This window comes from Gouania willdenowi, chromosome 24, assembly GCF_900634775.1.
Source record: "Gouania willdenowi chromosome 24, fGouWil2.1, whole genome shotgun sequence".
NCBI lineage: Eukaryota > Metazoa > Chordata > Actinopteri > Blenniiformes > Gobiesocidae > Gouania > Gouania willdenowi.
In genome coordinates this window covers 18,092,418-18,164,506 of record NC_041066.1, presented here as the reverse complement: position 1 = coordinate 18,164,506, position 72,089 = coordinate 18,092,418, and the positions used below count along the sequence as shown (strand labels likewise).

General features: G+C 37.3%; 3 protein-coding genes across 4 annotated transcripts; 2 read left to right on the top strand and 1 right to left on the bottom strand.

Moving 5' to 3' along the window:
• Nucleotides 1–14,386: 14,386 nt before the first annotated feature.
• LOC114457858 (uncharacterized) lies at nt 14,387–20,443 on the top strand. Its single transcript, XM_028439978.1, has 3 exons — nt 14,387–14,489; nt 17,191–17,742; nt 19,713–20,443. The coding sequence occupies exons 2-3, from the start codon at nt 17,198–17,200 to the stop codon at nt 19,846–19,848; spliced, it is 681 nt and encodes a 226-aa protein (XP_028295779.1). The 5' UTR covers nt 14,387–14,489; nt 17,191–17,197; the 3' UTR covers nt 19,849–20,443.
• A 2,760-nt stretch (nt 20,444–23,203) lies between these two features.
• Nucleotides 23,204–35,821, top strand: chrna2b (cholinergic receptor, nicotinic, alpha 2b (neuronal)). The gene is made up of 6 exons (XM_028439970.1): nt 23,204–23,734; nt 27,783–27,934; nt 30,223–30,267; nt 30,550–30,659; nt 32,931–34,089; nt 35,007–35,821. Exons 1-6 carry the CDS (start codon nt 23,668–23,670, stop codon nt 35,130–35,132), a joined length of 1,659 nt encoding a protein of 552 aa, XP_028295771.1. The 5' UTR covers nt 23,204–23,667; the 3' UTR covers nt 35,133–35,821.
• Nucleotides 35,822–36,617: 796 nt separating this feature from the next.
• Nucleotides 36,618–62,810, bottom strand: ptk2bb (protein tyrosine kinase 2 beta, b). Of its 2 annotated transcripts, XM_028439328.1 has the most exons (31): nt 62,660–62,810; nt 52,472–52,707; nt 51,274–51,452; nt 51,086–51,173; nt 50,286–50,365; nt 50,141–50,203; nt 49,434–49,488; nt 49,203–49,343; nt 49,033–49,107; nt 47,717–47,818; nt 47,504–47,621; nt 46,213–46,252; nt 46,081–46,115; nt 45,962–46,006; nt 45,167–45,264; nt 45,010–45,091; nt 44,818–44,918; nt 44,616–44,731; nt 44,348–44,448; nt 43,754–43,843; nt 41,757–41,961; nt 41,460–41,568; nt 41,321–41,380; nt 41,121–41,243; nt 39,715–39,867; nt 39,439–39,474; nt 38,561–38,585; nt 38,435–38,469; nt 38,230–38,364; nt 38,051–38,131; nt 36,692–37,236 (listed from the first exon to the last, which is right to left on the bottom strand). In XM_028439328.1, the coding sequence occupies exons 2-31, from the start codon at nt 52,667–52,669 to the stop codon at nt 37,021–37,023; spliced, it is 2,985 nt and encodes a 994-aa protein (XP_028295129.1). In that variant the 5' UTR covers nt 52,670–52,707; nt 62,660–62,810; the 3' UTR covers nt 36,692–37,020. The 2 variants fall into 2 exon arrangements, with proteins under 2 accessions (XP_028295128.1, XP_028295129.1); XM_028439327.1 differs by having other exon boundaries at nt 36,618–37,236; nt 39,439–39,867.
• Between the last annotated feature and the right edge of the window lie 9,279 nt (nt 62,811–72,089).

Below are 72,089 nucleotides of genomic sequence, written 5' to 3'. Positions count from 1 at the left end.
TGAGCTAAAATCTTAAAGTATATTCATAAATCTGTGCTTTATGATATAAAAATTAAAGTAATGGTTAGCAAGGATGACTGCAGTGTGTTGCTGCTGGGCAGCTCATATAACAAAATAAAAATTATGGATTGAATACAAAGTATAGTAGTAGCACCAGTAATAAATGGTAAGTAAATAATGCTTTTGCGGAGAACAATCACTCACAGAAAATGCTCTAATTTACATTCTGTATAACAGAAAATCCCTTTGAATTTAATATAAGGATGCTGCAAAGTGCTTGTTGGACGGTGAGTCCTTGAATTTCCAATTGAATATATATATATATATATATATATATATATATATACTGTATATACACACACATATATACAGTTGATATCTTGATAAAATCTGTTGTTTTGTTGTACAGTATCTGTTACAATCAGTCTAATAAGATAAGTCATGATCTTGAGATGGCTAAAAATATGCAAAAACTATACTTTCAATGCAATTCCATAGCTTTCCTGCAAATGTCATTAATTCATACGTATCTGGAGCATGGATTTCAGTTCATGAGATAATACAATTTTGTGATTCTGCGTAATTTGATATCTTCTGAAAAAGCCTGGTTTGTATTCTTCAATTCCCGATTCTTCGAGCCCTACTCCTAGGAGCAGCTAGGCCTCCAATGTAAACAGGAAGTCCCGAAAAAGACCAGAATATACTGTATTTGTTACTTTCAGACAAAAAAAGTGAAACTTAACACATGTCCTCTTTTGGAAACTTTCTACTCGATCTGTAATTCGAGTGCAGTGGAACATAAATCTCCAATATGGAACAATCTAAGCTGTCAAACGGTCAGTAAGCACTGCAAAATTTTGAATAATCTGTATTCCATGTACCCCTAGCCCTGAGCTACGAAGGGAGCTAAATCATATTATCGGCACTCAACATGGAATATGATATATATATATATAGGTGGACGACAGTGTTTGACCCTGACTAAAGCCATGCCGTCAGCTTCTTTTGTAACGAAGCAAAGTAACATGAGAACAACTAAGCAGCGTTGACCTGAACTGAGCCCTTGCACTGACAGAACACATTGTGCATATTCAATCAATGGGAAAAATTATTAGGGCAAAGCAAGTGTATGGATAGGGTTTGGAGTCCATGTACGATGCAAACACAAAGATGTACATTTTTTTAGCTTTTCTATACTTTGCACACCTGGGCATTTCTATATCTGGGTTTCCATTTACCCTTGGAAATGGGCAAAACCTAAATGGCACAATAAAAACTTGTAATGGAAACACCTGGTTTTCGAAAAAAAAAAAAAAAACACTTAACGCTAAAATGATTTTACGCTTTCATGAGGAGGTATTTCAGGTGCTTTGATATTAAAAGGTATGGCAAAAGCACTATGGAAACACTTTTTATGCAATTATACATCACAGAACGTGACATACCTGGTCACATGACCACTTCTCTCTGAGAAAACGTGACGCGTTACGTGTAAACAGAAGGAGACTGAGAATTGTTTTTTTTTCTTGAGTTTTGAGCATCCATTTTCCTGCAGCAAAGTCTCGCGGGATGAAATTTCACTAGTTACGAGTTACTTCCCCAAACACAATCAAAGCGCGATTATACTTTCTCAAAACTTTAGAAATATTGCTTTTATTTTGCGAAAAACTATCATGGAAACACGGCTAGTGATGTGTAATTTGTGTTACTTTTTTTTGAGCCAAACTGGTTTTTATTTCATGGCTATAACATTCTTTATACTTGTTGACTCAATGGTTGACAAAGTTTGTTGGTCTACTTGTGGTTTCACAGCAGGTCACTGGTTAATGTGATCACCAGTTCAACTGGGAGTGAAATGTTTTTGAGCTTCTGTCACAGCCAGGCCAAAAAGCTGCTCAAAAAACCACTATAAAGAAGTGAATATCATATGTATGTTATGTGTTATTAGTGGGGGACATGTGAGTATACATGTATATTAAAAAAAAAAAAAAAAAAAAGTTGGCTGTAGGGAGACAAAATGAGAGTAATGGTAATAGCCACACCCACTATAAAAGCAACAGAAAAAGCTTCATAATGTCTACAAACCCTGCAGATTTATTTTCCCTGGCTTTTTATCAAAGTTAAACAAACATTGCAAATCATAATTTGTTTGAATCTATTTTTTTTTTTTTTTTTAAATAAATTGTTAGCTTTATGCTTTTTTTTCTAATTTATTTAATTTTTTTCTATTTTTTCTAGTTTATGTCCCACAGTCATATTTGCATTATTATCCTACGTTGGTATTTGTTTTATTCTTACTGTGTGCTATTCTATTGTTGCTGTAATGTGTGAATTTCCTCTCTGGGTAATCAATAAAGGTCTTATCTATTCTATTTCTGTGTTTTTGTACTTTTGTATTGTTGTGAACCATTGTTTGTGTTGAGTGCTATGATCTGTACAGCACTTTGGTCAACTCCAGTTGTTTTAAATGTGCTTTTATAAATGTAAATAAAGGTTGAGTTGAGTTGAAAATGATTAAAGTGTATTTATTATGGACTATTGAGGGAAGAATGATGTGCACAAATAACAGATGAGTGAGTTAATGTGCATTTTTCTCTGCTCAATAATTGAGTTTTTAATTTTACACATACTTAACTCTTATTTTTTTTGTGTGCTTGTAAATGTTTTCATTCTCGCCGTCATCACCCATCATTGATCCGAAAGAGCTTTAGTCATTTCACATTTGTTCTTTCTTGATTTTTGCTTCCCAGTCATGGTCCAATCTGCCTAATTGTAAAAGATGGTATCAAAATAAATGGAGTTTAATTGATTAATATTCAAAATGCACCGAGTCAGAAAAGCTTGCAGAGTTTTTTTTCCAGCGGTGTCAAAATTATTACTGGCAGCAGCAGCGGCAGCGTCTCATCATCCTGTAATTGCCTGCAGTGATAACTCAGCATTTCAGGATGCACAAAACAGGCCCAGACTGAAGATTGTACTTACATAATCAAAATAAAAATCCTAGACTTATCTAGTTTTGTCAGAGACCTTTAAAACATGTACACAAACAAAAATCCCACATACACAGCGGGGGGAGTTTTGGAAAAGAGCGCCATCAGCATCTTTTTCTAATGGTAACGTGAACGGCTTAATTTAGAATTTAAATTGGGAATATATTATATATTGCAACAGATTTGCATGTAAGATATGAAAGAGGCTTGAATAATACAGCCCACGATCGTGAAACAATAAATCGAAAATACGACGACTACATCCTGAATTGCTCTCTGATATCTGTTCAGTCGGACAAAAGGAGGAGGCGGACGCTTCCATATTTGAACCAAGCAATATCCATGGAAACTCATTTTACATTTCCCTGTTTTTGGAAATAGCTCCTTCAACCTCGAGAGATCAGACATCATATTAAAATGCGGCATGTATTTGATACAGTTTGTGTGTTCTCTTTTATTCAGGTTAGAATCGTCCATAATGTCTCTCCTGTGGCTCTGAAGGATAAGCATCAAAAGATGAGATTAGAAATAAACACATTTTTGCCCTTTTTATTTATCCAGGTTAGTGCATTATTCATTTTTTTCCATAAAGTGATTAGCTTCTTTTAATCGCTGTTGAAGCAATGTTTGAAAAATTGCAACATCATTGTTCTACTGCACGTAGGCGTTTCGGGCTAGATGCCAACTATGCAATTGCATTGGGCCCCATGAGCAACTAAGGGGCCCAAAAGCTGAGTCATTTGCCTCATTTGAGAATATGGAAATATACCCGTCTGTCTGTATCTCTAATATGTTTGAAAGATATATATATATATATATATATATATATATATATATATATATATATATATATTAAAAAAATGAAATAAACCACCATCAAAAGCTGTGGTTAGTGTTTTTGAGGCATAATTCAGTCCAAATAATTGAACTCCAAAGTTGCACAGTGTACAAATGGAAATGATTGATGCTTATTCAAACTAGGGGCCCTCAAACAGCATAGGGCCCTAACAAAGCTAGAAAAGGCTCTGCCACTGAGCACTTATTGGGTATCAACAACTCAACCAACTCACCAACGAACCTTGCTAAAGCTTTAACATTTTAGGGTAAGAATACTGTCAAAAGACTCGTGTGTGTGCACACACAAACACTTGTTCTAATTGTATAATTCGTGCACATATGGTGTGTGTACACATACTTTTGCAAATCATAGAAGCATTTGTGGATCTTTTGGTATACGCATGTGACCAATTTAATTATCGTCCTGAACACATTTTTGTACATAAGGGACCAAAAGTCTAACCAACAGATGTTTGAAACCGGGCATAAACGTAGATTTTAGCACTATCAACAACCGATGCGTCGCTGAATCAATTAAAATACGAGAGATACCTAACCCAAAATACAAACACAGATCAACTGAAATGCAGTAAGTAACCTTTACTAGTAAGAATGAGGAGGGATTTAGAAGAGGTATATATCCACACAAAAAAGTACTTTAACAGACGCTTGTGGAGATCGTCGTGTGTGACAAATATGACGTAGTAATTATTCAAGCAAGTGCTCCATTCACGTAACTCCAACTGGGTTTTTTTTTTTTTTGGTGTTAAAGGTATTTGATCGTTCTGATGATAGTGTAGAGCAGTGTTTCCCAACCTTTTTTTGTCTCATGAACCCCCCGAGGCCTGTCTTCAGATTAGGAGAACCCTTTCGTCACTCCAATTTAGTAACCTGTTTTATTTACATGTTGTTAATAGCTTGAAAGTGTCAACCTGTACGTTTAACGCACACTAAATATCAATTTTGTGCATTACAATTATTGTATAGCAGAGAATATATTTACTCATTTTTTTTAGTAATGTGCATAACATGTCAGTAACAATTAGTAGGATATTAAGGCCACAATATTGTTTATTTCATTATTGTAGTTTTTTGTCAACGGGAAGTAAAAGCTGTTGGATGAGCATGTACAGTGTCTGAAATAGGCTTAAAAATGACTCAGCATGTTGGAAATAGATTCATCAATGTTTCCAAGTACCCCTTACAATGTGTTCAAGTACCCCGAGGGGTACATGTACCACTGGTTGGGAACCACTGGTGTAGACGTAAAGATATTTCACTGTAGACTTTCTTGAAGAGTTTCTTCAATATTTCAATATTCAGCAACATCTATCTCTTCAGATATCTTAAACTAGTTTTCACTATTTGGAAAAAAAAAAAAAAGTTTCAAAAAGACTCAAATTCGATGACTTTTCTTAAACAAAATCACAAAAATCTTGAGGGAAAAAGTGTAAAAGCCTTTCCATTCTTTGTCTTTGTTCATATACAGTAGGTCAGAACCCAGAGACCTTGTGAGGGACCTTGTGTTCCATTTGGCACATTGGACCGACCCTGACCTTCACAGTCACACTGAGCCCCTTTGGTTGCCTCACATTGATTAAGATGTTCTTGCTTGGATGATAACACAGCTGGGGTCGCTTAGGCTGATATCTTTTTTTTTTTTAAACCCAAGGAGGCACAGATGGACATTTCATCTGTGCCTCCTCTGGTATGGATGAAAATATTTACCAGGCAACATTATTGAAGAATATAACAATAGAAATGAATTCATGAGAATGGTTATTTTGTTTATTTCATAGCAGACATCCACTGTCCTTTTCCAGGGCCTGAAATCCCCAAAACTGTTGGAAAGACACATTGAATCCTTTGAGGATTTTTCTATTCATATTGAGGGGAAAAGACATGACTTCATAAGAGCTAATAACAAGTAAAAGAAACCCCTGAAATATACATCCTTTGCAGATTGTCAGTTCTGCAAGCCTCAGAAATACCTTTGACTCACAGAATTTCTCATTATTCAGGTCTACAGTGAAGCCGACCCCTGTAACCAGGGGCCACAAAGGGATATTGCTTCATTTTAAAGGGTCAAAAAAGGGCCTGTTTCAATCATAGATAAGAAGTATTTTCTTTTTTTTTTTTTTTTTTTTTTTTTTTTGTTCCTGATAAAAGTTAAAGATATTGTTCCCCTTGCTACTGTATGACTCCCCCCACTTCTATTCATGTACAGTCGCTGCCAGGAAAGATCAAAGGTATCACAATCCTAAAATAACATCAATGTGTCCAACATTAATAATCAGGCAACCTCAGCAAATTAATCTGTGTAGCTTCCATAGTAGAACAGATTGGTTGACTAATTGTTGCCTAAAGGTCTCTGTTATCACATTTTAAATAAAGTTTCTTTGTGGTAAAATGAGAGAATGGGGATAAGGGCCAGAAAAGAACAGAAATGAGCACAACATGTTTGTTGAGAACTTTTTTTGATACATTCCATTTTCTCCAGTATTTTTCCAGCATTACTTTATACATGTCTATGCTTTTATGGCTTCTATATTTTTATCTCTATCTCAATGTGAAGCATTTTGGTCCCATTTTAGTAGTCGGGTATGTTTCATCCAAAACGGGTGAGGAACAGAACAGAACATTGCACCCCAAAACATGAGTGACTGTGGAAATTTCACATTGGACCTCAAGCAGCTTGGGTTCTGTTCCTCACCAGTCTTCCTCCAAACCCTTGGACCTTGATTCCCAAATGAAAGGCACACTTTACTTTCATCATAAAAGAGGACTGAGAAGTAAATGTTGATTTCTTTACAGGATTCTAATTTTTGAGAAATTTTTCGGTTCAATCTCAGAAAGTGGATGTGGTAATGCAGCCGTTTCTGCTCACTTCCTCGTTCAGAAAGAAACCGAGCCAATCAGAGCCGTACAGAAAGAACGTCATAAGCAGTGTCACAACAAAGACGCCGTTCGGAGCGGCGCTCTGTTTTAAAAGACCTGGATATAAAAAAAGAAGAATCTTTAAAACCATAAGTCTGTAAGATCTACGCTTGTTGTGCAATTGTTGTCACGCCCGCTCTTCGTTTGATTGGTTATTCAGCCCCCCAGAATTCAAACATCTTGTGAGCGCTTCCAGACTAATCAACTGGATTAAACGTTGAATAATACAAGAAGATTAGGATGGATTCCAGGCTATCATAGAGAGGCCTTACTGCAGAATAAGACTCAGCTGAGCTGTAATCTTGACATTTGTATTAATAAGAATAATTGGTCAAACTTCACAATTTCCCCCACCTTTTCTCAAGCAAGCCTAAAAAATCGTCCATTTGGCTTCAAGTGGCCTGTTGAGTGATATAGGATCTATCATCAATGGGTGGTGGTGACGTAACGGTTAAGGAAGTGGGCGTATAATCGGAGGGTAACCGTTGCATTGAGCAAGTACCTTAACCCAAACTACTCGTGTTGTCGCATTGGATAAAAGCCTCTGCTAAATTAAATTATAATCTCGTAATTCATGGAGGTGTATATGGACCATGTTAACAAGGTTCTTTCAAATCTGGCATGATGAGACTTTCTTCTGCTAAACCCACGGGTGCAGTTTAACTCCAGGTAAGTAAAACCACATCCAGGGCAGAATGCTGGACACTAAAAACCCCATCGTATAACTGAGCTTAGTAACCAGATACAAACCCACTCGTATATTACAGATATGAACAACATGTTATCTGTAACATCCGACACTTGCTCGTCTCCGCGCTGTTGAGGTGATCAAACCACCCTCTGGTTTCTCTCCAGCAGTTCATCTCCCTCTCTGCTAAGCCACACAGATCAATACAAAGAAACAAAGGGAAACTCTGGGCATGGAGTGAACAGTGCATTATCTCATTTGGAATATATCATTGTAAGCTGTATCGTGAATGATGTCAGGCTTTTACCAATAGGGCTACTATAAAATCAACACAAGTGTAAAACCTTTGAAAGCTGAAAATGCATTAGATACCATCATAATTGCACATATGTTAGATAATATGTCGTTCAGTAACAGAGAAATGTAATATAAGTATACCTATGCTATGATTTAATCTGCATATAATTTGTTTCATGGCCTTTCAGGCAAGTGAAAACATAGCTTCCATTACGTAGCAATCTATTTTGTCCTTGGGGTCTTCAGGAAGTATGCAAACCCACTAATTATGTTTCCATGATTACATTTTGGCTTGCCTTTCCAACCATTCGTCTTATATTTACCCTGTACTATTTAATTACATTAAACATAAGCTAATAAAGCTCCAATGCTGCCTTTGATATGTGGACACACTGTTATATCCATTGGTCTACATCAGTGTCAGCCTGAATGATCAGCGCCACACAATGTCCTGAGGCCGCCTCATTTCCTGTCCGTTAACGTATAAAGGTGGTGCAGATAGAAGTCTGTGTTTTCCTCTTACGGGGTGGCATTTGTGACTAACGCCCAACACATCAAAGACAGCTTGTACACATGGCCCAGTACTGTAGATATGGAGTTGGATATTGACTACAAACCCATGGTGATAGTGTACTGTAGACCAGAGATGTACAACATCTATCAACGCAGGAGCCACAAAATTGTCACTGTCGCTGTAATGTAATGTAATATCAATATTAATGTCAGCATTTACAATAATCTAATCCAACTTTATTTATAAAGTGCTGCGCATATGGTGACATCACATTATTTACACGTAATTTAACACACATAGAACACTGTAAAACCCCAATATAAAAACCAAAAAACACTGTAAAAAAAAAAAACTGAAATAAATAAATAACTCAAAACACAGAGTGTGATTGAAGTGCTTTAAATGCCATATGGCAAAGACTTAAAAACAGCTACAGGTGAAGCCTCTTTGAAGTGAATAATGACCGATCTGAGCATGAAAAAACAAAAATAGAACAAAGCGTTTGTGTATATATATTTTTTTTGGCATTTTGTGTTTTGTTGTCCTTTGTGTATTTATCTGTCATATGGGTTTTTTCTTCTTCTTTGTCTACACATACGTTCAAAGCGCAACACTTCAAGAAGTGCAATCTTTTAAAGACAGCAATGTGTGTTTTGTTATTTCAATTAAATACCGTATTTTTCGGACTATAAGGCGCACTTAAAATCCTTTAATTTTCTCAAAAATCGACAGTGCGCCTTATAATCAGGTGCGCCTTATGTATGAAATGAATATGTCAAAATGTTTTAGTACAACTTTGGCAAACTATGAAGCTGCACTGCTTGATGGACTTTTGGTGCTTCAGGGCTACCGTAGTCAGGCGCCTCGTGGAGTGATATGTACCTGTACTGTGCTTCAACATACTGAACTGAAAAAGTGAGTGTATCGTTCTGTATTTTATGTGTTAAACCTGAACAATGTTGAGAATTATTGTTAATGAGTTGAATAAAGTTTGACTTATCTGACTATTTTGCTTCGCTTAACGCGTCTTAATAATAATAAATAATAATAATAGTAGTAATAATAATAACAAACTGGTGCGCTTTATGTATGAAAACAGACCCAGTCAGACCCATTCATTGATCGTGCGCCTTATAATCCGAAAAATACGGTAAATGAACTTATTTTATGGATAAAAAGAAATTACATCATCATGCACAATTGTAACTTTAGACAAAATAAATAAAAATACATTCCCAGGCTCTAAGTATAGATACATTATTGAACTCTAAAAGTGAGAAAATAACCCAGATTTAATGCTGATTTGGTGCCGTGCATTACGTTTAATCTGATTGGTCGGCAATGATGTGACGCATTTGATTGTTGTCTGGTCCTTTTTTTTGTAGTTTCACAATGTCCGCTGATCATTTTAAAACAAAAATGATAATAATTTACTCAGAAACAGTTGGGTGTAGAAATGCAATGAATTACTTTACTTCTTTTAAAACATATTTAAGTAAAATTACTAATTTATTAATATACTCAAAAAAGTACAAGTACACATAATTGCAACTCAATTACAGTAACGTGAGTAACTAATCCGCTACCTTCACCTCTAGTGCTTACACAACTTGATTAAAGAGTGCTTGTTGATGTAAGTTGTTTGCGGTCAGTCTGCTGTGTCAAAGGAAGACAAATTATAACTGTTAGAGCGTATCCCCATGACTCTCGACAACAGAATTATTAATTACCCCCACTCCCTTTGACATGTTATACATTTAGGAAGTGAACATTATCACAAATCCCTGCCAGCTACTGCCAAAGCTTCTCTGCAATCTGTGCTTTACACAGAAACACGGATAAGGTGGTGGAAGCACACTGCCTCAAAGTGCCAAGAAAAGCCCGAGCTGAGTCTGGGTCCCCGAGCGGATTAGCAGAGTTTATCAGTAGCAGCACACTGTGGCACTCATTGCTCACACGCTGCTGTGGATAAGTGGCTGCTGAGAGCACTGAGTCCTTGGTCTTGGTCAATAACAGCCCTCAGGATACACCACCAGGTCCTGGTCAATTAGAAAACGCGGAAACAGTTTCTTGGTCGATGTATTCACGGTCACAGTCCACAGTCTTACTCTGTGTTTTGTAAAAACACTTGAATGGGGCGCACTGTGAATTGATAATCTGATGGTATTACCATTGCAAACAGTTTAAGTGGAAAGGTTGTTGTTGTTGTAATACAAGACCGATGTAAGGAGAAGGAGAAGAAGAAGAACAATGGCTCTAGCACAAAGGAAACATGTGACTTAACTAGTAAATCAGTGTTTCCCAACCAGGGGTACGTAAGCACATTGCAGGGGGTACGTGGAAAAATTAAGAATTTGTTTCCAAGATAATAAAAAATATTGTCAGTCATTTCACAAGTCCGCCAATAAAATGGTACGTGTGCGCAATGACTTGTTTTTAAAGTTTAAATACCTGTTTAAAGGGGACATATTCAAAAAAGCTCCTTTTGTGGTAAATGTCATAAAAGTTATATGTAACACAGGCAGGTTAATTATTTATTATTCATTTATATTACTTTTTTGATTTTATTTTTCTTCTAATTTCAACTTTATTATTTTTCTTTAATCATAACATATTAGTATTAATAATACAAATGTTTACTATAATATTATTTCTTATATTTATCATCTTTATTGCCTTGAAGGCGACATCATTTTATGTTTAATTGGAGTTAAATAAGAAGATAATGCCTGAATATTAATTATTAAATTCAAGAAGATGAAATAAAATGACTTGCGTTGAATATTCAGTTGTGTTATGTTCTACTTTTGGAGAATCATGAAGAAATATGAGCGAGGGGGTACTCGTGATGTGACAAAAAGGCTCAAGGGGTACACAAGACAAGAAAGGCTGGGAACCACTGTAGTAAACTATGCTAAACTAAAACTATTATTATAGATAATACTATTTCATGTATTTAACCATTTGAGCAGCGTATTACTAACTTATTTTACATAATAACAAAACTAAAACAATTGTGCTCAAAAGGAGCGGGAAGACATTCAAAGAGCTTATAAAAACCTCATCTCTCGTGCATCTAAATCATCACTACACAAACTTTCAGCGTATACTACTGTATATGTATATGATAATGACACATGCATGAGTCTCGTTTATGGACGTACAGTCAAAGGAGAAAAAAAAGCACAATTTAAAGTCATACAAATAACAAAGCACATATCTTGCTTTCCGTTCATGGTCATACAAAGTGTTCAAATAAGGATTTATCGTTTAGAGTTATACAAAAATAAATACACCGTACAATAATGACAAATTATGAGTATATTCTCCAGAAGCTTTCCTAAAGATAATGTCTTTATACATTCTTTTAAAGTGTCCTTGTGTTTTGCTTCTTTTATTCTCTTTATTTACTTACTTCGAAAAACATTCATTCAAATTGTTGCAAACCATAACAACATAGTTATGGTATAAAGTTTAACTTGAAAAATGTGCTTTTCTGACCTTCAGGCAGAAAAATAAGCACCCCCTCTTGGACATGCTACATACATGTCAAGCATAACTGACAACTTTTAACAACAGGGAGGTTTGACGACAACCATCTGGCCCTGAAATCATCAAATGAAGTTAACGTGTGGCCGACAGATGCTGTTGATGTTTTTGTTGGCAATAGTTTTTTTAGACACTTGTAAGTCTAGATGTTGCAAAAAATAGTTGATTGTCGAGTAAAACCTAGAGTGGAGTGTGAAAAAGTCAAATATCATCCAGTGTAGGACATGTGTTTGGCAGTGAGCCCTTTAAAGACGTAAGTGAAACCAGTTTAAACCTGTCTGCTTATGTTGGTTTCTGAATGCAGAATGGTGCATACACAGGAGGAATGAATTTCAGAAAATACACTTTAGATTTTTGTTTTAGGTTTATCATATAGTACTACAAAATAAAGTACACAAAATGTATAAAAAACCTTCTCAGGGTCACTTATTGTGGATATTTTAATGATGTAAATAGCCTCATTGTTCGTATTGTGTATTTTGTTGTTTTGTGTAGTGGTTTTGTTTTGTGTTCTTGTTTTATCCAGGTATTTGTGTTTACAATAAACTCTGGACTTATCAATCAATCAATCAATCAATCTTTATTTGTATAGCGCCAAATCATAACCAATGGTATCTCAAGGCACTTTACAGTAGAGCAGTCTTAAGGACGGACTCTTCATTTTATGGATACACACATATGCATATATACGTATATACACATACATACTTAGTACTGTACTTGTATGTACACTCTGTGCCTGGCTGTATGTCACATGTAAAATGTTAAAAATCATAAATAAATTAGGACAAAAAAATGAAAAAGGAAAATATAGGACCTTTAATTTACAATTTTTTTTTTACCTCAAGTGTAAGCTTCATATTTAGCTTCATTTATTGAATAAAATTCTTATTAAGATAAATAGTTAAATGCTTTGTTAATGGTTCTTTTTTAGTAAATTTTAGTAATAGTAAATAAGTAATATTAATAGTAGTAATAATAGTAAATAATATTTTAGTTATTCTGACTCACAATCACAACAACCGTTTGCACATTATTTTACATCTTAAATGATCAACACACATAAAATTGTGTTACAAAATGCAGAAAAAATATTTACAATAAAGCTGCCACAAAAAGTTAGATATGTCCCTGTATGATCTGTTTTTTTTATTTTATTTTTTTCATTTTTGTGAAACCACCCACGACATGCATTGTTTCAGAAATATGTCAATGTTCCTTTTCAGCATTGTTTGGCCTAATAATGCACACTCTTTATACAGTAGCTATATAGAAAGGAATGTCTGCAACATCTTCATTTTCACGCTCAAAAAACCTCATTCTGACTTTTTAAAAAAAAGAAAAAACAAATTTGACACTATCAACACACAAGGCTGAAGACAATCTGATGGCAGCTATATACACATGTACAGTAGTCTTATCATCATTCTAAGAAAACAACTTAAAATGTATAAAACATGCTTGTGACCATTAACCATTTCAGGCAAATACAGATTATTTGTTCAAGGAAGGATTTTGTTTCCGTCCCAAAATTCTATCTTTTATTTGGCATTTGTTCTTAACCCACCAAGGTTTGTTTGAGCAGGTCTGCCATAACTCGTACAAAATTTTTATCTCGCAAATACTGTACTGCATTTGATGAATTTTTCCCACCTCATTAAAATGACATTTGTGTGCAGTTACATTACCGTAATCTGCTGCATTGGTAACATCGATTCGCTTTTCACAATTTTTTAATCTAATAACAGAATAGAGATCCAAATAATTTGCTAACAAGCTAACGTTAGCCCATCAGCAACATCACAGTAATATAACATGCTCTGTTAAAAGCATATTACTGCAGCGCTTCTCTCTCTCAATGTGCACACACCGCAGCAACACCACAGTGTCACTTACAGCAGCCCACAGGCAGGCTGCTGCGCGCACATGAACAACACATGCACTACAGAGTTCTAGTGTAACAATTACAAATCAAACATAATGTAAATCAGGCAGCAGAAATTACCTTTCAAGCAGAAAAGTCGCTAATTTCATCTTCTACTCCTTCAGACCAAACACTATAAAAAAAGACGGCGCTACAGGGCGGGGCCTGTGAGCAACAGCCGTCAGACAGCCATCACACACAATCGTGGCTCTGACTGGTTCTTTTTGCTCGGTCGCAGTGCAGTCTGGCAATCTGCCAACAGCTGCAGGAGCAGCAGGGGGGCTCAATGAGTCTGTTTTTTTTTTACACAAACTACTAGTTTCATGTAAAGCTGTCCTTACATAGTGACAGCTTTAGTAAATATGACAAAAAGTCACTTTTATAAGAGTTGCAGACTGCACCTTTAAAAGTCCAAAAAAAAAAAACTGAAGGAAGCTTGACCCCCAGATGGGAAGTAAATTACTCTCCTCCTCCTCTTTCCAGCCCCTTTTTCCACAGGACAGAAAGAAATCATTCAGCTCCTGTCTGTTTTTTTTTGTTGTTTTTTTTCAAACATCCCCCTCCTCACAGCCAACAGGAGCACAGATGACCACGCTCTACAGCCAGCCCTAATTGTGTGTGCGTGTGTCTGCATTTTTTCTTCCCTCTGACATGAAATGAAGAAGGAGAACGAGAGTTTGCACTTTCTGCCTCTATTCCACAGGACTTTGACTTAACCTGCAGGTTTAGGCTGTGAGACATTGCCAGATTTTGGTAAGTGTGAGTTCCTATGGTTTAAGATGTTTCCCTACAGTAGCCATACAGTAAATGCCCCACTAACAATTTATTATTTTGCCTTTGTGCATGTCAGTAAGTTTGTTTATGATCGATCAATTATGCTTCAACTGGTTTTTTCTTCTTTTATTTTGAAAGCTAACTTAAAGATTGTGAAGATTTATATTGTTTTTTTTCAATAGTAAATGCCTGTTTATGTACTGTATTAAAGTTCTCCTGCAACATGTTACACTCAAAAAAAGGAGGAAGAGTTTTTGCTGCGTGGTGCACAGAATTGTCTAAATTAATTAAAAGATATGACCAATAATGCAACGTTATTTTTTTAATGTTCATTTTGATGCGTGTACAAAAATCTAATTAACCAAAGTGACCCCATTAATACAAAACAAAAATATTCAATTATTCATAAGATAGATAAAACCTGAATGTTTTAAATATGAATGAGGTTCATAGAGATTCAATCAAACCAAAATGCTTTATCTTATATCAAGAAACTCAAACGGTGAAGAGGATCCATTATTCAATAACAGGTTGAGGTTTGAGCTCAGGTAGGCTCAACTGTCAGTTAAATATAAATACTGAAAAAAGACAAAAAAAAAAAATGGTCAGTAAATAATAAAAAAAAATAATAGTGTCCTGAGCTGCGTTTCATGTTTTTTACTATTGCAGACCAAAAGGGAAGCTCACACAATAAAAAAAACACTTCATAGCCACAGATGCTTCAGACTGGAGCCACTGAAAATCACCACTGTGTGTTTAGTTAAAACACACAGTTTTAACTAAAGTGTAAGAAATTTGAGTAAAAAAATATACAAATATTGTGCAAAAGTAAAATAAAGCATTTCCTCCAAGTCTGTCAAACAAACAGCAGCTCGTCAGCTTTTCACTGTTCAGCCTGTAACTGAACACAGTAGCAAAAATGGCTTTTCATTTATTTTTTTTACAGTTATTGAATCACTACTTGGCTCTAACATGTCATTATGGCTGAATGCAGTCACTCTGTATTTTAGAGTTGTTTCCTTATTAACCATAAAAAAAAAGTGCAGTAAAAGCTTACTTAGTAGACCTGCATCTTGTTCTGACTTTGGGCAGTTTTTAAGTTCTCTAACTGGAATTAATATCGTCATTACAAATATTTTGGCTTTGGACACATATTTTTGTGTTTTCCCACCAGTTTTAGGAATACATCTATTGTTGTAAAATATATCCCCATTATGACGTGTGACTAGATTTCTTTCCAATGGTTTGTGCCAATGACTATCCAGTAGAATAAAGCTCTTTTATTGCACTTACATGATTACATCAGGCTCTTGGACTGTGGCCCTGCTTGCATCTTGACTTGGTTATAAGGTTATTTAATGTATTTATAACTGCTACAGGATATTTGAGGTGGCCATTTTAAAGACACACAGGGAAGACATAAGTGAGTTTATGAGTTTTGGCCACGTTATAATCCTTTTTTAGCACCAAACTGTGGACACTTAAGGGTGTCTCTTTTTCAATGAAGCTAAAAATGAAGTGTCAATTTTTGGAAAAAAATACTCTGTTCAGCAAGATTGATTACAGTCCACATGTTTAAAGGACTCTGATAGACTTAGAGAGCTGTTATGTTAAAATTCCAATTTGACCAAATGTGCTTTGGCAGCAGAAAGACCTCAATGACAGTCGTTCAGGCAATAAAACACATTTCCAGCTGGACACGAGAGAAATCTGTATCTTCATTAAAGATACAATAAAAGCTAATTTTAAAAAGGTTTTATAAAATGTCATTTCATCTTTCATCAACAAAAGGCCTTGTGTTTATGGTTCAAACGGTTCAACAGTGGTAATTATGGTAGGTCCACACATTTGAAAGATTACAGTAGATTGTTAGTTTGTCAGTTTTAAAGCTACTGGAGACAATACACTTTTATTAGATAAAGACAGTCTACTCCTCATAGACCTAAGTGGTATTTGTTCAAAAAAATTGTAAAATGTTGTAAAATAGTGTTGAAATTATTTTATTAAACCAATTATTAACATTGTTGGAAAAGCCTCGTACATTGCATTGTGGGATGTGGAGTCCTGTAAACAAACCCATTGACATGTTTTTACTTACTTACTGTGATTTCTTGTGTTTGCCCCAAAGAACTCTGTCAAAGTGACTTCCCAACACATTTCTGGTGTTTTCACTGAAAGTTGTGACAAAATAATGGCTGATGTTTATTTTTGGGTTTACGCAAAAAAATCTGAAAACGGCCAAGAGTGATACTAGAACAAAAATGGTGTCAAGCCAATCATTGTTTTCCTTTTCTGGCAAAGAAACACTAGAAATTATGGAAGAATGTAGTAAAAATGAAGTAAAAACACTTCTATGCATCCATCTACAGGACTCCACATCCCACGATGCAATAAACGTTTAAAGAGATCAATACAAACTTTTGAGCTATCATATCAACCCTTTACATATTTTTTTTTTGAGCAAATTATTTTTGCTGTATTAACCTATGAGATCTACACTGTTCAACATCCATTGGAATTTCTGCCAAAGTGTGTTTTTCTTCAGTTTTCTTGATCGAGTTTAGGCCGAACATTTGGTATGATGATGATTCTGCGTTCTATTTGGTACACAGTCCATCATTTGAGTAGCTTTGGTCTAAACCACACCCCTGACTCATTAAATCCCAACTCTGCTTTTCAGGACCATCATGTGGAACTCCCAGGTGATCCATATCTTGGCATTGGTATCCATGGCAACTGAAACATTATGCCAAAGTGGAGATGGAGAATGGGGCTCAGGCATAGACGACGTGTACTCAGCTAAAGTGTCCATCAACGACACAAAGCAGACAGCAGGCGATGAGCCAGCGAGGGTGAAAGGTATCCCCCAGTGGAGCACGATAGCAGCGTCCCCCACATCCTCTCCCCCTGTGCTGCTGTATGAGCTCCATCAGGACAAGTGCTCGGTGCACTTCAGCACAAGAAAAGCTTCAGCTCGATGGCTGAAAGCTGAGAGAGAGGAGCTGAGCTATCTGCAGGCCTTGCAGCATGCAAACAAGGCAGTGATGGAGGACTTGGTTCAGTTTGTGGGGGCGGAGCTAGAAGAGCAGAGCTATGAGGAAGTGATTAAAGACAATGTCTTAGGAATTCAGCAGGACCACAAGAGCTGCCATGAGGTGGTGGAGAAAGTTGAGGAGGATCTACAGAAGCAGCTGGAGGGAGAGGTAGTGGGCTCGCCCACAGGGATGCACAAGTGAGTAAAGATATGTAGATGTGTATTCATTTCAAACTGCATAGAAGCTACTACACTGTTCTGCTCATGATTATCCTATAGACTCCATTATCACATGATGCTGGAGATAATCACGTATGATAAACTTATTAAGAACAGTAACGGCTATATCCAGTGACGTGCCGTGAGCACTGGGTAGGCAGGGCGTTGCAAATTGAGACCACCAATGTCAACACCAATGACAATTTCATATGTTTCTGCAGGCAAGTGTTAATTCAATTCAATTTTATTTGTATGGCGCAATTTACAACAAAGTCATCTCAATGCGCTTGTCAAAATATAAAATTCATAATAAGAAAGAAAAAACCCAACAAGATCCACATGAACAAGCATTTAGCCATCTAACAAAATCAACGTCGTAAAGCACCATTAAAGAAACAATCATTCAATATAGCCTCCATACTCTCCCAACAAATGGCACGGCAGCGCATCTGTTGTTTAGCATAGCACGGTTACGTCCAAAGGCAGCACAGAGAGCTGCCTTTTTATGTAAATGGTTTACATCTTGGGCAACTGACCACGCATGCACAAACACGTAAAAACACACTATGGGAACAGAGTCATGCTTTTGGGAGGGGGTGTGGCCTCCTCCGGCCTTACAGCGGAGTGAGACTGTGCAGCGTCTCTGTCGTACCAGGAAATAGCAATGTTTAGTCATTTATGAAAAGCACAAATTACTGACACTTTCAAACTTATAGGTACTGTAGGCTATAGGAAATTGAAAAACAAATAACTTATGATTATATTTTAATTAAAACAAATGATCAAAATATCAATTCACGCTTGGGTAGGCACTGCCTACCTTGCTTACCCTGACTGCACGTCACTGGCTATATCATAAGCATATTGTAGATGGTTAAGTCTGACATCAAAATGAGTATGTAATGCGTTCACATTAGATAGCATGGAAAGATTGGGTATGTGAGAAATACCCAGATGTACTGTATACTATATACTACATTTTTTTAAGTATGCTCGGTGGGCACATACTCAATCGCCCCATGATGATTGGGAGCGAAATGTTAAATCACATTTGTAAATAGGGCTCTTCTGTCAGTAGCACAATGGAGGGTCTCCAAAAATCTCCGAAAGGTCAGAATGAAATGTGTATGTGACTTTTATGGACTGAATTACCAGATGTTGATATTCTACTTGGTCACTTTCCCGCTTAAAATGTTTTCAGAACTTTCAAAGGTGCCGAAATAACGGAGATATTTAGCCTCAGTGTGCTTCAGATTTTTGTCGTTGTAGGTTCGAAATGCATCTTGGGAAACATTGACGTATACTTCAGTGGAAACGCTCATCATTCTAATCCTCCTAACTATATAGTGTATAGTAGACAGGATATACTAAATGAGTGTGAGGTGTTAGTATGCGATTTCGTACACAGTCAATGTAAAAAGAACTAACCAGAGAAAAGTCTTTCCCAGGTGTTGATCAAGCTATGCATCATTACACTCCAAACTGATCCAGCCCCAAACCATCTGGGTACCTTTGTTTGTGTGAAAATAATCAACTAGTGAATTAGTCAATGAGTTTATCAGCTCAACTCTGCACCATCTGTGCCCTGAACAATAGTCATTTAATTTGAGAATCTGAATCAAGTTATCTATTGTTCTTCCTTTTGTGTCTGGAACGTAATTGGTTGTGTTTGATAATAACAAAGCTTTATTTATAGAAAATACAACTTTTTACACACTCATTTCACCCTGGAAAAGGGAATTGACATTATTTAACTCTTTTTGAGTACAATAGTTATACATCTTGGTAACGCTTTACTTGAAGTTCCTTTACCCCTCATTAGTAAGAAAATTATAGTGTTTCTTGTTTTCCTGTGTCTTATTGTTTCTTTGACACACTGCTTTCTCTCTCTCTGTGTTTTCTCCATCCGTCACTTTGCTCCACTTGTGACTTGGAATGTTTGGGAAAAGGATGAGAGAAGCGACCTCGGCCTTTGACGAAATGCTCACAGCTGCTTCAGAAATGGCCAGCAGGTTGGAGAGATCCTCCCAGACTCTGCACGCTTCATTCACCAAGCAACTCAGAGACATCAGGATCCATCGATGACAAACGCAAACGCAAAACCTGCTCTGAATGTGACAATGACATGTGGCAACTTTCAAAGAAAGAAAGAAAGGACAAAACTTATCTCCATTTCTGACCATTTTGTTTTTCTATTCAGCTTTCAGTGAAAGGAAAGCAGAGAAAACGTGAATAAAATGGATACATTGGGATTTTACATGCATGATAACCACAATATGGATTCATTTTCCACCCAGACATTACTTATGACTGTTGAGGTCAAAGATGGCAACACTCGTGCAAGACTGAGCCAAGTTGAGCGTTTGTGGATCAAACTGGATGGGCCTTCTGGGAGAAAAGTTAATGACTCTGTTTGTCTTCTCCAGAGGAAGCTCTGCTTTGGCCATCTGGTTCCAGGGTAAGGATGGAGGGCAGGGCACTCTTACTCTGACTAGTGAGGAGGAGTACCACTGAGAGGCGAACCACGTTACAAATGTTCCTGAGCTGCATGGAAACAACTTTGTGCGAGGAAAGCTCTTCAGAATGGAGATAATAAAACCATTTCTATCTTTGTAAAGGCCGTATCTCAGCTGTGTTGTACAGTTTTGTACTATTCCCTAAAAATAAGCAAATACTTGTGACCCAGGAATGATTTGATTTCACTAGACTGCGAATGTGTATTATAGCAATGTGTTATAGAGTAGCATATGCTTTAGTTGTGGTCTGTAGGACACAACGTATTACCAATAAAACATCTCATTGTGATTTTTGTATTTGATGTTTCATTTGATATAACTCCTTAACACACCAAATATTTTGATGCCCAACATTATATTGGTACAAGTGGAACCTCTTCAAAGAAGTCAATCAAAACCTTACACTATATTTAGTTTTACCCAGGGACAACATCAATATTTAAAAGAATGATACAATTTTTAGTTTACAAAACTTGATCCTGGTTGCCTGCATCTACATGCAACTCTTCTTCATGCCACCTACGAAATAGAAGAGTTGGAACTGGAACTGTTGTCCCCTGCGGGCACAGATTTTTCCAGCTCACGGATCTTGTGTATCAAATTTCGGTAAACAAAAGAGGTATACATCTGACTTCTTTGTTTTTTTCCCCGCAATGTCTTCGCAAATCCATCCATCTCTCTTCTGAGCTGTTTCCTGGGACGATGGCGAGTAATATGGGTAAAATACGGGAGTTTCCCAGCCAAAAACGAGATGCTTGACAGGTATGTTTATTCGCCCTTTCTTTTTCACTTTCTCATGACCCGACCCAGTGGCCCACCGGGGAAATCCCCTGTGTCCCTGTATGCCAGTCTGCCCTTGCCTGTACCATGAGTTAAGATAAACGGCACGACTCATCAGAATCAGAATCAGAAATGTTTTATTGGCCATGTACAGTTTTAAGGACAGTACAAGGAATTTGACTTGGTGGTTGGTGCACAAAACAAACAACAAAAAGAAATAAAAACAAAACAACAAAGAACAACCCAGCAACAATAATAATGATAAATATAAAGGATGAGGGATAAATAAAGGATAGATAGAGAATAAAGGATAAATAGGATAAATATAAATATATATATACAGTGCAGCAGATATCAAGCTGGTGGAGGTGGAGATCGGGTGGGGGGTTCAGTGGGTGACTTGGGGTGTGTTCATGTGGATGGTGGCAGAGGGAAAGAAGCTGTTTTTGTGTCTACCAGAAGGGAGAGATTGGTAGGAGGTTTGGCTCATGCAAATGCCAACAACCGACACGGTCTGTTCAGAACTCTATTTCGATTCATTAAGTGACGTTAAGAATGTCAAGAAGGATGGCAAAAATGATATTTGTAAAGCATCAATGTTAGGTGTAAACCTGGCATGAAATCCCTCTGGTTAGGCCTAGCCCTAGCTAGCCATACATTTCAGTCATTACTGAATAAATTACAATTTAAATGTAGACTAATTCATAATCAATGTCATAAAATCAGTCAGGAAGAAATTAGACTCCCAAAATACACAACCTACCATTAACCAAATGACTACTGCAAGCATACGACCACTTTGATTTTGGGCTCTATGTAGTTTCGTCATCGTTCGTTCACCTCAGCACTTGGATCCATAATTTCCGTTTCCGGCCTTTTTCTGTAGGTATTCTGTTCAATGATAGCTTTTCCTTCAGCCTGGCGTGGTTATGACAACCTAATACTATGCAGAATTTGGGCATTCTACGATAAAAATCTGCCAGACTGCAAGATCTCCACCGTGTTGTCAGCCATCAATGGTGGTTGTCAAGCAAACGCATACCCCTCTTGAAATAGCAGTGCTGACGTGACGCCAAAAGGTGCATAGAAATCAATGGACTGAAGGGGCGATTCGCGTCATCAATGACGTCATTTCAACATGACGGTGCAGTAGTCTCATTTTGAAAAGTTAATAAAACAAATATGGTGCAAAATAATGCATTTTGTTAGGCATCGACCTATTTGGACCTTTGAAATGTCCTTATTAGAAATAAGGACATTTCAAAGGTTTTAGGCCACATTTGTAAGAACAGTGGAGGATCCCTTTAAGATAGCAGTAGCTGTATGGCAAGCCCTTTTAACATTTCTACATTTGACTATCCGAAATTAACATTATAGATAACAACATAATTGTGACTACTCATAATTCAATTTAAAGGCATCTCCTACTCAATAATCGATATCTGCAACTAAATTATGTCTATCCATGGACCATAACTCTATTTAGAGACATCTACAAGTGCATTCTGACTAGGCGTAATTGCAGTTCAAGATATCTATAAAGTCATTTTGAATTGTTAAAACGTGATTACAGATATCTACAAATGTCATTAAAGATATATTTAATGGATGGGAGTTGAAGACTAGTCAGAGTGCACTTGTACATATCTTTTTTAGTCTGAGTCACGCGACCTAAACTTCCCAATGACTGACCAATCACGTGACCGAAACTGGCCAAATAGGAAAGAATGTCAGTATATTGATACAGCAACCGTACGGAAAGCCATTGCCTTAAAGATATCTGTAATGACAAACCCCATACACAATTAATGGGGAAAGTGACGTCATTTGTCCTAGGAGGTATTACATTGTGGATATCTGACACTACATGTGTTAATAGGGTAAATGTAATTGTAGATATATGAAATGTTCATTTTGACTAGGAAGAATTAAATTGTGGATATCTGTATTGCATTTCCAGACTAGCTATTGAATGTTAAAAGGGTTTGCCTTAGTAGCTGTAGAGTATGGAGTTGTAGAGAGAACAGACAGTTTGACTTTTTTCCTACGTGTAGGGGCGGGACTTATTAGAGAGAGAGAGAAAGAGAGAGAGGGAGGGCCAAATGTAATGTTAACCATCCCTCTGTTGGCATTAGGGATGACACATTACAGTGAACGCATCACTTTTTTTCAGCTCTTGCATTTCAGCCTCGCTTTGTCTTCAGTCACCAAAGAGTCCACATTTTGGCACCGTGCGTAAAAACGCACAGAAATTTGCGTCACAACACTTTTTTTTACTGTTCTTGAAAGGATCTTTTATGATGGGGAAAGAAGGACCGTGTGCTCCATGACTCAGCACCAACCGACAACTCTGACTCAGGTGCTCTCATCGCGTGCGCGTCAGTGCGCGGAGCGACAAGTAGTTATTAGCGGAATCCCTCTCCTCTCTGACCCCCACCACCACTGACACCACAGCAGCTCCAGTGACACCACTGAGGCCAGCTTGTCCCGATATGCCTCCCAGCTGTGAAGATGACAGTTGCTGCTGACACACCGTGTTCTATCCGGAGAACCATCGGACAGCGGACGGACCGTCATCCTCCGCTGGATTTATCACTTGTGCGCAAAAATGCTTCAAAACCACCTGTTTTCAGCGGAATCTGCGCTCATTTGGACACTGATGCTGAGCCACACAGGTAAGACTTCTCAGGTGGAATTTAATGAAGTGTCACCATTGAGCTTTAGCCCGACATATAATGGAGATTTGACTTTATTGAAATCACAAAAAGATCATCATTGATTAAATTAAAAAAAAAAAAGTATGGAAGCCCATTCCTACCAGTATGAATAAAAATAAACAAAATACAATAAAATGAGAGAGAAGTGATTATGAGATAGTATCTCATAATTATGAGACTTAGAATAAATACTAATTGAGATTTTCTCACAATAATGACTTAGATTATTATTATTTTTTATTTTTTCCTAGTTTTTTTTTATTATATTGAATTAAAAATGTGAGGTTGTTTAATTTAAGACTTTATTTTCTGTTACAGACCAAAGAAACTGTGCCCATGTGACAGACGAAGATCTATATACTATTGTTTTCATCATTTTCAGCGGAAATTTTAATTCTCAAAAGTCAAAGAATAGCCTACTTTTTCCAAATAAAAAACAAGTCCCATATAAAGCTTGTTATTGTGTTACATTGATTTGAAATGTCCAGACCTTTAGCCCAAAACTTTGAATTATTATTATTTATTTTTATCTGTGTGAATTGATTCTATTTTCACAAATCTACAATTTGTTGAATGCCCAGAGCCATTTTCCTGACATGTGATGGGGTTTGTTTCCTGTCCGCACGCGCGCACGCGCGCGCACACACACACACACACACACACACACACACACACACACACACACACACACACACACACACACACACACACACACACACACACACACACACACACACACACACACACACACACACACACACACACACACACACACACACACACACACACACACACACACACACACACACACACACACACACACACACACACACACACACACACACACACACACACACACACACACACACACACACAACCAATTTTCAGTCAACTTTTTGCTTCAGGTATTTGACAGCCTAATTTCACTAATTGTAGCCCCCATGGCCAGATAAGACTTCATCGTCCAAACTGGTTCGTTTCCTAGACCTGGATAAGATCCAGCCCGTGGATGTTGGAGGTCTCGACTCATTGCGAAACTCTTGGCAGACGACTTTGATCAATAACAGCGAGGAGAGGAGGCTTTAGTGAAGCACACATCTGCTCCCTCTCAGGTGCACCTACTCCTAAATGCTGCATTTTGCTGTTTGGAGAGTAGACATGAAATCTGTGCTACATACTGTATTAGATTGCCAGATTTGAAATGAGTTCCATGATGGAGGGAGGAGAGCCTAAATACTAAAATGAGTTACCTCAGTTTTTCCACATCCGGCTGCTAAAGAAAGCACAGACTCAATGAAAACCATCTTTTTGAGATCGATAACTGCATATTGCAGTGGACATGGCAAAGTCTGCACTTAAACCACATGTGTCAAACTCAAGGCCCGGGGGCCAAATCCGGCCCTTCAGAGCCTGCAGGAGAAAGTGAAAATGACAGAGAAAACACAATTTTTGTGTAAATTACCAAACAATTTAGTTGTAAATTGCTGTTGAAAATTTCCAAAATCAATGCAATTTTTCTCAAATTATTCCACAAAAACTCCACAAATTAAATAAAAATTGTTGATGCCCCATACTTTATGTCTAATTTATAACTGGAAGTGCAAACTTAGGCACAATAATGTTGAAATTGTTAGTTTTTCTACCTAAAATCATGTGGCCCACTTGAAATTGAACTGGCCCATATTTGGCCCATGAACTAAAATGAGGTTGACATCCCTGACTTAAACAATTCAATCAGATAAACAGTATATGGTATATATACAGTATTATATACGGTATATATGGATCCCTCGGAGCTGTATTTGACCACCTCATCACCTGAATGCTGCTCTCTCAGTCCTAAAGTTACAGAATTCCAGTAAATCTAATATTTCTGTAGACAGTTGTGTTTTGGGATCGCTTACAGGCTGTTTAATGTCTCTACTATGGGTTCTTGAGTTTCCTTCCACATACCAAAAATATATATCCGGTTCCTTAAAGTCTTTGAATTAACAGTAGTGGTGAATGTCTATCGGCTTTTTGTTTTTAATCTGCACTGATTCAGCTCTAAATGTGTTTCCAAGCATTTAGAAAAAGTCCAGATGTCCTGCTGAAGGTCATTGGGAGCATTGGAATGCAGACAGTGCTTTCAAAATGTACTGAGATATTCATGCGTGAACGTATCCAGTGAGCCTTTGATAGATCAGAGAGATCAGAATAGGATGCATTAGTGTTACCGGTTTGTTATAATTGGATTTTTAAAAATTTGTAAAACATTGCCTGATATAATGAGAAACAGTTTCTGCCGCAACATTTAAGAAAAATCTGAATTTGGTGTAAACGTTTGGTAGTGTTAGACCATGGTGAGGGGGGAAGGAACAGGGGAGAGGGAGTCAGGGTAGGATAATGTCTCATGTTATAAAATATACAAATACAGATCAGACAATCACACACACAACTGCGATTTTTCAAATTACAAACAATTAATATTATACCCAATAAGAAATTTTAAGACACATTTAATAATCCATGAAAATCATTTTCTGAAAGCAAAACAGAACCACTCAACATGCAGCCATTCTAAAATTAGATTTAAATTGTGCAGATAGTTATTGCTCTATAGATAAACGATCAAGCTCCAGGCACTTTTCTTCTTTTTTCATTTAGTAAAATGATATTATAGTTAATAATATTTAAATACCTACATACATAACTGTCCCCTCAATTTAAAACTATCGTAATCATTTGAAACATTTGTCGTGCCACAAAGTGACAGTCGGCGTCGACTATAAATCCCTTCCAATGTGTAAGAAATGACTTTTTTTGTAGCTAACACCAGCAAGTAATGATGTGTGTAATTGACTCTGACTGCACTGATAAAGGTGAAAGCAATAATCCCTCAGGGACACAATGTCTGTTTCCCTGGTTTTTTTTTCTCACTCAGATGGAATAAAAAAAAAAAAAGCGAATAAATCTAGTGACTGTCTGAGCGAGTACACAAATCTGATATATTCAAGGTATTTTCATGGAGCCACCTCTCGCTGTGTAGAAATTAGAATGATGGAGATGGATGTTTGTTACTACGGAGGGAGGAGAGTTTCTAAATGTCCTCTTGGGAAGTTTTAAAGAACATTGCATTTACAGTTTTCTCTTCCTAAATGTGTTGGATTTACATAATCTAAAGCACGTCTGTCAAACTCCAAAATCCGGCCCGTTTGGAGCATCCAATTCGGCCCATAGGAGAATGTAAAAATGACAGAAAACATAAATCATTGTATAAATCAAACTCAACAGGCGCTCACAGTTTTCCCGTCGCTTATATCACATGATTGTTGTAATTTTTTACTGTTGAACAGTTGAAAAAACTCAAAATTCTTTCAAAATCCTTCAATTTTCCTCAAATTATTACATAATATTTCCCTTAGTTGAACAGAAATTGGTCACAAAATTGAGGACATTTAAAGTGAAGATCCTGTTGGGACTGTTATCTATCACTTATTGCTTGAATATGGTCGATTTCTCACATATTTTGTATTTTATGTATATTTAGAAGTGCAAACTCGGGCACAATAATGTTGAAATTACTTGTTTTCCTGCTTAAAATCTGTGGCCCTCTTGAGATAACAGTGCCCCGTATTTTAACCACTAAACTATAATGAGTTTGACACCCCTGAGCTTTGAGTGAAGACACAAATTAAATTCCGACATATTCTGCATACAAAACGTTGCTCAACCTCCTGCTCCCGTTGTAATTAACAGCTGTACTTTATTCCGTGTATAGATTTGCCTGAAATACTTTCGTTTGCATATAAAATTACTTTTTACACATAAGCTACTTTATTTTAATACCTTATAAGCTTATTAAAAATCAGAAGAGGTAGAAATGGCTTCTACAAATGCCCACATAGCATTAGCGTGATCACTGAGTTCCATTATCTCCTCCTCACTCTTCCTGCCTTCTATAAAAGCTTGATTTTACAGGGAACTGTAGAAGCACTTTGTTTTAAAACTAATCATGTATTCATAGGTCTGTGTCAGGAGAAGAGCCACTCACACGCTGAGGAGGAGCTCTTCAGGACGCTGTTCGCCGGATACAACAAGTGGTCCAGGCCCGTGCCCAACATCTCCGACGTGGTCATCGTCAAGTTTGGGCTCTCCATCGCTCAGCTCATCGACGTGGTGAGAACACCCGTTTCCTGATTTGAGGAAATCAGATTAAAGTTAAAGGAAATCACGACTGTTTTCATTTCTAAATCAATACTAAAGCTAAACACTCCAACAGGGATGTACAGTAAAGTCTGTTTGCCTAAATCTGGTCCTTTAGATCATCCAATTTGGCCCACAGGAAAAAGTAAAAATGACAGAACACATGAATCATTGCATAAATTACCAAATATTGAAGTTGTAGCAATCTTTTTCCCTCCAAATACACAAATTGTGCCTATATCACACACAATTGTAGTCTTTTTTTATTGGAAATAACTCACATTTTCTGAAATCTCATCCAAATTACAAAAGAATGGTGACAAAATCAAGGATTTTTAAAGTGTTGATTTTACATTGACTGATATCCGTCACTTATTGCTTGGATATTGTCGGCACTTTTTAAACGATATATATTAGTTAAATATGAAAGTGAAAACGAGAACACGTTAGTGTTAAGTGTCGTTTTGTATTTTTCTCCTTTTAGTTTTATAAATCCTCTTTATTTTATGTCATATTTTGTTGTCATTTTGTGTATTGTGCTGTAATCTATGTTTTTTAAGAGTCATTTTTTAGTTTTTTGTGTTATTGGAGTCATTTTATGTGTTTTTGTTGTCATTTTAGTGGGCGTTTTTATTTATTTATGCGTTTTGTATGTTTTCAAGTCATTTTGTGTGTTCATTTTTTTTTTTTTTTTTTTTTGCCAATTCATTTTTGGGGCCGCACAAAATTAGATCAAGGGCCACGATGCCCATGTCTGCATTAGACTATTAAACATTTACTTTGCATAACTTGCATTTGGATGATATGTATTCAGTGAAACTTCTGTATATAGACAACTAGTGAATTAGGATTATATTTTGTAACTAAATTGAGTTTTGGTTTTGTTTCGATCACATGAAATCACACATACATACAAATAGAAATCATTAATAGTTACTTCATAACTTTAGAAAGTGCGGAGAAAAGAAGAAAATAACTTCTAAAAGTAAATTACAAATAAAATATGAACACTAAAGCAGAGAAAAGGATGGCAGTTTAAAAAGCAATAAAATATTACTAAGGCCGGCACTAAACAAGGATAAACATTCGGTTTAAATCACAATACAGTTACAAGATAAAGTATTGACACTTCTGTTACACAACAACAAACATAAGTTATATATATTTTTTTTTTAAAGTCCAAATGTAGGATAAGGATATTATCAGATGTTTGTTCTGTTGTGAACACAGTCTGGATATCAGTGCCCCTAATAATTTAAACGTTGGCCAGAGGGCCGTGGTCGTGTCCGAAACGGCGCACTACGCACTATTCTCACTCATATTTAGTGTGTAGTGGTCCCAATTTGATGGTCTGCACAGATTATGGCCGCCAGAAATACCCAGATGTACACTATGGTTGTGTCCGTAATGGCGCACTATACGCACTATTCACCTGAAGTGTACATGATGGGCACACTACGCACACTCAAGCACCCCATGATGCATTGCGAGTGGTCACAGCCAATACGGTGGATGCCGGTCCAAGCCAACATCAGGAGGGATAAAGATATAAATGTATGTTTCTGGTGTTTTTTATTGGTTCTATTTATTATGATAATATATACAAGTACAAACAATCAGGCACTGTTTACAGTTTTAGAAATTGGCGAGAAGTTACCAGGGAATGTAAAATAGTCCCGGGACCGGCTTCAAACTAAAGCATCTGTGCCTGTCTTCTAGTCATTTTTAACGCGTTAGTAAATAGGGCTCTTGTTTTGAAGTTCACCGGAAGTTCTGTCAGTAGGACAATAGAGGATCTCTGGAATGTCGGCATAAAATGTGTTTTCACAAGTTTTACGGATCATATGATCACATGTTAATATTCTACTTGGTCACTTTCTTGCTTAAAATTTTGCAGAACTTTCAAAGATGAAGAATTAACGGAGATAGTTTAAACTCCAGGTGCTTCCGCTTTTTGACGTCGTACTTTTACAATGCATCATGGGATACTTGGAAGTGTACTTTCATGGGAAGTAGACCTTAGTTTGGAGTGGGCAGTGTCGAGGGCTTGTAGTGCGCCATTTTGGACACAGCCAGCTGCTCAACCATACTGGGGTCCTGCAGTGAGGCATCTCTCAAAATGCCTTCATAAAACAGCAGCTGCTGTAGAGGCCATTCATGGAGCAGAGAGAAACCTCCTCTTTGTGATTTATGATATTTAATAAACTATGTTTTAGCTACTTTACATATCTCACTTTCTCCTTCACTACTTCCTTTGTTAGGATGAAAAGAACCAAATGATGACAACCAATGTCTGGCTTAAACAGGTGAGAACGTCTGTTTATTAATAATAATATAATAATAATAATAATAATAACAATAATACATTTTATTTGTAATCCACTTTACATTTGATACCAAATCTCAAAGTGCTATTATTAATATTTAGTCCCTTTATTTATAAACTACAATGAGATTGAACATTGTGTATGGACTATATGAGCTATATTGCTGACAAAGCTTGATAATATATATATATATATATATTTTTTTTTTTTTTTACTAACCTTAATAGTAATTTCATACAGAGTTAATCTTTTTATTTCCAGGAGTGGAATGACTACAAGCTGCGATGGACACCATCCGACTACGACAACGTGACGTCCATAAGAGTGCCTTCAGAGCTCATCTGGGTGCCAGACATAGTCCTCTACAATAAGTAAGTTACTGCACAGTAACTGATAAAGAGACACATTTAACTAAAAAAAAAAAAAAAAAACGAGTGTGCTAGTGTGGGCTAAAAAAAGCCATGACAAAAATACTCAGAGGTCAGTAAAAATACAGATAATGTGCAATCGCTGTAGGAAAAAATGGAGAAAAACCAAAACATAACCAAAGAACTTTAGCATTTAGCCACAATAGGATGTGAAATAGCCCAAATATATTCTGTTCTTGAAGTTTACATGTCAGAATTAGAAAAAAAAAAATGAGACAATCTAACAATACGGAGAAAATAACTCACCAAAAACTTTTAAAATGTTAAATTCTGATAAATGTGATTCATATTTTGACAAGAGTTTTGTAAAAAAAAAAAAAAAAAATAAAGGCACGTTTAAGGTGCGATGCTGACCTCTAGTGGACACAATACGAAACGTGCGTGGTCTCCTATTTTTTTGTTTTAAGGAACAGTATTACATTCACATTTCAAAATACATTTAATTTTGACATGTCTACATTGCAAAATATTAACTGTCATATTGTTTTATATACCTTATATTGACATCCCTTGAAAAAGAGTAAAAAATAAACCTGCCTCGTGCTCGTATATTCAATTTTAATGCTTTAAAAATAAAATAAAAAAATCCAGTACTGTGATAATATATCCCTTCTTCCCTCACAGAGATAAAACCTCACAGATTGACGATGGCGTTCTGCTCCATTGGGTCTCTGTAATCACTGTGTGTCAGTAAAATGATTAAAGGTGAGACCAATGAAATGATAACTACTTTATCACTGCGCGTGATCTTATCTTCATTACAGCAAAGAATGGAGCTGAGATTAGGGATTCAAGCTGTGAGAGAACATCACACATTTAGCAACAAGGTTTACAGAATGAATGCAGCCATGCTGGTTCAGGTGCAACGTTTGCATGTTCTCACAGAGCATGCAAACCTATAGGTTTGGAGATAAAGGGACGGATGGAGCTTAAATCATTGGTAAAGTGTACAAAATGTCACACCTTGGAGATGTGGTGGTGGAGGATCCCAGTGCAGATAGAGACTGAGGCAGCAGGCAGGCAGGCGTAGCTTTCATAATAAAAGTCCATGTTAAATAATCAAAAACAAAAACCCAAATCTAAAAAGGCATGAGGGAATCAGTGAGCAGGAGACAACACGCCGCAGCAAACAAACAGGGTAACAGACAATGAACCAGGAGCCATTCAGTGTCTAAACACTCAGCTAATTAGTGAGGGAGGCTTCATTGGGAACGAGCCACACCTGGGTGGAAAACAAGAGGCATCAAATTACTCAACTTAAACACACTGACGTCACTGGGAGATGGAGACACCAGCAGGAATACCTGGGAACACAAAGGTGAGAGTTAAAACATGAAACTAAAACAAAGAGGACCACAAGGACTGAACACAACTAAAACCAAACACACATATATATATATGTAAGCAACGCGAAGGGAGCTCCCCCTTGGTCTTCCATGAGCTACATGGAGAGACATATGCAGAGAGAGCGGTCAGCAGGACCCCCTGGAACAGAAGCACTGACGTTAGAAGGCAAGAGGAGACATAATTTAATTAGACAGAAGACAAGGAGCTGGGGTGGGGGTTAGGGATGGGAATCGAGAATCGGTACTTTTTGAGAACCGGTTCCCAGTAATCCAATTCCTAGGAATCGTTTGTTTGCTTGCCTGTCAATTCTGCTTATCGGTTCCTCTTACGTCGCTAATACTTGATGACGTCACACGCAAGCAGAGTGTTGTTTAAACAATGAGGATTTGCATAGTTTTTTGTTAGTTTAGATGGTGTTTGAAGCAGTCAGGACGGGAGGGGGGCGGGTGGTGCACCTAATGAGCAGTTACCCCGGAAACATTTCCCGATTTAAAAAAAAAAAAAAAAAAAAAAAAAAAACGTTACGGTGACACCGTTTTGTGCCAATTCTGTCCATTTCCGCGTTCAACAGTGAATACAGTTTTCATTGGTCAATAAATGTGATTCCGTCCGCAATTCCGTTAACGTGGCTTTTATAGGGCTTTACATAGTCTAAAGAGTGGTTGAAGAAGTTCAACTATATAGAAGCCTTCCTCCCATCCCAATCAAAGACAGCGCCAACCTCTGGTGGTGGATGAAGAGGGACACAATGCCAATGGTGTCAGCTTTAGCTGAGAAATGTCTGTGTCCAAGAATCCTCGACACCACCTGAAAGGTTGTTCTCCACAGTTCTCTGTCATTTCCCATTTGTCTCTCTTTCTTTTCCAGCGCTGATGGTGAATTTGCAGTGACCCACATGACCAAAGCCCACCTGTTCTACACGGGCCAAATCCGCTGGGTCCCTCCAGCCATTTACAAAAGCTCTTGCAGCATCGACGTCACCTTCTTCCCATTCGATCAGCAGAACTGTAAGATGAAATTCGGTTCGTGGACGTACGACAAGGCCAAGATTGACCTGGAGCGATTTGAGAACACCGTGGATCTCAACAACTATTGGGAAAGCGGAGAGTGGGCCATCATCAACGCCGTGGGGACGTACAACACCAAGAAATACGATTGCTGCCATGAGATCTACCCAGACATCACCTACTTCTTCATCATCAGGAGGCTGCCGTTGTTCTACACCATTAACCTGATCATCCCCTGTCTGTTGATATCATGTCTCACCGTCCTGGTTTTCTACCTTCCCTCAGAATGTGGGGAGAAGATCACGCTGTGTATCTCTGTTCTGTTGTCCCTCACTGTCTTCCTCCTGCTCATCACAGAGATTATCCCGTCCACGTCCCTCGTCATCCCTCTGATTGGTGAATACCTCCTCTTCACAATGATCTTCGTCACCCTTTCCATCATCATCACCGTCTTTGTGCTTAATGTACATCATCGCTCTCCCAGCACTCACAAGATGCCCCGCTGGGTTCACACCGTCTTCCTTGACTTGATCCCTCGTTGGCTGTTTATGCGACGGCCCGCGCCCGACGGTCGTCGTCGCAGGTTGCTGCTTCTCCAACAGGAAGCAGCAGCTGAGCGTCAGCTGATGCAGATAACCGGACACAAACCTGGCAACCTGCTCAGCACCTCGGCCACGTGGCTGAGAGACGAGACCACGCCAGAGGAAACAAAGAAAAGCTGCTATGAGGACATGGAGCTGGGAACGCTGACCTCCTATTTCTCCTTTTGTCCTCCGTCACCCAGACCTCAGGCGTCAACACCCCCAACCAAACAGAAAACACCACAGATCCGCCAGGATGGACAAGTAGGGCCAAACAAACAATTATCTGGAGGTAGAGTGGAGTCCAGTCAGAGAGCAGCTAAGGTGGATGATAATGTGTCCGAGTCCGGACATCTGCTTTCACCCACTGTGATGCGAGCTTTAGAAGGAGTTCAATACATCGCAGACCATCTGAAAGCAGAAGATGCTGACTTCAGTGTACGTATACTTTTTATTTCTCTCTACGACTGTCTCATCTGTCTCCACTAGGACTGTTATCTACATTACCTTTTTTGTTGTTCATAACTTAAGACATACGCCTTTCTTTCCCTGACCAATACTGTCTGCATCCCATTGAGTATTTGGTTCCAGGCTGCAAAGAAAGAAACCTTTTTTAAAAATTAAATGGATGAAATAATTTTCATGTCGGTTATTTTACATTTGAAAAATTGCCACTTCTTTATTCGACATTTTCAGGAAGTGTATTTACTGCACACACGACCCGCGACTCATCCATCCATCCATTTTCTGACCAGCTTGTTCCTTTTTTTCAGGGGTCTTTTGGTGCCTATCTCCAGCTCTCATTAGGCATTAGGCGGGGGGTACACCCTGGATGGGGCGCCACACAGACAAACAACCACTCATATTCAGTCCTACAGCCTATTAAGAGACTCCAATCAACCTAACAGTCATGTTTTGGATAGTGGGAGCTTGATTCTGCAGTGGGTATCTTTGCTTCATCCCTGAAAAAACACTAAGGGCTTAAGCTTTGCTGACTTTGTGCTTTTTGTGTGGTTGTGTTATTTCCACACAGAAACACATGAGGTTCTTTAGAGTTTTTAAATTGAGCATGAGTGAATATTTGTTACGTGTTAGTTAGTCTACCCATTAGACCCGTGATGGACTGGGTTCTGTCCACACCCTACACAGAGCCTGGCACCCTAAGGAAAGACTCCAGCAGACCTCTGAGGTACAGGTTTGACAGACCTGCACAATCCTAATAAGGCTGGCCACAAAGTTATTTCTGTCCTTTCAATGTCCGAAGCAGTTGTTTTGCTTTCTATTTGGATGAAAAATATTACAAAAGTACATTTTTCATGTTCTCTTCTGTTGTTGTTGTTTTTTTTGTTCTGCAGGTGAAAGAGGACTGGAAGTATGTTGCCATGGTGATTGATCGCATCTTCCTCTGGATGTTTATCATCGTGTGCTTGCTCGGGACAATCGGCCTCTTCCTGCCGCCGTGGTTAGCTGGCATGATTTAGCATTTAGCTAAAAAAGTTGAGAGGATCACGCGATACCCAGCATTTGGAATGTAGCTGAACTTTTCTTCAAATCTTTAAGTGAGGTGGACATTTTTCAAATGAAACGGAAAAGGTCCAAACTTATATATATATAGATACACTGAGGGAAAAAAAAAAAAAAAATGTTTTTGTGGGTTCAAGCTGAACAGACTGGAGGTTTGGGTTTCAGTCTCAGAGAATTCCTTCCACTGCAATGTCTTCAGTCTCTCTCAGGTGGTGTTTGATTATATTACTATAACTTGGCATGCAAACCAAACAATTAGTTATTTGAGTTTGGTGGGTTGGAGTTCAGTGTGTTCACATGCAGCATGAGATGTTACTGTGATGATGATTCATGATGGATGGGAGCACTATGACGTTACTCTTCAGACGTTTTAGAAATTTAGACTTCACATTAGTTTATTTTCATATCAAAGCTTGTTGGGAAAATGTAACGTCTCCACAGAAAGTGAATAAACGTTTCTGTTTATTTTTCAAAATGTTAACAAAAAGTGTAATTTTTATATCACTGGGAAAAAAAAGCACACAAAGAGAGGAATAATTACTATTTTAGGTGCCCATTATAGGTTGTGTTTTTTGTTTTTGCTTTACACATCTATGATGGCAGAGTTCAGTAGTGAATGTGTTTTACAAAAAAAAAAAACAACAACCTTGGCCTGAAATCTGTAAGAACCAAAGTCAGAGAATTGTACTTTACTTTCACAAGTTGCATTTTATCTGATTGGATTTTTTTTTCACACAATATTACGTAAATGTTTATATTGTCCTGAAATATTTGGTAATAAATGATTCAAACTATTTAAATGAAAGACTGACAATATTTCTTGTCGAATTGGCTTATTTTCAAACAAATATTTGTTATATCAGAATATATCTGTATTTTTTTTTTTTTAATTCAGCAAATTTGCTCACCTTTACATTGCTACAGCTTCCAGGTAAGATTTGAAAATAAAAATGTTTACTTACTGTTGTTAATGCTAGTGATTGCTAATGTTAAGTTAATGCAAGGCTAGTGCTAAGCTAATTTTAGGCTAGTGATTGGTTAATGTTAATGCTAAGCTAATGTTAGGCTAGTGATAGGTTAATGCTAAGCTAATGTTAGGCTAGTGATAGGCTAATACTGGGTTAATGCGAAGCTAGTGCTAGGCTAATACTGGGTTAATGCAAAGCTAGTGCTAGGCTAACACTGGGTTAATGCGAAGCTAGTGCTAGGCTAAAACTGGGTTAATGCAAAGCTAGTGCTAGGCTAATACTGGGTTAATGCTAAGCTAGCTCCAGGCCAAAGCTAGCAGCCACAGGAGGGGGTAAATGTAAGTGATTTGTGGATAGAGTGCTGGCTCCTGATTGGGGGGCTGATGTCAGGTTCTCCCTTTTTTTTTCCCACCAACCAAATAGTGGTAGTTTCAGCTATGCATCCTCTCTTGCATTTTCTTCAGGAAATGCAAATAAATATTAAATTTTTTTAATGTAATGTCAGCGCTTCACTCCTAACGGTTTGAAGACACTAAAACTCTTCACTCTAACGTCTTATGTCCTTTTTATTATTTAAAATGTAAGTACAACAGTAAAACACTTCCTGGTCTTTGGTCGTGCATAGCATTGCTATTGTATTTACAAAAATATCTCCCATTAAAGGCAAACGATTCAGTCCAAGTCCCCCATTACAACATCACAACATGTTTGACACAACATCTGAAATGTAATGCAAAACATCCAGCAAAGGGACATTTATTATCACACTTGAACACATGCACACACTGTACAGTACATCCACTGTCATTGTTGATTTTTTTTTTTCACTACAGTGTGCAAATGTGTATTTTCCCAGGTTGACAACAGGTCAGGTCTGCTAAGGAGCGACGGGCTTGGCCAGATTGGACCGGACTCGTGCTTGGTCCACAACGTCCAACATGTTCTTGCCGTCCATAGCCAGTGTGTGTGCAGCTGCCAACATCTGTTTCTTACACTCCTCCTTCAAAGAGGTGATGGCGTTTTGTTGGGCCAGACGCATTTTGCTGACCAGCTCCGACATGTCGTTGTTCAGCAGCTTCTGGGTGCCTTTGATCTGTGCCAGTGGAAGAAAAAACCATGACTTTATAGCTTTTCTTTACTTTAAGGGCAGTAAACTGATGGCTGAGTGCCATTGAGCGACTTTAGCCTTAAGCTCCTTCATTTATGCAGATTGGCTCAGTTACTAAAGGAATGATAAAGACTTTTCAGGGAGATATTTAGTTAAAGCTGCTCAAGACGATAATTTATCAGATAAATACATAGTGTAGGTGTAGATCAATTCATTGATTGACATATCTGGAACACTTTTTGGATGCTCTGTTTGTTGAATTTTTTTGTGTGGTTTTCTGTGGATTGTTTGCTTGGGGTGTTTGCGTGGGCACTATGAATTACATTGTGTATATGAGAGGTGCTCTATAAATAAAATTTGATCGATTGATTGATAGTCCTGAAGAGATACAAATGTTTTTACTTCAGTTTTATTGTGATTTCTTGCATTTCCATTCATTTAAGGGACTGCACTTCCCACAATGCAATGTGCAAGACTTTTTTGAAAATCTCAACAAAGACTGTTAATAGTGGAGATCAAAACAAACTTTTTAGCGGCAATTTCAACCTTTTACATATTCATTTCTGACCGAATGATCTTGGATTTATTGATCAATAAGGCCTACACAATGTCTTCATCTGATAAAAAAATTCGTCTTTAGGTTTTTAGTATCTGTAATAGTCAAAGTTGTGTTTCCTAAAGGCCCAGTGTTATCCAAACTTAGCTAATCCTTTTTTTAAACTTATATAAATAGTTTTTTATCTGATTTTATTGTTGGCCAAATTAGATTCTTCAGCCAAACGATGGGAAAATACCGTACCTCAGTCCTTATGGACTCATGTAACGTTGGCAGTATGTCGTCCACACTGCAGATCAGGTCTCGTAACGCCATCCCAACAGACTGCCAATAAAGACCAGTGAGTTAATAAATCAGGTTCGTAACTCAGGAAGTCTGCTTTTGCATTTTCAACTGGCCAATAAAGCCATTGGTATAAGTACCTTGACAATAGTGATGTATAGTTCTGGCTCCAGCTCAGTGATGTCATTTTTAAGTTGGACAACGACTTTGACCAAACTCATGACGCACTGATATACTTTGTCATCGGAGCGGTCCAGTTCAGCTGTGGGTGCGGGCTGAGGGGAAAACAGCAATAACAATCACAAGTTATGTACTTTTAAATAACCTGAAACTAAAATAACTCACCTGAGCTCCGATCCGTGGGGGCTTCTCTGGAGGAGCTTTGGTCAAGAGAAGATGAACATAATCGAAGACGGAGAAAATATAAGATGCTTAAACCAACAGAATGAATGAATGTTTTTGGGCACTCACCACTATCACTGTCGGCTTCAGAAGACTGAAAAAACAGAGACAGTAACCAGTTTAATGGCTGATTAATCAAACCAGTCCCTGCCTAGTTCACATGATCAGGATTAGTTTAAAATATACACATGGAAACACGCCACCAAGCTAGCAAATACATCCTTTGCAAGTTGGTTTATAAGACACAGAGGAAAGCTACAATGACTTCATGTAAAGGATTTTCAATATGACTGACAAACCCTGGATCCAAAATAAAAATGAAGAATTAGCATGAAGAAAAAAATGTTTTATATCCCAAGAAAGAGTCATCTTTAGAAAATAAATTAAAAACAAGATCAGATTTCTGACGTTCCCACATGCAGTTATGGGCTAGTGAAAATTGTCTTTAAAAAAGTATATTTTCTGATTTCAAGAGACTGTCACCCAAGAACCAATGCATATATCTGACTAGTCATTCGTGATTTGAACAGTCTGTGCACATAGCTCAAAGCTGATCAAATTACAGGAACTTGTGGCGTATGCGAAGTGTTTACTGAAGGCCCAAATATGTTTGAGCCCCAAACCCCGACAAACTTTTTTCCAATTTTGAGGGGCTGGCATATCCACCAGATAGGATGTATAGCAGATCTTTTATCGTTTGTATTCTGAGAGAGTAAGTGGAGCTGTATTACTATACCAAATTTCAGTTTCCTATGTGGTGTACGTTCTGAGCTATTGGAAACTGAAAATGGAAGAAAAATAAGGAAGCACAAAAATCGACACATACCCCCCTCACTAAACTGTCTATATCTTAAAAAGTATTCATCCAATAAAACAAAACATGTACAGTGTGCAATTGAACGACTGAGGAACAATTTCAGATTTTTTTTAGACCGAATTGCACTTACCACAAGGCTGACAGGGTTCTCTGGTCCCATGGGGTCCTGCAAAAGAACAGGCAGGTTCATTTTATAGAGTATAGACATGGAGCCTCTCTTTGGAACAGTTATCGTGGGAACATTAAATTTTAGACTAGTGGGGCGTCGAGGGACAACAACTGCACGGTTAGGGTTAAACGGTGTTGGGTTCCATACTGCCTCCAGGGCTGCACTGAATTCACGACCAGGGGGACACAGAGACACAGAGAGGGGGTGGACAAAAGTTAGCGATGCTCTGTTTCCCACCAGGAGTCTCTCTTCCTTCTCCAGCCACTTTTCATCCTCCATCATCTGCTCTTTCTGCCGACGGAGAGTGTCTTGCATGTGGTGTCGCTCTCTCTGCCAAAGGCGCTGGGCGTCCTCCCTGCTGTTGGGTTCCAGACGGGAAAACTCACTCTCCTGTGACAGCGACACAAGTAATCACTCTCAAGTTGGGTAATTTTTTAATTTGGTACATTGGCCACAATTACATGATGTTTTTGCAATTCAGAATTCATTATTTGGAATGAAAGTATTCTTAAAGATCCGGGGGTTGGTAAGGGTTCTGATTGGACGGAGCAAACGATTGGATTGTAGTTTTGAAGCAGCAGCTCGACAATAACATACTGTTCCACTTTAGTCTAACCTTGCCTGCAAGATGGATTCTCCTGGTGTTCACAATCCACCTTGTGGAGCCTTGTTGTCATTGTAGCAGCGTCTCTGCGGCGCATGCCGATGACAATCATCGTTTGTTACCGTGTCATTGGCTAAAACAAATCATGGTGGACAGGCGCTTCGCCCAATTAGCTTCAAGCATTCTGTCCATGTCCCTCCCTGGTTTTGAAAGGATTCGCCAGACACAGACCCAGATCGATGTGGAGAACTCGACTTAGAGGGAGGGCTACACATCACTCTGGCTCTTGCCAGGTTAACTTTCGTCAGCTGAAGAATAAAAGGGAGATAGAGTAGCGGAGAAAGGAGTAGAAGTCGGTACTTTGGCCAATCAAAGCTAGAAGTTAATGCAACAGCGGTTCTTCCTCCACTATACAGAATTTTGAGTGGAAGGAGAACTTTTGGATTACCCTTCCAACATTTGTAAAGCTCTGTGGTCTAATGCAGGGCTTCATGTTCCCCCGATGAAGCCGGTTTCGTTTGCCAATCTGAATGTCTGCATGTTTATGCTTCCGTCCATCCACTCTTTTCATTATATCCATGTCTTCCAAGACTCTTATTAAATAAATAGTCTCGGCTCGAGTCCAACACTTGCTTCGGGCAGCCATATTGATTATGTCGTCACCAGCACATCATTGCGACAGGATGAGCAATGCGCAGAACGACCAGAATTAATTTAAAGCAGAATGAACGTTTACAAGATCGAGGAATTATTCCATTCGGAATTAAAATCAGAATAAACCAGCCACTTAATTCAGATTTAGAGCATTAAAGCTCTCATGAAAACGTTGCCAATGTCTGCGTGAATGAATTGCATGCCTATTTATTCGTTTATCTACAGTATCTAACTATAATGGGGTTTCAAATCAGATTAAAGGGGTGAACACCCTTTACCATATCTCTAAGTGTCAAATCATTATATTTTATATTATGATTGAGAATAATGATTGTGGTTTCAGAATAAAGCATTGCAAAAACATTACATAATGCCGAGTTCTTACCCCCACGCTGCGTGGTCGAGGAGACCTGACTGGTAGCGTTAGCGTCTTCATGGAGTCAATGGGTGACTGGTATTCACAGGGACTGGCAAGGTCAGGTGAACTGGCACAGAGGGCCTCATTTAGCTGCAAATAAAAACACATTTTAAATGAAAAGGAAAAGCGAATTCAGCTTTTATTAGGATACTTTTGCGGTTTGGTACCTGGATGTGTAGACCAATACTTAATGTGTTCCCAAACCGCCCTGGTTTCATCCTTGAAGGCTTCAAACAAGTAAAGCATATCAATGAACTTAGTGCTTGTTCATTTAAAATTTAGCACGTTTTGTCGAGTATGGGTTACCTTGGGAGGAGGCTCATTAAAGTTAAACTTGGGCTCAAAATATTTGGTGGAACGCACTCTGTCTCGCTCTCGCTCCATTTCCTGCTCCTTTTCCATCTTGTTAACATCACTTCAAGATGTAAAAAACATTTATTTTATCACCATTTAATAGTGTTCATTGTGTTCCATCTGATTATATTTAAATACTAGCTCAACGAAAAGGAAATATGCAAACATGCTTTGATTATCTTCAAAAGCTCTTGCTAATCCAGTTTTTCCATCTACAGTTGTTCCCTGCAAACATTTTAAAGCAACAACCTGATTTTGACCACTAGTTCAGTGAAGGAGGGTCTTTCTCTGTGGTCGTAGGACCAGCAGCGGGTCATGAGTGAGTAAAGAGCAGGGGGGCAGTTGTCTGGTTTGGGCAGTCGGATGCCTTGCTCCAGTTGGTTGATCACGTCTCTGTTTTCCAGCCAAAAAAAAGGTTGCTGCCCACGGCTCATGATCTCCCACACGCACACGGCTATAAAATAAAAAGAAGAAAACAAACCTTTAATATTGTGATGATGACAAATGGATTAAATGAGAAGAGTATGTGTCAAACTCAAGGCATCGGGGGCCAAATCCGACCCTTTGGAGCATCCAATTCGGGCCAAACTTATTGCTTGGATATTGTCGGTTTATGTATATGTACAAGTGCAAATTAGGGCACATAACGTTGAAATTATTTGTTTTCCTGCATAAAATCTGTGGCCCTCTTGAGATCAAACTGCTCTGTATTTGGCAACAGTTAGTTCCAACCAAGTACTATGATTGGACAACAGACCTTCCAAGAGCGCTGATATATAGTTACTTCTTACGGATCATATCACACAGCTGATCTAAATACCGTTAACTACTGTTACATCTTGGGCTACACACCGCAGTACACTGTCACTACATTCACACTGCAGATCTTATTGCTGTTATTTATGCACAACAGCACAACCTCCCGTGTGATATTGCCTAAAGTCTGAGAAAAGCAGAAATAAATTTGTGTTATGAGTTTGTCACACCACAGAAACATGCGTCATTGACCACTGAGCCAAATTTGAAAAATGAAAAAAATCACTAAGTATAAAAAATTAGGGGAAAAAAAAACACTTCTCTTTGCTCTGAGACGCTGGGGGCGTGTCAGTTAGAGGCGCTGGAACGACGCCCACGTGCGGGAAAGACGGCGCCTCCGTGTACTGTGTCTATGGGAGAGAGCAGTGTGGCAGCTTCAATAGTGCTTCTCCCATTGGTTTTCCAAGAGTGCTCAGATTAGGGTGAAACAAGGTGTCAGCGGAAAGGTACGGGAAAGGTTCCAGGTAGAGTCAGACCTGTGCGCGCTAGAGGCGAAACACTGTGCCCGCTAGATGCGTTTTATTACCCCGAGTCCGAATATGTGGTGTGTTTTCAGCTAGGGGCCGCGGAAGTTTGGTGTGCTTCAGCAGCAGGGTCGGCTTTATGCTCCGTTACGTAACGCAGCTATAATTTCTGACCCACCCATTAAATCCTGAACACAGAAATTTCAAACACTATTTGAGAAACCGAGCTCCACAATTACATTCTAAATGGTTGCATGGCTTTTTACATGTTTTAAGGGATACATTTATGACCTATTTAATGTGTTTAAAAGAAAATGGCTAAATTTGCTTTACACTGCCTTTAAATGTATTTACTCACGTCAGTAGGAGAAAGAATCACTTCAAAATAATTGTAAAGTACAGTCCAACACTAGTTTAGGGCAGTGGTTGGAAACACAGTAGAAAACCAGCTTCTACTGTTTAAGTCGAGACTTTTAAACTGAAAAGACTTTGAAATAATGACATGAAATAAAGCATTTACTAACCCCTTAAAATAATCAAAAAACTGTAAAATACTGTGTAAACTATTGCTCCATGAGCCAGTATTTTTATATAGACAGCTGTGGAATAGAGAGAATAACCAGTCTGTAATGGGGATGTACTAACACCTGCTGAGTCATTAATAACAGACAAGAGCCCTGTTTGCTTTGTTCAAAACACCTTTAACTTTTATAAATTAATAATTAAATTTAAAATTGGACATTGTTATAGTAAATTTATCAAAAAGGAGTTTTGTAGTTTTTGCTTTATATATATCTAGTTACGGTTAAAACAAAAACTTCTAGACACTCAAGTTCAACGGTTCCTTCAATGTTAACTAAAGCTGTAGCGGCTTTGGATTAAAGATTAACCAGTTAAACACACACAGGTGCACTTGACCCTCAACATGCCATTGTGTCGTTGCAGGTTAATAAAGCACAATCTCACCAAACATCCACACGTCACTGGCTGAGGTGAAGCGTCTGAAGTTGATAGATTCAGGGGCCATCCACTTGATAGGAAGCCTGGTAACTGAGGCTGTAACGAGAACCAGCAGAGTTATAGTATTTAATATCAAAACGTCTGAAACACCTCCTCATGAAAGCGTAAATTTTTTTTCGCGATATTTGAGCGCTTTTTTCGAAATTCAGGTGTTTCCAGTACCAGTTTTTATTGCGCTATTTAGATTTTGCGCATTTCCAAGGTGTAATGGAAACGCAGCTATTGACAAGAAAATAGGCAAAATGAAGTCCAAAACACCTAAAAAAAACACCAAAAAAACCCACACAAAAGGATTACAAAGACAAAAAATCCTTTGCTCTTTCCTGTTTTAATGCTCAATTTGGTTTTTATTCTAAATGCTAACATGAATGCTGATAATGTGGCCCTCAGATCACACAATCACATTTTTGTGGGCCCCGGGCTGATATTAGTTGCCCATCTCTGGTCTAGCTTGTATTGCATCAGAGTAAACAGGAAATGGCTGCAGTGCTCTGGACAAGTACGTAGGTGTATATGGATGGATGGATGGAGCTTTTTTACCTTTGTAGTACTCTTCTTCCTCAATATATCTGGAAAGACCAAAGTCTCCAAGCTTCACACAGTCTGGACTGGCAACCAGCACATTTCGAACTGCAATATCTCTAAAATAAAGATGAAAACAAAAAAAGGTCAAAATTACGTAAAGAACCGTATAACAAAGAGCAAAAACCTGTTTAGTGGAATCTCTAATTTGATCATAAATGTGTGTACTCCTCTGGTTCTCCGGGATAGGCTTCAATGTTTGGCTAAGATAAAAGTCACTTCTGACCTGTGCACCATGTTGACCCCTTCGAGGAAAACGAGGGCTTTGCAGATCTGTACACTGAACAGCACCAGAGTGGTGTTTGTCAGCGTGTGCTGGTTCTGAGTCAGGTAATTCCCAAGCTGCAGGACAATCATGCATGAGTCAACTCAAACATACGCACGACACACCAAAATGTCTTTGAAACGGTCTGGAAAATACACCAAACCTCTCCATATTGATAAAGCTCCATGACGATCCACACTGGATTCTCCTCAATGATTCCAATCAGTCTGACGATGTGGGGGTGATTGAGATTCTTCATAATGACTGAAAAACATAAACAAACAGAGACTGTCTCAATCTCTCACTCTCAATGTTTTAAACACATTTGAAAAAAAGTGGCATTTTTAGCCTATACCTGCTTCACTCATAAATTTCTCCATCACATCAGGTGAACAATCTTTACAGGTCTTTACGGCCACATTTACTCTATCGCCATCCTGGCAACACAAGTACAAATAAATAGATGAAAGAAATGAATAAACAGCGAGCAGATTCAATCAGAAGTAACTTACTAGTTGTTTGTACACGCCATCGTAAACTTCCCCGAAAAACCCTTCACCGAGAATTTTTCCAAGAATGATGTCGCTTCGATCAATCCCGTACTTCACCGCTGAAGAAAAAGAAGGAGAATTTGAAGAAAAAGAAGAAGAGGAATTTGAAGAAAAAGAAGGAGGGGAATTTGAAGAATTTGGAGAAGAATTTGAAGAATTTGTAGAAGAAGAATTTGAAGAAGAAGAATTTGAAGAAGAATTTGAAGAAGAATAATTTGAAGAAGAAGAAGAAGAAGAAGAAGAAGAAGAAGAAGAAGAAGAAGAAGAAGAAGAAGAAGAAGAAGAAGAAGAAGAAGAAGAAGAAGAAGAAGAAGAAGAAGAAGAAGAAGAAGAAGAGTTCATAGTTCAGTACTTGAATAAAAAATGACTGGTAAATGTAAAAATATTGAAATTTCTCCCTTACTTGATTATAAGTAAAAAAGTACATGCTACTAAATGTACTAAAGTAAAAAAGTGAAAAGTGTAACAAATGAGCAAATTCGATATATTTCATCTTTTTTTAAGAACATGTAGAATACTGGTACATGGAAACAAGTTAAATCTGTTACATTTGAACACCTGGGGAATTTAGCACTCATGATAAATACATTTTGTAAATAAATTGTGTCAAGCTTCTCTTCCAGCTTTGTGGTTTTTGGTTTGCATAAGGAGTAAAAGTAAAAAAAAAAAAAGAAAAACTACTCAAGTACAGTAACAAAGTATTTGTTCTTTATTACTTGCCACCTCAAAGTACAGCAACTTGGACTTTCAACAAACCTGATCTCGGCCTCTCATCGGGAATCTCACAGTAGATGTCTGAGCCTGAATCAAAAATACAAAGATCCATTAATGATGTTTTTGTGATTTGGAACAATGGAAATTCAGGCAATAATTACCCATACTGAGCCGGACTGAGCCAGTGTCTCTGTTGCTGCAACAAAGGACAAAAAGAAGAGAAAGTCAATATAATAGGAACATAAACTTATTGATTAATGGGAACATCGTGATTGGATAAAAGAAAAACTCACCTGGTGGGAATCTCAGGCAGGGCACTCCGTGTGCTGGCATCTAAATGAACAATTATAGGAGAGTCAAGCATATACAGTGTTTACTGTGCATCCAACAATTGTGCCAAATGGTTAAAAATGTGATGAACAGTGATAAATCTAAGGGACAATGCATGTTAAATAAGCAGATATTCGGAGGTTACTTGATTGCCATTCTGATCTCAGCCACACAAAACAACACACAAACAAAAAAACTACTTATGCAGTCATTTTTTTTTTTGCCACCATTCGAGTTCTGTTCCCCAAGCCCCTCAAACAAGAAAAAAGAAACAGTCCCAGCCATGTTGTTATGTTTCTTTTTACAGTATATTATCATTTTGCATTTGACACATTACATCGACTAAATTTGCGCATGCTAAAATAAACAGCAACTTTTACTTTTGACCAGAATTAGTAATTTCTCATAAAAATATGTCAGTGATGATTCTAAATGTTAAATCCAAATCTAAATGTTAAATATTAAGTGTAAATCTTCACATGTTTGTTAAAAGTGGTTTTGTTGATAAATGCTAAATTTGTGATATTTACTTTTTTTTTGTAAAAATATGTCAATGATAAATCTAAATGTTAAATCTAAATCTAAATGTTACATCTAAATCTAAATGTTACATTTAAATCTAAATGTTAAATATTAAATATACATCTTCATATACATTTTTTTAATTTTAAATATAAAATTTAAATCTTCACTTGTTTGTTAAAAGTGGTTTGGTTGCTAAATGCTAAATTTGTGATATTTACTTTACTTGTAAAAAACATAATGTCAATGATAAATCTAAATGTTAAATCTAAATCTTATATCTAAAGCTAAATGTAAAATATTAAATATACCTCTTCACATACTTTTTTTAAAAGTGGTTTTATTGCTAAATGGTAAATTTGTGACATTTCCTTTTCTTATAAAAAATATAATGTCAATGATCAATCTAAATATTAAATCTAAATCTAAATGTTAATCAGTAAATATAAATCTTCACATACGTTTTTTAAACATGGTTTGTTGCTAATTGGTACAAAAAGTTACTGCTTATTTTAGCATGCACAACTTTACAATAGGCGCCATGTTCATCCGCTTACCGCTATGTTCATCTTTTCCGTCTCTATTCTTTTATTTAATAAAGTTTCACCTAATTTATTGAGATGTGTCAACGAGGAGGTGAAATCTGATTAAGTTCCCAGTGACTGTTTTTTTTTTTTTTTTTTTACTGTTTTAGCCTTTAGTTGGCTGCAGTCACCAAGTGGTCGTACACACCTTTGTTTGCGCGGTAGATAACGGAGTCGTCTGTGTCATTTTCCAAGCGGCAGTAGCCGTCGATGAGATCCATCATGTTCTCCGCCATCGGTACCGAGGCCACATTGATGGAGAGACACTGACATATTTAGCACAAAAGGAGAGATAAAGTGCAAGAACACATTTTTTCCTTTTTAGGTCACATGACTCGGAGGCACTGAGTGAACCCCTTACCTGCCTGGCGCCCTCTACCGTGAGGTTTAGGAGGGCTCTGCCGTCACCTTGAGATAAGCATTCAATTTTCTTGACCTGTTTGAAGTCGGCTAGAAACACAGCCTGTTTCACAAGTTGGACAGATGTAGTAAGTATACATGTGACCGTATATATTCATATTTTATTCAACTGATAGATACAATAGTAAACACTAATTGATTGGCAGAATAAAAATGAATAATTATGACCAAAAACTGCTCATCATTACAGTACTAGTACTTGATGATACAACTTTAAAGCAGAACTAAGTAACTTGCGCTTAGCATTGCCCCTAAAGGTCCCTTTTGGTTATATCACTGTCATAAAAACAGTATGAGGAAGATAGATAGATAGATAGATAGATAGATAGATAGATAGATAGATAGATAGATAGATAGATAGATAGATAGATAGATAGATAGATAGATAGATATTTGTGTGTGTGCTGCCTGACGGAGCGCTAGGTTGTGAGCGTGTGTGCGTTCCTGTTGCGCGACGACAGTGTGTTTGTATTCGGCTGCCGTAAAGCAGTGCAACTTGCCACCGAGTCGGAGGGAGGAAAGAAGCAAGTGCGGTTTTCTGGCCAGAGACAGCAGGGGTAGATGAAAGACCCCCCCCTCAATCACCCCATAAACACTTGTATTACCCTCACAGGGACAACAAGATTAATTTGTTAAGGTGAAAAAGTCACTTAGTTCTGCTTTAAGCTCTAAAAAGTTATGCTTAACTGTATGAGTCATTTACAAGTCAATGCTACCGACTTTCAGGGTTCTAAATTGTGTTTTTAACCCTTTAACTCAGTGGTTCTCAAACTTTTTTCAAACGGAAAATGTTCAGGGCCACAAAATGGGTAAAAAAAAAAAAACAGACTATTCTTCTTCAAAACTCATAAAAATAACATAAAATGTGCGATCACAATTTAAAACAGTAACAATAATAGATTTTTTTTTGATAACACTTAACATGAAGTGAATACATAGCACTGGCATTATACTGTGATTAAATGTCATTCGTTACCCTTACCCTAACACTTACCCTAACGCCTCTAGATCCCTTCACCAAACCCAAAAAATGCCAACATAGCTCCAAAGGTGTCATAATTTAGCAAACAAAACTTAATGACATCCTTCTTGACACTTATTCATGCTAATCACAGCGTAATGTTAGCCTTATGTATAAAATTTCAAGTAAAGTGTTACCAGTTTTTTGAATGTAAAAAAAACCATGTATTTTTGTTATCCAAAATAAGTTACTTAATGTTCTCTCTCGAAAAATGCCATCGTCCTCTCCACGCTTACCGCTGAATCCTTCTGTGTGCGTTGGCGAATGCCCCGCCCCCCGACGACCAGCTCCACTGAAATACTCCAGCCTTGCTGTTGATTAACACGTTCGTTAGTGCGTAATAACTCGTCAAAAGCGTTGGGAGTTGTTGAGGCAATGAAGTATAGAAGAAAATGTGCCGACTCACCACTAACTCACACGGGAAGACCTCCTCATCGTAGTTGACGAAATCCCTGAGGGTCTCGAAAAACTTGAGCATGCAGTCGTCTTCTTTGAGCGTGGCGTACTGCTGGAACGTTTGCTGGATCAACTTTCGTAGCTGCTTTGACTGCATCCAAACAACAATGGTTTAAAAAAAAAAAATAATAATATTTTAGAAATTGTCGACAGCTCAAATATACTGGTATAGGACGTTTACCTTCATGCTGTTTATCAGCTGCTCAGGAAAGAATAGATCCAGGCCTACTTCTTTTCTGAAACAGTGCATAAACTTAATTATTGCTAAGGATACATTTATTCATATAATCAGGTGTGTCAAACTCATTTTAGTTCAGGGGCCAAATACAGAGTAGATCATCGCAGGTGGGCCGCAGATTTTAGGTGGAAAAATGAGAAATTGAATCATTATTGTGCTCTGGTTTGGACTTCTATGTATAAATAAATGATAAAATATGTACGGCACTGATAATTTCACAACAATAAGTGATCTTCACTTTCAATTTACTTGATTTTGTGCCAATTTGTATTAAAATTAGGGAAATTTAGTGGAATAATTTGAAAAAAATGGTTAGGGTTAGGGTTCTTTAAACAATTTGACATTAAAAATGACTTCCATCATGTGATATAAGAATGGGGATAATGTGAGCCCTGCTAATATTGTGGAGTTTCATTGAATTTGCGTGTTAAATTTGAGATAACAACTGAATTAGTTGGTAATTTACACAAGGATTCATGATTTCTCTGACTTTCTACTGCGGGCCAAAGTGGATGCTCTCAAGGGACAGAGTTTGACACGTGTGATATATTGCTTCACAGCCCAGACAGAAACCATAGTCCTTCACAGAACAGACATAAGTAGTAAATCAAACCTGCAATTTTAAGAAAGCGGAAGTTTGAGAGACTCACTCTAACAGCTCAAAGTTGGACTTCTTTTCTAGACCTTTTGCATTCATATCTTTATAAAACCGCCTGTAAAAACAGAGAGAGAGCAATAAATAAATGTTATCTTAACGTAACGTAATACAGCTGCTGTAGGAATGCAGTGACTCACCTGATCTCCAAACAACCGAGCTGCATCGCCAGCCCATCACTGACCTTACTTGCATGATATTGCATGTAATCACTACGCACCTGCAAAGACCAAAATATGCATCAACAGAGAAAAAAAATGGAGCACAATACAAACTACACCACACAATTAAATACTTAGAATCTATATATTCTAACAGACATTTATTTAAAATAAAATAAGCAAGAAAAAGAGCAAAAAAAAACACTAATAATAATAATAATAATAATAATTCCGGCAAGTTCATGTCTTCTTTTTTGAAATAATATTTCAATAGGTTTCATTTATTCAGACATTTTTTTTTCAAGGAAAATTACTTTAAAATTTACTTAACCATCTGGCCCCATGAAAGTCATCAGTATAGATGCCTCTGAGGAAGACTGACAGTTGGCAGGAGATTAAAATAAATTTCCTAAAAATTTGTCTGAATAAATTAGAACTTAACATCTGATAATAATAATAATAATAATAATAATAATAATAATAATAATAATAATAATAATAATAATAATAATAATAATAATTCCAGCAAGTTCATTTTGTGTCATTTATTCAGACAACCTTTTTCAAAAAATTTACTTAACCATCGGTCCCCCAGAAAGAACTCATAAGGACACATGAAAGCCATCAGTATAGATACCTCCGAGGAAGACTGACAGTTTGCAGTCAAAACATGTCAATTTCATTTTATGAAAAAAGTTGTCTGAAAAAATTAACACTTAACGTAATAATAATAATAATAATAATAATAATAATAATAATAATAATAATAATAATAATACCTGTTGGTAAAAATACAGAAATGTTGATCTGTCATCTTTAAATTTTTCCAAAAAATTGACAGGAACGTATCGAATGCGAAGATCATACCTGCACAAATACATGATACATGTGTTTAAAATCAGTTGTTTTAGTGAAAAAGAAAGAGTAAAAAGAGAGTAGAAAAGCCAAGTCACATTAAAGCTTTCACCTCCACTCGGCCTCTGCATGGTTGTTCTCGTAGCGTTGCTCCACCTCTCCAATGGTCAGATCTGGATGTAGCCAGTGAAGCTCCTCTGACTTTAAATGCTGCAGCAGGAGCCCGTAGCACCCCACATGTTGAATGTTTGGTCCCAAACGGCCACTGACCAGAATTGAACGAATTATGGCCTGAAGGGAAGGAATGTTTATGTGTTAATGTTGGGAGGAAGTTGCACTGCAAGTTTTATCCTATAATGTAGTGTAACCCCCTTTCTCCAACTTTTTAATCCAAGTCCCCCCTTTTGTCCAACTGGAAAATTTTGCTCAGAATTCTGTGAAAAAACAACTATAGAGCATAATAATAGATTATTTTAGTATTTAGTGCCTCCTGAATAGATTTATTTCTATAGTTTTTATCATTTCCTGTCATCTCCCTCCTTTTTTGTTGCAGTTTTTGTGTGTTCTTTGTATTATTTAAATTATTCTCTCTCAGTGTGTGTTTTTGGTGTCAATTTGTTGTTTTTTATGTCATTTTGTATGTTTCTCTGTTATTTTTGTGTATTTTATATAGTGATCTTGTGTAATTTTCTCTAATTTTGTGTGTCTTTGTTGTCGTTTTGTGCGTTAGTGGTAACAATAAGTATTTTTCTTTCTTAGTGTGTATGTTTTTGGTGTCATTTTGTGTATTTTGTTGTTGTTTGTCTGTTCTTTTTATTATTCAGTAAATTTTTCTTTTTTTTTTTTTTTTTGTTGTTTTGCCAGTTGCTGGTAATATTATATATATAAAACCCCATATTTGTATTGCTTTCATTTGTCAATTTTCCACTCTTTCCCTCTCTAAAGTACCCCCCTGTAGTACCATTGAGTATCCCTAGAGGTACACGTACCCTCATTTGAAAAACACCGATGTATTGAATAATATGGACAGGAAAGAGATGTTTTAAGGATGTACCACTTTTCTTTAAGTAACCATGAATTACACAATGAATGTTGTAATAGACACTTAATAACCAGTTATCACAGTGTGGAATGGTTTAAATTCAGGATATCTTAATGTTTTCACTTTCTTTCCAAGTATTATGCACTTATGTTGTTTTTTAAAATATCAGTGAAAGTCATAACACCTCATCTTTATCTCTTGAGGCCTAAACCTTATAATCGCTTTCATATTTCTCCTTTTTTTTTTTTTTTTCAGATTAATCTCTCACCCTTATTTGCCAGGAGCTGTCACATTTCACCAGCTTGAAGTTCTTGCCCAGGTTGTTGTTGGTGCAGAAACAAACTTTGAGGATTTTGGTCGGACTCCCCTCTGTGAAGTTTGCTTCGTGACTGGAATCTGGGGAACTCGGAGGTCTAGGACTGGGAACCTTCCAGCCCAGGGTGTCTCCGGACATCACCTCGTACATGGTCACGGTTGGGTGGGTACCATCGTTATTAAATCATCCTTAAAATTAAAAAAAATAAATAATAATAAATCATTATCTGCATTTTAAGTATGGATTATACTCAACACTACACCGACTTGCTTTATTGATCTGGTATTTGTGCAACAAGCGTGAGCTACATTATTCACATGCTATAATTCACATCATTTGATTCAGGCATCAACTTAATATATTCCTTCCAACCTGGATACAAGCAAGGGCCTGTTTGTTTCACACTACCAATGTGCCACTTCTTCTACACAACAGCAGCTAAAATACATATTTATTGCTCTTCAAAACACAAATGTAAGGAGCATAAAACACTTGTTCTACAGGGGACAGTGTGATGAAAAGCAACGCCTATCAAGGAGTCATTGACTCGATCTTTCCTTGACAAGTACAGTTTAAAAACCGTACAAGGAATTTAACTTGGTGGTTGGTGCAAAAAACAAACAAACAAACCAGAGACAATAATAATAATACTAATAATAATAAATATAAAGGATAAATATATACATATATACAAGTGATGCAGGTAATATTGTTTTAGTATAATAGTCAGGACTTTAAAATAACACCCGCCAATTACGGGTAAAAATGAACTTTGGCAGGTAACATTGTAGCATTACTAGCCATTTTGGCTGGTGAACAATGAAACAAATCCCACTGCGTTTGTTTGAATCGGCGGGCTGCAGAAACGATGCGACCAGTCATTGTTGCCAGATTGGTGTGTTTTCCGTGAAGAAATTTGAGCGGTTTTGTGTGTGTGTGTGTTTAGACTTTAAAACGTAGTGTGTATCTGGCAACACTGCTGGTTGTACTAATCCTACATTTCCATGAACACTATGTCGTGACGTGTCATACAACAATTAGCTACGTTCTTACGTTAGCGTAGATTGTTGTGGTTTGGTATTAGAAGACAAAGAAAACGGCCCAAAACAAATAATAGGATGATGTGTATCGGGTGCTGAAAAACCCGAATTGCAAAAAAAAAAAAAGCTGCTGCCGACACAGCGGAAAATGAAGATGAAAGAGGATTTGAAAAGAAGAAGAAATTGAGGAGTTTTATTACTAAATGGATGTCGGGTCATGAGTTGCTGGTGTTCAACCAATTGTTCACCTTTAAAATGTGCACTATACAGTTTGTGGGGAGTGGGATTTGTTTACATTTGAAGAGCATGCATGTTAGTAAAACCTTTTTTTCTCTACAGTATATGTAATTTTTAGTACTGATTACTTCTATTCTTTCTAAGTTCAAACAGTGTTCCAGGGATTCAATTTTCATCTGAGTTAAGTTTGTTTATTAAAGCTGAGTTTCTGAGAAACCTATGTTTATGTATCATTCTTCTGATGGTCTACTGCTGGTGGTCATTTATATACATTAATGTATATGAGTCCCTCCTTCGTCCTATAGACCCCTATACAAATGGAAACGATCGCAGAGTGCACCCAGCCAATAGGCATAGACTTCCTGTTTTGAGACTGTCAATCAAAGTGAATACGGAGCTGTGCAAGGAAACAAAGCCGCGCATCACAACAGCAAACAGGTAAATATGATATAATATAATATATGATATATCAATGTGACCCGATGCGACCTTGTTGTGTTCCGCGATGCGCATGCAGAAAAGTAGAGGCGTGGCTTCTGGTAGATTGGCAGAGGCAGTGGGAGGAAGTGAGGCTGTTTAGGGCAGGACATCGAGACTTTTTCTCAGAAACTCCAGATAGCAGCTTTGAGTTATGAGAATATACTTTATAAAAGGTTCCCTTCTCTGACACAACCAAAGTTCCATATTGCACCTTTTAGGCATTGTTACAACATTGTTTTTAAATCAAATGTTTATATTTTTTTTTACCATTTTGATGTATTTCTGCAATCAACTAAAATAAAAACCATTAAAAGAAATATTAAAGCTTAAATTTATTCTTAAATGTAATTTATTTTGGCTGGAAGAAAATTTGGCTGGTGGAAAATCTGGCTGGCTGGTAACTTTAAGAATCTACTAAGTTAATTTAAAGCCCTGATAATAGTGTTCGACTCATCACGTCCTATGTTGATTGTTAGACTGGTGACATCAGGTTAGCTACATCAGGTAATAAAAGGCTCAAAGGATCAAAGTCCACTTCCTGTTGGAGTGCGTGGTTGTGTCAGCGACCAAAACATGTGTTACGATATGACTTCAAACGCAGAGCACGAGTCACTGATCCCTGCACTACTGTTGGAAACCACCTTCATCACAGTTACAAAATCAATACCAGGACCTGTAATGAAGGGCATCCTATCCCACAACAAGAAGTTTAATCTTCTACAACTGTAATTACATAGCAAACCATGCTGGAGCTACACACCCTTCAGACAGCAACAACAAGGCTCATCAATGTAGGGTCAACTTCATTAAATGTGCTGTGAGTTTTTTTTTCTTGAGAGGATTAAGTCAAATAAATAAATACATACAGTATTTGTAGCATGAGCGAGAAAATGTAACAAAGTGAGTGAGGAGTTGTTTGAAGGAAAACAGTCACATTTTCAAAGACGACGCAGCCTTTACTATTTGTAGGATCAACTATAACTTTGAAGCTTCACATCACATTCCCTAAAAAAAGTTTTTAAGTGGAAACTTTTGCCCTTTTAACTAAGTCCAATACAATGATTTCAAATGAAAGAGGTGTAAGAGTGTAAAGAATGTAAAAGCACCTGAAAGGATTTTTATGACCAGTAAATGAAACAGCAGTACTTTTCAGTTTGGTATGTTTAAAGACTTCCTTTTTAGCCAAACTGATTGTTATGAAGATAAAATAACATTTTCCCCACCGGTTCTTGTGAACTCTCTAATTGGTGGTAAATGTGACTGTCATCTTTGATATATGAGATATTGACAGTAATCTGTCAGTTTCTGTTTGGTTTTAATTGTGTTTAGTCCTGTTTTTTGGTTTTTCTGAGTCTGTTTATTCTGTTTTTCATCTATTTGGGTTTTTTTTTTTTTTTTTTTTAAGCAGGGACAAGAAAACAAAAACCAAAAAAAAAAAATCTTTGTGTACAAGCAAGCTCCAACAGAGAAAAACAATCAGAGATGTTCAAAATAATATATAAGAAAAAATGTGTCTGTTCCCTGTATATAATGCGAATTGGCGAACGTAGCAGTCAGAATCGCCGATGCAGACACACGTAAAAAATGCAAAAATTGGCCGGCCGATGTATTCGTTTATCACTACTGTCTATGATAAGTGCTGTAAACGTACAGCTGTAAAATAAGTGATCAGCCCCCTCAGTGCTGCACACACTATTCATACTATTCATATTCTCCAGTCATCACATCACTGGTGCGATGAAGTGATGAAGCCACCAAAAAGCACAACTAATCAAGGGTGATTTAAGCGACTATAGTCGCTGAAGTGGTGTTCTGTGTGAACACACCTTCATAACAGTTTTGTATTCCACAAATACCTGCTTATTTCACCCATTAGGGTGAAAATATCACTCTCTTCAGGGTGGTTGCCATGGTAGTTCATTTTATCTTTGCTCAATTGATAATGGCTTTTTATCACGCTTGTGCACGTAACTAACCCAAGGTTTACATACTCAGGGTTGATTGACCCACTTCATACCAGCTGTAATGGAATCGGACACCCAGAGTTTCCCATCACGGGGAATGTTGACCCAGAGTTTGTTGAACCTCCTTTCTGGAATACCCCTCGTCATGTCTCTTTGAGCTGGCAGTTTTGCTTGTTATTCATTCGTTGTGTGTTATTCTTTTGTTTCTGCAGCCGAGTTCACTTCTTGTGTCATTTTTGCTCTGCTTTGATTGTGCATATAGATTTAAAAACTTATACAAGAAACAGTATTACCGGTAACTGGTAAAGCAGATAAAAGGGGCCAGAATACAAGAAGAGTTCAGGATGCTTGCAAAAGGTGTGAACTATAAGAGCTGCTAACTGTGATAACATCCCTTAAGCTAGCACATTAAAAGCATGACGTAAACAAGGTGACAACCTCAAATAGAAACCCACTGCTGTCGATTCATTACATGAAAACATTTAGAAAGCAAGATAAAAACATAGCAAGATTTCTGCCAGTCACACACCTCACAACACTGTAGCACTTATGCTGCATTCGATAAACATAAAAGTAAAAGTTGAAGAGAAAGTGACTGTTTACATCTAACGGTGGGCGCCGCCATTTTGCTAAAATGTCATTCAGACCAACTCGGGGTGCTTGGATCCTAACCGAGTTCCAGAGTCGGGGTCCCGAGCTCAAGGGCCGTTTTATTGCACTTTTACGATTCTTTCTGTTGGATTTTTCCAAGTGCAATCGAATGCAGCATTACTCTGTCCTGAAGTGTTTCCTCATAGCTTATGTTCCTCGCTGTGTGTTAGCACTGAGATGTTTGGATTTCTCACATGGCTTTACACCACTGTGACTGTGAGCTGTGTTTTGTTAGCTTGAGGCTATGAATTCCCCAACAGGCTTGTGTGTGCGTGTGTGTGTGTGTGTGTGTGTGTGTGTGTGTGTGTGTGTGTGTGTGTGTGTGTGAAGCGAAAGGAAACGACAGAGAGAGCAAGCGCGTATAGCATGGGCAGTAGGATATGTCGCACCATTACTGGGGTGTAGGCGGGCTGACAGATGGGTTTGAGTCAACAGTGAGACATTTAAGATTACCCTCCTAAAAAAAACAACAACTATAGGAGGAGGATGAATGAATTCCTATGGCGTTGTGGTGTAAAGTTAGGGTTAAGCCTGTAGCTTACACACATTACTTGTTACAAAATACTCACATAACACTGTGCTAATAATATTGTGCTTGAGTTTTATCTCTAGGAGGGAGAAAGAGGAATGTGGAGTTGTCAGCGTGAGACTTATTGCACAAATGAAGGGTTTCTGTTGCAACGCAATCCTATGCAAGACGAAAACAGACGTAAAAAGGACAGAAAGTGGAGACTGGATTTATTGGTATATGTTGAGAATAAGATCTATAGGGCTTGCTTTCTGTATGGAGTTTATAAGTTTTACCCGAGAGATAAAAATTCTTAGAAATTGAAACAAAGGTTTTTCTCAATCAGTTGGTATCGTAACTTTGGGTGGGACATTGAGTTATATGAGCTAATCGGAAGCAATAGAAGCTAGACGTGAGGTTTGCTTGATCTCCCGTTGTAGGAGGATAATACCAGTTATTAATGAGTATGCTGCTCAGCTTTGATTTATAATCCAACAGCAGGAAATTTTTTTATTGGTTAACCACACACAACAACAACAGACAATCCTTGTACAGATATATGAAAGTAGGAAGGGACGTCCCTGAGCCAGTTCTTACAATATCAGGTTAAAATGAAATCATAACCTATATCTATATGTTTATTTTCTGTATTTTACCAATTATTTACCTCTAGTTTTAGATAGTCCATGAGGCCATGTATGCAGATGATTCCACGATTTATCTTACTGCCACTTCAATAGGAGAATTAAATACTATTTTACAGATGGAACTAGGGCTGAACGATTTTAGAAAATAATCTATTTGCGATTTTTTTTCCCTCAATATTGCGATTGCGATTTAATTTGCGATTATTTTTTCAAGGGCCTCTTGTCATGTATTTTTCAATGAACACCAGCAATAAATCAATCTGTTTCAAAATAAACAATTTCAGATTTATTTAAACTTTAAATAAATGTAAAATGTACATTTTAAAGCGCAGATTACAATAATAAAGCAAACAAATCAGTGGCTTTATCTCTTCAACATATCTATCTTCACGTTTCACGAAACATGTAAACATGTGGACTGCACTTCTTAAACAGTCTCTGAACTTAACAGGACAGGACAAGAAAAAAAAATTAAATAAATAAATAAATAAATAATAAAAAGTTGCAGCCTTTGCGATTAGAACATTTTAATATCGCGATAATATCGCAAATACAATTAATCATTCAGAATTAAAGTTAGTGGTTGATTGGATTACAAGTAATAAGTTGATTCTTAATGTAGATAAAACAAAGTCCATTATATTTGGTTATATTGTGCAAGTACTCACACTTAAAAAGATGAGAGGCCAGTAATGTTCATCATAGGTAAACCTCAACTATGAGAGACAAAATGAGAAAATAAAAATCCAGAAAATCACATTGTAGGATTTATAATTAATTAATTGGTAAATCCCTCGGTAAAATAAGTATTTGAGGTATACCTATGATGAAAATTAAGTGGGAGAACTTGCACTAAATACTTTTTTGCCTCACTGTATCAGTTAAAATCGGAACCAGTTCTGAAATGAAATGTAAACAACATAAATATTGAGCAGATTTGTGAGACCTACTGTAACTGTTGGGTGTAACCTTGGAACAACATCTTTCATGGTGAAAACATATTGATAATGTTGTTGGCTCCCTGGCCTCCGCTCTTTCTGCTGGCCTGGCTGCATCTGCGGGCCCAGGGCAGTTCCTGGGCTTGCAGTAGCGTTTTTTTTTTTTTTTTTTTTTTTGCACATATGCTATTCTTCTATTCTTCCCCACCTTTTCTATTTCCTGTCTTGAGTCTCTCCTCCCTGCTCCCTTTCCCCTCCCCCTCCACTTAGGTGTAACACTGCTCTCCCTTTTTATATCCTCCCTATAATAAAAGATTTCTTACCCTTCCTTAGGGAGGGCTGGTGATGAAAAAAAATAAAAAAAAAACAAAAAAAAACAAAGATAATGTTGTTGGTTTGAGTTGTGAGACGTGTGTCAAAAGCTTTACTTCTAGACGTTATTAAACAAGTTCTAAATGCCTTGGTTCTGTCCCAGCTTCATTTTTGCTCTGTCGGTCCAATGTTTTAATAAAAGATCTAAAAAGTGAATAAATGATCTCAGTGTGCCCTACAACTTGCATATATTTAACCAATGTAACAGACTTGGTTTGCTAACTGTGAAAGGAAATATTCACTTTTGTTTTGTTCAAATCTTGCACAATTGGAACTTCGTGTATTTTCCACATAGGCATCCGTGTAAAATAAAAGGTTCATGAAAATATACAATTATTTTTTAAATAAAATAACACCAATGGATTCAATAAAAAAAATATCAGGCTATATTTATTAACTGTAAAACATTGTGTCTGTTTTTGCGTTACTTTTAATCTGGTTGGTCGGCCATGATGTGATGCATTTGATTGGTGTCTGGTCATTTACATTTTTGTAGTTTCACAATGTCCGTTGATCATTTTAAAACAAAAATATATATAATTTACTCAGTGAAATTTGGGTGTAGAAATGTAACAAATTAGTTTACGTATTTTGAAACAAAGTAAAATGACTGATTTAAAAATATACTCAAAAAAGTACAACTACCTATGAAAGCAACTGTTACAGTAACGTGAGTACTTGCATTAAAAACAATGGTGAACCAGCAGCAACTATTATTATGAATACTCGCACCATGTTTTTTCTCCATGTTCCAGTTTCTTTTTCCCAGTAAGTAACAAAAGCAACACTTGGCACTCACTCACTGTGTTCCTACCCGTCTCAAACCGTCATGCTGGCACTTGAGTTGTTATGGTAACAACAAATGTTCCCAAGAGGTTTTGTTTTAAGACCAAAAATGTCCTTCTTTCAACACATTGGCCACGACACAAGTGAGCGTGACAATGAACAGGGATATCCATTAGCCAGCCTTACGCGTCTATTCATTATGGATTATATATTTCCTCAGTTCAATAGGAAAACGTGCAGTTTGTAGCTGGTCACATGACACAGGGTGAATGAATGACAACTAGTGATTCAGGGATGACAGATTGGAATGGAACAACAGCTGCTGATGGACAACTTTAAATATAACGTCAACACGAGTTTGCTAAAGGAAGCCTATCAAACACTATCAAACGGTGTCGTTGCAGTTAAGCATGACATCAAAGTTTATGTTCTGACGTTTCCTTTTGATATAGGGTTTCTTTCAGGTCACACAAAGTCCATTTGGTGTTATTTTGTGGCTTCCTGCTGTGTATTTGTAGCTAACGTTGCTTCCTGTAAGAGACTAATAGATTAGACTGACTGATTAATCTACGTCTATTAGTTAGAGTGACGTCCAACGATATAGCTCACACTTGTATGTATGTATGTATGACAATGTGCCGCTTTACTATAAAGTGTTCTTTACGTCTCATTATAAACATGTATTCAAATTAATTGTTTAATGTGTTTTACCCCAGAATTTATTCAATAAAATCATGCGACAGTAGCTATATTAAGTATTAGTTGTTGACCAAATAAGCAAGATCATCCAATGACCAGCCTTGAAAAAACATTTATGCTCACAATGATTCATTATAAGGTTACGGTTTCTGTCACACATATTTAAAATGGCAGTTGCAGCACTAGATTAAAAAAAATGGGTCTTCCTTAGGCTGACTGTACGCTGTCATTATCTGTCATTAGCATGAATAAGGTGTCATGAAGTCTGACGTACGGAGCATTGTCCCCGTGGGCCGTCAACTAGGGGTGGGAACCTCTGGGTACCTCACGATACGATACAAGATACAAAGCTCACAATAATGATTATCTCACGATGTGACGATACTACGATTATTGATATATTAGTCAGAAATCAATCTACGATAATCTATGACATAACAAGAAAAAAAAGATTAAGTGAAAAAATACAATTTTTATTTCATATCTCTGAAAGACAATAAATCGAAAAAGTGTCCTATGAACAGTGACACTATTTTAGCGCAACATTTCTGTAAATAAGTGTCAACATACCAATGTAAACCAATAAATATCTCCAATAGTGCTTTATGTAAACAAAACATAGGGTCTTTCTTACCAGTGACACCGTTATAGTGCAATATTCCAGTAAATAATATATTGGTGAGAATGAATAATGGTTTCTGTACGCGCTTTGAGTCTCCTTAAAAAAAAATCCAAGCCATTATTATTATTATTATTAAAGGGGAGCTTTAATAACCAAAATGTGGAAGTAGTGAAGAAGGGGAAAATTGTAGCCAAAAAAAGAGGAAAAATGTAGGGAAAAAAAAGGAAACAAGAAGTATTTATTGGGCAAAAGGTAGCTTATTTGGATGAAAAGTAGGCAACAAACGTGAAGAAAGGACAAAAATTGGATAAAAGTGTCAAAAAGAACTTGCAAAAATGGATAAACAATATGAAAAAGGCGGGCGTCAAGTCATAACAATGGGAGCGTATTGTCGGCCTTGATGTATAAAACTTCAAGTAAAGTGTTACCAAAAAAAGTCATTTGTAAGTCAGATGTCAGTTTATTCTTCAGTTATTTTTGTATTTTATCATTTACGCAGAAGTTCTGCAAGTAAATCTGTTATGACTTGTATTTATAATTGTGTTGAAATCCATTTCCTCCAGATGTGTCATGATGACGTGACACGGCTGAAAACCTTACCCCTGAGTTTATTCCTAATAATCATATACACAAGTTGTTCAAATGGTTTCATTCCATGTTTTTTCTTGTTCTCCTGTATATTATGATTATCTAAGTGCAGTAAAGCATTGTGAGGCCCCTTTCTCCCAGGCTGGGGTGGGGTGGGGGGTGTTTGTCAGTACAGAGAGGTATTCAGACAGGCCTGGCCTGTGCAGAGGGTCTGCACAGTGCAACGTCATGACCCCAGGCAGAGGAATGTGGCAGGCTGCTTCTTCACCTGCACAGACATGCTGTGATAAGCTGTCTCTGCTGAACGAAGTGCAGCTTCACTTCCAACACAGCCTTTCAATACCTGACTTTATAAATTCACTTATACATGTCTTACAGTGTGTGTTGCCTTGTGACAGAGGAAATGCAGTAGATTAAAAGAAAAATATCCTACAATAAAATGTTTATAACACATTGAATGTTCAATCGTTACTTTTAACGGAAAAAGAAAAGCATTTTTCTGACCATGAACACTGGTTTTTGGTGACCCTGAGCTTAAATCTATATCAAAATAGCTTGAAACCATGGTTGTAATAAAAGAATCTGTGTGATATGTAATAAAAGCCTACCTGTTTCTGACAGATCCCCTCCAGGAACAGCAGATTAAGTGAAAATAGAGTCCCAGCAGGGACAGCAGGCCTGACAGACCTCTCACACACAGTAGAGCAGAAGGTTGGAGGAGGTGGAGCCACTCCCTCACCTCTGCTGCAGTCCTCCTCCAAGGTGGGATCTCTTCCTTATTCCAGGAAATTACAGCTTTATTCTGACTCTGGGGCTTCACCCTCACTGATAGGTCAATGTTTTTATCACTAGTTTCATTTTCTTTTAGGTTCATTTAGGAGTGAACACAGTTACATCCTGCCATTGAACCAGTACCAAGGAAACACATGTATAAATACAAATAAGCAGTTTTGTTTTTTTCATTAAAATTATAATTAAATATGATCTTTTCACCCTTCACTGACAATAAGTGTATAGTTAAGATTTCATTAAAACCTCAAATCTATACATACATATATATACACACATATACACACACATATATACACACACATACACATGCACGCACGCGCACACACACACACACACACACGCACACACACACACACACACACACACACACACACACACACACACACACACACACACACACACACACACACACACACACACACACACACACACACACACACACACACACACACACACACACACACACACATATATACATACATATATATATACATACATATACATACATATATACATACATACATACATACATATACATACATACATACATACATATATATACATACATACTGTATATATATATATATATATTTTATCACAGTGGGGTCCACACAAAATTAGATTTTCTGACCCGAGGACACGCATATCAACATTTGTGTTAGCATTTAGAATAATGACTAATCCGAGCAAAAGGTTTGTGTCGTATATATTTTTGTCGTATTTTTTTTTTTTCCTTCTAATTTTGTATATCAATGCATTTTTGCCCCTTGACCCTGAAAAAGGGAACAATAGATGAATGAATGTGTTTTTGTGGGTTTGTCATTTTATGTATTTTTTGTTTAATGGAGTCAGCATTGTGTGTTTGTGTGCAGTTTCTGTACTTTTGTATGTTTTTTGCAGTAATGTTTTGCATGCTTACTGTTGTTTTGTGCATTTTCTAATGTAAATAGTTATTTGTACCGTGTTTGCGCCCTTTGAACAGTAGAGGGCGGTATACACTTGGTTAAAATGTCCTATTTACCAACGTTGATGGCACAAATCAGCAACAATACAAAGACTTACTGACAAGTTTGTGTCTTTATCAAAGCATAGCGTGCATAACTGCGTGAGATACATATGTATAGGGTTCTAATACTAGAACATATGTCAGTGAAAGAGCTTTAATGCATGCAATTACTCCAAATGACAAATAATCAGATTCAAAAAGTGATTAAAGAAGTGTATTGCACTCAAAAATCTGTTTTTTCTGAATAATTTTTTTGGGATCGTTTTGGGGCTAATTTTTATGTTTTTTGGACCTGTTTTTTGTTTTTTTTTTCTTTTGTTTTGACAGTAATTTTTCACATTTTTTTGGAGTCATCTTTTCATCTTTTTTTCATGCAAATTCTGTTTTTCGTGCAAAATTTTTTTTTTAATGAATTATTGAGATACTTTTTGTTTAATAATTATTTTAGTGCATTTCAAATGCATCATTTTATATCCATGGAACATGCCAGATCTGAATGGGATTTCCTTCTGAACAACCACATAGTCCTTAGGCAGGTGCTTGCATTAAGTCTATAGACTAATTGTAATAAAATAAAATAAAACTATCTCCTAGTGTCTCAAACCAAGTTGAAAGTACATTTTTATCACATTAAACAAGCCAGCCATGAATGCATCTGTTTGAAACGCCCTCTAAGCTCACAACAAAATACCTCATAAAACAGAGGGAATAAAATTGCACGAAAAACAGAGAAAAAAGTCAGAAAAACAGAAAACAATTGCCCAAAAAAAATTTATTCTTCAGAAAAAACAGATTTCTTTTTTTTTTTTCAAGTGAATGCAATACGTTTCTGTAAGTGATGATGACAGGTTATTTTAAATTAAAAAAAACCCTGATATATAAAGAAGCATCATCAAATATTTAAAGTGTGTACATTTTTCTTCGCTGGCTGTAAAAAGGTTTCAGTTTTATGTACTAGACATAAAAATGCTTCAAATTGTAGTTTGATTGCATGTCCTGGTCCATAAACCATAGTAAACATCAGAGCAGGCTAAATGTAACTGTGTAGCTTCACATTGATGGAATGTTTTTCATTCCATCATCACATTGCAGAGCCGTGATGACAGCGGGAGTAGAATGAAGGCGATCCACATCGTCAGTTTATCGGCTGCATATATACTGCCATGTTACATTCGATACTTTCTCTGCACACTTTAAACCCAATGGGAGAGGCGTAAAGGCCACGCTGCACCAACATGCCAGAACGCCACCTGTGCACCCACAGTTTGTGTTTCCAAATACCAAAACAGCTCCACTTAGCAAACGAATGGCAGAATTGGAGTTGGGCAGGGGTCCGGAGCATGGGGGCCTTTGAGTTTTAAAGCAGGAGTGGATGGAGTTAGTGCTAATGATGGCGTAGAGCCCTTCCAACAGAGAAACCAATGTAACTACTAAAGCTGACCACTGATCCATCCATGCCTGCTACTGTTCATTTCTGTCCAAATCCCAGTTTGATGGTCACCTGTTACAGATTCTTGCCCTTGAAACGCTCTGCTGGAGGGTGGGTGTGGGTGTGGTTGGGGGGGGGGGGGGGGGGGGGTCGTTGTGCCCCAGACGTGAACCCCCATCTCAGCTGTTCCTGTTCCACACAGCTATTCCAAAAAGCTCCTGGCACAGGGAAAGGAGCTTGGAATGCTACAGTGACCAAGAAGGGAGGGCAGGGGGAAGAAAAACATGCTACTGACAAAACCAGCATCACGTGTGTTAGTGTTAGAACCATGGAAAACATTGGATAAGTCGACCCAGATGAAAATACACCTGCATTTTCAGCCTGACACAGAAATATTGACACATTTACCTTACAAACTGTTTTTGGACTGTGAGAGAAATCTATTTAAACCCATGGTCCTATGACTGTGACACTGGGTTACCCATTACACCAGTATTTCATTAGATTTTATTTTAAACAAAGTTGCTACATTTTACCAATAATGATTTAAACAGTTTGTGTGCATATAGAATATTCTTATTCAGTCTGTAAATGTCTGACAAACCGATATGACAAATTAAACTGTTTTTTTTTTTTTAACTATAATTTTTACTGATCAATCATGCCTGAAAAAATAAAAACGTGCTTTCCTGATCCGAAGGCCACATTTTTTAAATTCATTCATTCAAGTTTTTATTATTAATGTTGTTATTGATTTTGTTGTTGTTGTGAATATTCCCAATCATTATTGTTTTGTTTATTTTTCCGTTATTTTGTGTATCTTGGCTTTTTTTCCCCCTTTCTTTCTTTCATTTTATGTATTTTTTGAGTCATTTTGTGCATTTTTGTGTGTTTTTGATGGAGTTTTGCATTTGTTTTGGTAATTTGTTCTTTAATGTATCATTTTGTTAATTTTTCTGTCATTTTTTTGTATTTTTTAGTCTGTTTGTTGCAGTTTTGAATCTGTAGTTTCTCACTTTGTGTACTTTTGTTTATTTTCAGTCATCTTGTGTATTTTTTTTTTTTTTTTTTAACTTTTTCTCTTATTTTATGTATTTTTTGAGTCATTTTGTGCATTTTTGTGTGTTTTTGATGGAATTTTCAGTCGGTTTAATTTTTCTTTTTTTTTCATTTCATGTATTATTTTGTTTATTTTTCTGTCATTTTTGTTGCAGTTTTGCATTTGTTTTTTGTCATTTCATGTATTTTTTTTGTTTATTTTTTAATCATTTTGTGTATTTTTGCATATTCTTTCACTTTATTTAGAGTCATTTTATGCATTTTTATGTGTTTCCGTTGCAGTTTTGAATCTGTTTTTTTTTTTTTGTCATTTTGTTTATTTTTCTGTCATTTTGTGCAGTTGCTTTGGGGACCACACAAAATTAGACTGAGGACCGCCTGTTGTCCATGTGGTGTTCAGTAACGAAGTGTTTATTATTTGCAAATCAGCAGCATTTCTTTCTTTGGCCACTAGGAGAACCATAACACAAACCATGATGTTGATGATGATGATGCTTAGAGACCTTGATCAGTGTTTATTCTTCCAGATCTAACAGTTTTCCCTTTAAACATCTGGGAAAAGGAAGAGCTGATATTTCACCACTGGCCCACACACCAATGGCTTTTTTAGGAGGGATGAACTGTTGTAAATGTTTTAATGGCGGCCACTCCTGTTCAAGAATTACACTCTAATGACCCAAGTCCCTGAGCGTGAGCTCTTTCTGTGCAAATGGTTCACGAGGAATGCTTTGATCTTACAGGTTTACACTGGCCCCGCCTCCCTGCATTGCTCTGGGCTCTCAAACCTAATGACTGTCTCTACGATAACGCCTAATATTTATCTTTCCCCTGATGGTCATCCAGCAACATATTCCTGCATTGGTGAACTCTGAGGTCACATCATTGTTGACATCACTTGTCTGAATAATGCTTTGCAAAGACGAGTCCCTTTTGTACTGTTTGTTCACCCTTTGACACAAGAAACGGGCAACGGCAAGACAAAGAGATGCACTGCCATGGGTCGGCAGAGTGAAGGGGGAGATATTTGGTTTGGGTAGCAGGTGTGTCACTCTCCACTGTTTATGTGTGTGTGTGTGAGTAAGCGTTCCATGGAAAAAAGCTGCCATTGAATTGCATTCAGACTCAGCAGGAGGCCACAGTTTTCACCGAGGTGTGAAGTGACCAGAGCTGGGATCAGATTAGAAACCTGGCCTGCATTACAATAAAGGTGTGAAGCAGCAGGGGCTCGGGACGGCTCTGGATGACAGCTTCGGCAAATAAGTTTAAATGCACGAGAGGGTTTCTAGCCTATCCACAGAGAAGTTGTAAACAGGTCTTTTGTATATAATGATATGCAACTAAGGCCCCCTGGAGCAAAGAGCAAAGCTCACTGCTGGTCCTTTAGTGAAAAACATCCAAAACAGCAGGAGGTTAGAGTTAGTTGGGCCAAACTGATAAGAGTCTATTTACATCTCTTTGAAACACTAGAGTACAACCATTGAAAAGATACAATATGCATATTTAACATGTTTACTAGACATTTAAAAAAGGTACATTAGGAGTATTCTTGCCTTTTCCTGATGGCAAAGGTTTACTTTGGGTTAATAGAGGACCCCTTGTTTAAAAAAAAACATGATTTTATAAGTCATTGATAGACTTTTAGAAATCAGGAGTTTTGCCACAAAGATGTCAGCCTAGCAAACTTGTTCCCTACGCTAGCTGAGATCATGTCAAGATCAGTCATTAGATCGTTGTTTACCTGACTTGTTGGGACGTTTTTCACCTTTTTTAGATCCTTATCAGAGCTGAGGAAGTAACTCTAGAAAGGTGAACCATTCACACATAAAGGACAAACAAAAAGACAATCGGGCAGTTTTTCCGACCAAGGACTGCAAATGCCAGAGTATCTTGTTTTATAAGATTATTATCTAAGATTATCGTGTGGTCTGAGAAGTGTTAAAAGCTCATTTGTCCCAATAATTGTCTCTGAGTCAGGTCTGGACCGACAGTCGTAAATAATAAAACTGTTAAATGTTTACGACCAAAACACTTCATGTGTTTGTGAGATGTCGACGACTCCCGAGTCATAACTCTGTGATTGATGACGTGGAACGGAATGTAGCCAATAAAGAAGCAAGCAGACTAAAGGCAGGCATACACTGTGCGATTTTTGGCCCATTTTGAGCCGATTTTTGACTAGTGCGTCTGTTTTGTTGGATCGTGCGAGTCTCTGCCAGATCGTGAGTTGTTCATCGTGTAGTATCCACGGGGTCGCGAGAAGCGATGAACACCTCACGACGAGCTCCCCGATCAGCAATCGTAGAGTCATAAGGAAATCACACGTTTGAAATTCAGTAGCTCCTCGTGAGGGTATCTCAGAGTTGAAGCAGTGCCATGTCCCGGCTTACCGTAAACTCTCACATTGCGCATGCGCCAACACCGTAGGACCGCTGTAAAAAATTGACGTACCGTACTACCCAAGTCTGTCCAGCCAGCTCCTGGTCCATCACATCGTTGTCTTTTCTTTTTTAAAGCTCTTTTTGCTGAGATATGCAAGTGTCTCTCCGCTTCCAGGTTCCCGACGCCTCAGAGCTCTTCTTCTTTTTCTTCTAATTTGTACGTTGCATTTCCGGAAACGAGACCCCGACGTGTCGTGTATGAACGTACAGTGTGAGCAGTCAGATTGTGTCAGAGTGTTGGTCCGTACAGTGTGAGAACACGCATCGTGAGCTGCGCACATTCGGGCTCTGAACATGAGTCGCACACTTTGAGCTGGAGCTCAGTACAACGATAGAAAAAAAAAAAAAAAATCACACAGTGTATCCCAGCCTTTAGAAACACATAATGCTGCATTCCAGGCAACCTGGAACGCGATTTCTGAGTTGAAAATTCTGATCTCAGAGTTCAACCAAGCTCAAGCATGACTGACCGCTATAATTTTGATTTTTTTTTTTTTCCTGACTACCAAATAGGAGCTACGACTTCAGCTGGCGTTCCAGGTCACTTTTTCAAGTAGGAAGTTGGAAAATCCTAAATTCTGAGCCGCTTGGAACGCAGCATTAGTTTACTTTGTTAGATCTCAATTTCTGGCTTGGAGGAAAAGAAAGAGTCGTTATAAGTGTGGTGTGCTGTGTTGACATTATTGAAGTAAACCACACCCAACTATTATCAAAACGATTCTATGCCTGGTATTTTTATCTTCGTGTTTGGTGTGTGTGTGTACCCCGCTTAAGGTTTCCCAGCCCCTAAAGCTGCCACCTCAGTCTCTGCTGGTTGGCTGATACAAATCCACTGGTTCTTTACTGATCTGGAAGAGCAGAGGTGTAATTTAAACTGCAGTCATAATATAGCTATAGTGTCCAATATAATGGCTTCACTCTAATAACACTATAATTAAAAAATAAGCAGTGTTGCTAGTTTGGATCCTTCAGTGCCTTTGGGGTGATTCTGAAGTGATCTTAGCGAGCAAAAAAAAAGTCATCAAGGCAGCAAAACAGCTGCTAATTCTGTGGTCATAACCTTAAAGGAGAGTTTTTGAGCAGTTTCAGCACTTTTTTATTGGAAAATCATCATCTCAGTCTGGCAACACTGTTCGTTACGCCATATTATACGTTTTAATATACCTCAGAAGTGTGAAAATGCAAAAACTCTGGTTTGTAGGGGTGTGTATTGCCTGGCATGTGGCGATACGATTACATAGGTCACGATACAATACAATACAATATGTCCTGATATTAAAGTATGCGATTTTTTTTAATATATATGTGACTTAGAAAACAACTAATCTGTAAATGTGTACACCTTCATGAGAACATTATGTATGAAATATATTTTATTGGCATATTTTACACTCAAAACATTGGCTTTAACATGTCATGTGCAAAACACTTAAAATAAAAAACAATAACATACAATCTGCCTGTGGCTTTTAAACCAACTTTGACTTTAGTGCAACATGACTTTAGTGCAACTTAACTGAGGTATATGTCTAGAACAACACATAAATGCAGAAAGTTGGTACTTTCTTTTTAGATTTTATTGAAAAAAATACAGCTTGGCAAAAAAAAAAGAAAATAATACATATATATAAATATATTCTTTTTATTTTATTTTCTTTAATTAAAAAAATTGATATGGATGCATTTTGAATTGATCCGAGAAACGCACTACGTAATATCGCAATATATCGCTGAATTGATTTTTTTCAACACCCCTAATGTTTTGTTTTTAGATCAATGTGAATGCGCGCACCACATACAATCTAAAAACCCAAACTTCCCTGTTTTTGTGTTTTATCTAGAGAATTTGGTCTTGTTTTCAGAAAGTGGTGATGCCCGTGTCATCGCTCCTCAATAGGAGCAAATAGACCTGCATATCCAGCTACACGCTGACTTGGGCCTTCTTTTCTAATCCACCAGCAGCATTACCAATTGCTTGCACGTGTCGCTGGAAACTTTATCATGATTGAGTTCATACGTAACATTCCTAAGGAGACAAAGTGTATCCCGCTGTAAAGCTGCTGTACTTGCTTCCTACAAGCCGCAAAGAGTTCAGATTGTTAGCAAATCTATTAGGTGTGCACAAATCGGCAGTAATGATGCTTGTTTATGTTTCGTAACATAACTTCATTACAGTTCTTAATCCTAAAGAAGCGTCACAAGCCCAGCTTTTTCTAAAATAAATAAAGGTATTTATGCTAAATATATCAAAGTTTTAATGGGGAATTAGGTTGTGTTTAACCAACTATTAATGTCTTTATCTGGATATCAGGTTAACACTGTTTATATTAGGGGTGTGTATTGCCTGGCATCTGGAGGTATGATTCATATCACGATATATGGGCCACGATACGATACGATATATCCCGATATTAAAGTATAAAGTGATTATTGCGATTTATTTATTTATATATGACTTAAGAAACAACTTATCTGTAAATGTGTACACCTTCATCAGAACATTATGTATGAAATATATTTTATTGGTAGATTTTACACTCAAAACATTGGCTTTAACATGTCATGTGTCAACAACTTAAAATTAAAAAATAACATCCTGGCTTTTAACCAACTTTGACTTTAGTGCAACATGACTTTAGTGCAGCTTAACTGATGTATACGCCTAGAAAAACAAATAAATGCAGAAAGTTACTACTTTCTTTTTAGATTTTATTGAAAAAACACAAGCTGGTCAACATGTCCACGTTTCAGTGCACTTCTTTGTGCAGTTACAATGTCTCCTGCAGTGGAAAAGACTTTCCTGGTTAAATAAAGGTAAAAAAATAAATAAATAAATATAATTATTATTATTTTTTAAATAAAAAAATAAACAATTTGGATGCATTTTGAATTGATCCGTGAATTCGCAAGACGTAATATCGCAATAAAACAGCCCTAGTTTATATGATCCTTTGAATAATCTTATATGACCAGGAGTCATAGTGATCTAATTTAAACTGCACAAGCACAAAGTTTGTAATATTGACACAAAATTGACTTTTGATAAATTTTTCTTAGATGGCAACACAATCTCCTCAAATTTTACGTGCTGCATAACGTGATATATATTTGTGCTGCGTGACACGTTTGTTGTTCGTGTTGTGTGTTTTTAAACCTATTCATAACCCAAACAATAACCCAATCCCTGAATGAAGTGTTGTAATAAGGTGCAATTTCACGAAATATCTTCTGAATGAAACAAAACAAAAGTAAAGCTATTATTTTCGTGACTGTGCACGTAAACAGCTTCACTCCATATACATTCCCCAGTTTCT

Coding starts and splice junctions, on each gene's coding strand:
- LOC114457858 (XM_028439978.1), top strand. CDS start 17,198: ATGTGGAACTCCCAGGTGATCCATATCTTGGCATTGGTATCCATGGCA. Junction 17,743..19,712: donor TCGCCCACAGGGATGCACAA/GTGAGTAAAGAT, acceptor GTTTGGGAAAAG/GATGAGAGAAGCGACCTCGG.
- chrna2b (XM_028439970.1), top strand. CDS start 23,668: ATGCTTCAAAACCACCTGTTTTCAGCGGAATCTGCGCTCATTTGGACA. Junction 27,935..30,222: donor TCGCTCAGCTCATCGACGTG/GTGAGAACACCC, acceptor TTCCTTTGTTAG/GATGAAAAGAACCAAATGAT. Junction 34,090..35,006: donor CAGAAGATGCTGACTTCAGT/GTACGTATACTT, acceptor TTTGTTCTGCAG/GTGAAAGAGGACTGGAAGTA.
- ptk2bb (XM_028439327.1), bottom strand. CDS start 52,669: ATGTACGAGGTGATGTCCGGAGACACCCTGGGCTGGAAGGTTCCCAGT. Junction 45,265..45,961: donor CGATGAGAGGCCGAGATCAG/GTTTGTTGAAAG, acceptor CTTTTTCTTCAG/CGGTGAAGTACGGGATTGAT. Junction 39,868..41,120: donor CTCGACCACGCAGCGTGGGG/GTAAGAACTCGG, acceptor TCGCTGTCACAG/GAGAGTGAGTTTTCCCGTCT.